This window comes from Ixodes scapularis, unplaced genomic scaffold (genome assembly GCF_016920785.2).
Source record: "Ixodes scapularis isolate PalLabHiFi unplaced genomic scaffold, ASM1692078v2 PGA_scaffold7__128_contigs__length_106722199, whole genome shotgun sequence".
NCBI classification, from domain to species: Eukaryota; Metazoa; Arthropoda; class Arachnida; order Ixodida; family Ixodidae; genus Ixodes; species Ixodes scapularis.
Window position 1 is genome coordinate 11,313,179 of NW_024609882.1, and position 71,116 is coordinate 11,384,294.

The following is a 71,116-nucleotide window of genomic DNA, read 5'->3' on the forward strand; positions in this document are numbered from 1 at the left end:
TTCGGGGTCTCGGAAGATCTCCGAGGGAGGCCATGGAATTTCCGAACCTCTTCCTGACCCCTCGGCGTCAAACATTTCGTGCTACGCTGTCGAGGGAGGCTGGCGTAGCTTCCCCAGTGAGGCAGCTCCGCACTGCTGCGAGAGCATATGTGACTTCGTCCAACGGCAGGGCGTCTTTTTCGAATGCCGGAACTCCAGTACGTCCTCCGCAGTGCTTTAACCGCGCATGCACGTACGATGCTTACGAGGTGCCGAAGCGTTTTTGGAGGTTGGGAGCTCGCACTGGAGGCGGGACAGCGGAGACTCCTCTCTTCTAGTTGGAGCACCACGGAAGCTACGCTGGCCTGGACAGCGTAGCACGTTTCCACAGTGCTTAGACGCTGTCAAAGCTATACTTGCGGGAAGGCTTCGTTTGGCGTCTCCTTCTCGCGAGAGTGAGTCCGAATGAGACGCAAAGAGTGCTCGCGACACTATGCGGGCAGAAACTGAGGGAGAGGAGGAAACGACAGAGGACTTGAAAACACCGAGCTCTAGTTGGAGTGATTAGACCCAAAGCTCTCCACTGCACCGTTGAAAGGGGCTGGAACGCGGAACGCCGGCTTCTAGCGTTTGGCGTTCGCGTTCGAACGCGTTCCAACAGTCCAGTGAAGACAAAGGGAGCTAGCTTTAGGCCTACCCACTAATCATTCCAACCAGAGCTCGGCATTCTCAAGTCCACGCCGATCTCGTCTCCTCCTTCCTCTCAGAATCTGTCCGTACAGACCGATACCCTGTTTACCAGACAAGTCGGCTCCAACATGCCCTCGTTACCTTCCGTCGTGCTTTGACTGCGACCAAGGCAGCAAGCTCGCGCTTTCAAGTGGCTTGAGGCGTAGCACATAGTGATACAAAACGATCGAAAAATTGACTATCCATTGTGTCGAAAACTATCGAGGTATGAAGCCAGCGTCAAAAGCGCGAGTCACTAAGCCTTTTTTGTGCGCGATTGGTTCGGCGGTGATAGAACACGTACAGACACGTGACGAACGCCACGATGGTGCACTTTTGACGCTGTCTGATCGGTCCCATCAGCCCGCAGTGTCAGCTGTGCACGAACTTCACGTGAAACGAAGTATATAGCAATAGTGCCATTGAAATTTGGCTGTAGGTTTTCTGAAAGTCAACTTTCAGAAAACTATTGAGTGTTACGAAAATGAGAGCACCACCCAAAAGGAAATGTCGACGGATATGTACGGTCAGACAACCGGGGGTTTTGGGAGAAACATGAAATTCGAAGGAAACTAAACACAAGGTTGGATTACCGTACGATGAATTTGGAAAGAAAACATAAATGGCGTTTTGCTGCTTTTCCTGCGCAAATATTTTTGTATCGACCAACACACTGTTGATAAAAAAAAAAAAAAAAAACGCGTTTAACTCCCATCGGATGTGGGCACTAAGCGCGCGTAGAAACCGCCCGAGACCAAGCATCTGCGCATGCGCAGTGCCTGCCGACAGCAGCGACACCGCAGTGGCGTGACGCCCAAGCGCACCCAAACTCAGCAAGATGGCCAGCACCCTGAGGCCGTACTTGTGAATCAGCTCTCGCACTTTAGTATGCCCGCATGTCAGAAAACAAAAACAACAACAAACTAACATAGTTTTTTTTTTTTTTTTTTATAAAGCGAGGGAAATTATTTGTTGGACATTTAGCATCCGGGTTTTCAGGAGTTTGTTTCACGCTTGTCCTTCTTTTATTATTCGATTGTCACATACTATTTTTCGTAACTTCCACTGACAAGTGAAAATTACCAATCTGCCGGGGATCATTTTTTTTTCTATTGATGACCATTCATAGCGAATGCTCCAAAATCGTGATTAGCTGACGACAAAAGCAGTTAGGCTGGTTTGCGGTGATATGTTGTCACTTTTTGTTCGGTTCTTTTTCGGGAGATTTTTTGTTTGTTTCAATAAACGTAATGAGCTTGGGTAGTCTCATAAACAAGCAAGGTATCGAATTTCTACGACGAACATTTAACTTATCAGGGGCGACAAAGGGATTTTTATTGAGCTGATTGAATTCTGCCCATAAATAACAAAACGCAAGCTCTCGGAAAAAACTCAAAAAAAAAAAAAGAAATCTTGGACAACCTATCAAGAAAAATGTCGATATTTCACTAACGATAGTTTTTATTATAGTTTATTGTCAGCAGTCTTTCTACCGTTTTCCAATTGTTTTCCCTAGGATTTAGATGGTTGCTCGATAATTACGCGGAAGCAGTTGTATTTTTCTCCGAGATACACGATATTTCCTTGATGGATTCTTGATGTTCTTTGACATAACCAAGACTCTACTGATAGCTTTGCGCTATCGATAGTTTCAGAAAAGTCGACTATCGATAGTATACTCGATAGCTTCACGATAGCCGACTATCGATAGTACTCTATCGATAACTTCACAATAATCGAGCGTCGATAGTACTATCGATAGTTGGACCTGACTTGCATTTCTTGGACACGAAGCGAGCGCGTGTTTGGATTCGAGTTGACTCAGAACGCTGATGCCATGCAATCCTAATCCTCACGTCCAATCATAGAGTTATTATAATAAACGCTAGAGGCTCAGCTGGCGCTAGTGTCTACGGAGCTTCCGCGGTTGCAAATTGAAGCAGACAGCAAGCAGTCTACTTTTCCAGTCTTCCTGCGTATTCCTATGGGAAAACGCGCGTGAATGTTGTCTCGTCGCCGGAAAAGGACATGAATAACGCTTGTTATTTCGGTTGTACCGGATAGTATGCACCTTTATTACTATTGTGAAAGTGTAATTGCTTTAGTTCAACAGCATTTTTTTACCACCTAACGATGTTAAACTTCGCTATATTTCAGGGCCAAATCTTTGTTCCATTGCAGGTATGTAGAAACGACCGACGATTCTAAGCAAAATAACGATCGAAAGGAATGTAGAATGTGTTAAAAGTCCGCCAGCATTCCTTTGGTGCTTATAAATATTGCTAATATGCCTGTCCTCTCACTATAAGAAAATGACCCCGTCGTGCATCTTTACGAGTGGCTAAAAAACGTTCGAAACGTAAAGAATAAAGTACGTGGGCTACGAAAGGTGCGTTTTCTTATTATTTCTTATGTCGGGCAGTTTTTATCGCGCACCTGTTCTCTGGCTTCCCCCTATTTGCAAAGATTTGGAGCGTGCGGGTGATGATTTGAGCACAGAACAAGGATCTTCGCACACATTCATGAGCAGAAAGAATAAAGCAGTACTTATTTATTGCGAATCGGACTATATTACGTGACTTTCAATTTATTTTGATCGTCTGCAAGCCCAAGGAGTTACTTATCCACTGTTACTGCGTAGTTCTTGCCGTCTCTCTTGGTTTTCCGCATGTCGTTCGTTCGTTTGGCACGTATATCCCCCATGCTGGAAAGCGCCGACGCCGTGTTCACACTAACAGTGTCCGACAGTGCACATAAATGCATGTACCAAACATTTTTAGCACCGTTTTTCATGCAACGATTTTAAAATAAAAACGCCGTAACTGACCAATTATTTCATCCGCGTGACTGGGAAATGTTCTAATGTGCCCAGTAGGTACGAATTGTTCGTATTATTGGCTCTTATAATCGAGCGCAGAGAGGAAATGCACTCGCTTTTTTCCATAGAAATACATTACCGGAAGTCAGTATCGGACTGCTTGCTGTCTGCTTCAATTTGCAACAGCTCACTAGCGCCAGTTGAACCTCTAGCGTACATTCTAATAACTCTATGCGTCCAATCAAGCGATGGCGGACAGGCGATGGCGCCAACTTTTCAAAAACGTCTATTCGCGATAACGACGCGCTGAAAAGTTGGCGATTGTTGTCTACTCACGAAAGTTGAAGCGGTCCGAATTTGTCCCTGCGGCCTCGGCGACGCTGCGTACGGATCGAGTAAAATTAAGGATGACGCGAGGGGCAAGGGGTACAAACGAGTGAAAGGGGGGTAACGCTCCCAAATCGTATTGCCGTTTCCAATGGCACGGGAAAGTAGGAGTCAGCCATGGCTGCAAATAGTGTCCGATGGGCTGCAGCGAAGGAGTTCACGTTGAGAGCTCTTCATGAGCGCTATTTGAGGAGTCATGAGAGACGTCCAAGTCTGGCTCTCTCACTGCACGCGCGCGAGCGCCTGTGTGTGTGTGTGTGTGTTTGGGTGAGGGGTCGAGATGGGTATTCGGCTTTTCCTTTTTATTCGGGTTGCAGGACTGTACGGACCGAATACGCATAAACAAGTTTAATTCACCTCGGGGATCATATTCAGAGACGGCAGCACGTTGAACACCTCCTAGATCACGAGGCCGTAGAGCTGAAGGAGATGTCGTCATCAGCGAAGGGCATCGCTGGGCACAAATAGGACACGACGATTGCGTCGACGTTCGGCTCAGACTGGACTCGAAGCCGAGCCCTGACGCAGCACTCCTTTCCAATCTGTGTCCAGCGTTGGCTTCTCCTTTGATGACATTCCATCCAGCACTACAGCTTTGTTATCTAGGAGGTGTTGGTAGTTCAAAGTGTGATATCACTGTACCATCACTTGGCTCTACGGTGTCGTTGATGGTATGGAAAGCGAGACCATATCAAACACGTTGTTATTTTCGTTAAAGGCTGAACTCCATCGAGCGAATTATGCGACGAACAACTGACGAACGCCGTCCGACGGCACGCTCGCTTTGCGCGCGGTGACTGTGGTGAATCCACGCGCAGATCAAAAGCCGCCGGGCAAAATTCGTCGATTGATCGCAGCATATTCGTCCCATGGAGATGTTCCTTCTCTCATTTTGCAGCTCTTTTGTTGTAGACTAGTGCAATGCCCATTCATCATTCAAGCGATTAGGATGGCAAATTAAACCGTCCTTGTGGTCGTCTTTGGGTTGTTTGAGTTAGTGCCTGAGTACATTACGGGGCGAAGTTGTGTGTCTGTTTACTTTATAAGAATGCCGCCATAATTTTAATAGGAGTGGTGGTAATAATAATAATAATAATAATAATACATTTATTCTCGAGGACTATACTGATGAAGCTGTCAGGTTCGTCAAAGCCGACATGGGCTTGTGTGACTGAAGCCTTTTGGGTAGAATTGGTAACATAATCAATCAAAAAGAAAAAAAAAAAAAAAAAAAAAAAAACGTTAAGACACTAGAAGTTCACAGTAAATGTCCACTTCAGCGGTACTAATCAATATAAATTATTTGAAGAAAACAGGAGAAAAAAAGAGTTAAAATTGGTTTGTCCGTCTGGTCACAGGACATTAAAAAAAAAAAAAAATCGACACAAAACTTTGAGGCACAGATCTTCGGGATGAGGAGTCTAGCAAAATGAACAAAAAAGGGCGCACTCACACGGCACGTCTGTTCACAGCACATTCAAAGATCGACACAAAATATGAGGGACAGAAATACCACGCGATGAGTCTCTCCTAGTCACAAAAACATACTCCACAGAAATGTGAAAAAAAAAAAGACAGTTATCCTTTTTCTTTTAATATATCCATATGACGGAGGCGCTTTTTTAGTTTTTTCTTTGACGTAAGGTTCCAGAGATCTGATGGTAATTGATTAAAAATGTCTGGAACGTAGAATGAACGCATAGTTTTGCCATACCGTGTGTAGCATTTCGGGACGAGATATTTGGAAACGTTCCGTAGCTGCCGTGAGACGAGACGAGGAGATTTAAAGTCGTCAGACCAGTAGTGATTGATCACAACTGTTTCTAAAGAAAGAGATCTAAAGTTCGGCATTGACAATGTCTCAAAAAGGTCTAAATGAGAATAATTGAGGTTATAGCACACGTTTTTCAAAATCCCCTTTAAGATATTGTCTATTTTCGTTTGCCATAAATTCGAGCATGAACCGGAAAGAGTTATACCGTATAGCGCAGGTGACTATAGGCTAACGAATAGGCAACGCGTTTGCGTAAGCCGAGGGGCATGAAAGTTTTGATGTTATAAAGCAGACAAGATACGCTTCTCAACTTCGAACATATTTTCGTTAGATGAGAATTCCACGAAAGGTCGGAGTCGAAGTGTATACCAAGGTATTTTACAGAGTCGGAATACGGCACTTCAGCACAGTGGCACGAGCTACAGTTTGATGTGTGTAGCAAAAAAGGAATATTTAAGGACACTACTTTCAAGGGATTGCGAAAGCAGACAAGTTTTGTTTTCGACACATTTATAGAAATCAAGTTCCGAGAAAACCAGTCCATGACTTTGTTGGAGGATTGCTGGAGCATCTGAAGCGCTTCTGGGTAGGAAGTATGACGTGTTAATAAAAAGGTGTCGTCTGCATATTGGTAAATAATGCAGTTTGAAACCACGCTATATAAGTCATTGACATAGATGTTAAACAATAGTGGAGAAAGAACAGACCCTTGCGGAACGCCAGATTTTAAACTAACTGTGGAACTTTGCACATTGTTCACCGAAACCAACTGTGTGCGCCCAAGCAGAAAATTTTCTAAAAGTGACAAGAAAGGTCCACGAAATCCTATGGCTGAAATTTTGCTAAGTAGTATAGAGTGATTAACTGTATCAAACGCTTTTGACACGTCAAGGAAGCATGCGCAAGTGAACAAGTTATTTTTAAAGCCATAATTTAAGTCATCAGAAAACGTGTCCAAGAGAGGTTGTGTTCCTCGGCCAGCTATAAAGCCATACTGACTCGGAGACATAATTTTATATTTATCAATAAAGGATGCCATCGTCATGTAAATATATTTTTCTAATATTTGTGCCAGACATGGCAAAATAGATATTGGGCGATAGTTTTCTACCTTACTTCTCTGACCTGCCTTAAATAGGGGTTTGACAACAGCAGTTTTTAATTCACGGGGTATGATACCAGTCTCGATTATATTGTTGAAAAGTAAAAGGAGTGTATCCTTAATGTAAGTGACATTTCTTCGAAGATCACTAATACGTATTTTATCTATTCCAGGGGATTTGTTCAATTTGAGGCTCAGTATTATAGATTCTAAGTCGTTTGCTGTCATGTAAGGGAGAAAAGCGGAAGCAGGGTTCGAGTTAGGAACAGATGAACACATTGAGCTTTTTTTGGCTGTTCCGGAAAAAGAAGCAAAGAAATCGTTAAAACGGTTTGCAGCAGCGAGTGAGTTAAAGGGACACTGACAGGGTATTTATGCTCGCCGAGGTTTTTAGTTGTACGTGACATATGAGAGCTCAACTACCCAGAACAGAATTTGCGGCTCGAAATTTGGTTTCTTTCCGCTTGAAAACCGCCGATCAAGAACTGGCCGGTTCGAGTCTCGCTCACTCTCTTTTCCGCGGTCACGGGCCGTTTTCTAAGGTATCGATGCGACCACCAAATTTAATCAAAGTCGTGGGTCACTGAAGGCACACACTCAATATTAAAAATAGAAAAAAATATGAAACCCATTTTTTGTGGCTTCTAAAAAGCTGCAAATACGTCGATTGAAAAAAAAGTTTCACAGACAACCGGAAGCATTCTGTGCGTGCGTCGTTTCGCGTATCGTGGGACTCGCAGGGACGCGATGGCAACGGACGACGGGCGTGGGACCTCTATTTCAGAACTGTCGTTCGCGGTACCGGAGAATTTTGTCTGCCTTTAAAAGTGAAATTTGGGACTGATCAAAACAATTGGTCTTCATCCCGTACGACACGCCCGACCACCAAGCCGATTTGCACGAAGACGTCGCCGAGCCGTCGCTCCCTTCTCGTGGCTGAAGACATCGCTTGCGCAAACGTCAAGCACGACGTGTCTACTTCGAGTTGAATATGCACGCGTACGATTTCTTTACAAGGTGAGAATGTCGCCAATGCGGGGTGCATCCCGACTTCGACCTGGGAGTGCTTTCGCTAAAGGAAAATCGGTAACAAACTTTCCAACTTACAGTTTATCGGCTGAATTATTACTAAGGAAAGAGATCCCCCAGTTCCCATATGCCCCAGTAGCTTAGTGGGAAAGACGTCCGCTTTACACGTCGAAGGATCGGGTTCGATCCCCCGTGAAACTTTTTTTTTTTTTTCGTATGTTTTTCGATGTCTACATTTCTTTTCTTTTTTTACAATTATCACTGAAAAAACAAAAAAAAAAGAAACAAATGTTGTGGACGACACGTCGCTGAATTAAATGGTATGGGATTTCCTTTTTGCCACCTGCAAACTCAATGTAATCACTTTCCACAAAATGCAAGGAGCATATAAACCAGGTAGCGTCCGCTTCCCGAGGTGCCCGTAAATGGTCTACAGGAATTGCAGCCAACCATCGGTCCCGATCCCGTTGATCTTTCGCAAACTCTGTCGCACAATGCCACTTCTGTTTCGGACGCAGGATATGTGAGCCAGCTCTTCACGCAACATCTTGGGTGTATTCTTTTCGGAGCCGATCAAAATTCACCACGGGCACACACTACTCATCTCCAAGTTCTCAATGTACAAAACAACTCATCACGGAGTACAGAACAATGAGCGGAACATACATAACTGCAAAATAATCCCACGGCGAACAGTTCCCGTACGCCGCATGTCGTCTGCTACCAAAAAGGAGAAAAAAAAAAAAAAAAAAACACTGTTGGGTGTAGCCACGTGACTTCCGCCACTCGCTCTCTTCTCTCCACTTCTCCGACCTCCGTCGGGTTTCGGTTTCGGTTTCGAGCAGTTGCGTCTTTTGGCTTTATTAAAAAAATACGCTACTCTGTTGCAAAATATTAATTGGGTAGTCCTCCGACACCATAATAAAGCGCCTGGCAAAAAATTAAAAAAAATTTTGGGGGGTGTCAGTGTCCCTTTAATACCAAAGGTGTCTTTTAAAATGCTTCCTTGCACGCGCGGGGAGACACCGCGCAATTCGTTAATCAATGACCAGGTTTTAACAGCGTTGCTCCGAGATTCAGAAAACTGCTTTTGAAAATAAGCCCGTTTACCAGAGCGAATGAGTGCGCTAACTCTGTTGCGGATAGATCTGAATTCTACAAGCAGGCTTTGGTTGTGTGGTGAGCGCCGGCAGCGTTTCCAAGCAACTTGTTTAAGTTTAATTGCAGCTAATATGTCATTGTTAAGCCAGCGTAAATTGGAGTTCCTCTGCTTTAAAAAAATTACTTTTTTTGATGCGTTAGCAAACTTATGGAAGAGTTCAACAAAGGAAGAATATACTTCTGAAGGACATACAGCCCGTTGGAATGTTACCCAGTCATAATCGGAAACATGCTTGTCAAATCTCTGACGGTCAACTATTTCAATCTGGCGGATTTGGAAGGCTTTAAGAGGTCAATGTTAATGTCTCCTGTAAGACAAAGAGGTGCAGTGAGTGGCAACGACTGTATACAGCAGCGAAGTTCGGAGAGAAAGTCAGGAATGCTATCCGAAGGGGGTCTATAAATTGCCAGTAGGTAGAGTTCATATGTAGAAGTAAAGACACGTAACGCCAGTGACTCACACGATAGGAATGATACAGAAATTTCCGAATATAACGATGTGAATTTGAGAAAAACAGCAATACCACCACCGCGCTTTTTGTCGCGAGTATAAAAGGAATTGTTGAATCCGGGTAACAAAAACTGTCCAATGTCGTCACTATGGATATTAATCTCTGTGAGGATGAGCACATCAGCTATCGGAAGCACGCTATCTACGGTTAATCTAAACTCATCCCAGTGCTTGCGCAAGCTCCTTATGTTGACATGGAATAATAATAATAATAATAGTAATATTATTATTATTGTCATTATTATTATAATGTTTATTAAACCCTGGAGGGTTGCGGTATCACAGAAAAACCGTTGGCCCATACATACAACCTTTAAAACCGCACTATTAAAAACAAAACAAAAAAAGAAAAAGAAAAAAGGACGGGGTGGTTCGCGAATACAAACCCCTCGTAAAGCGCCGTGGATTATGTAAAAACGACGCATTCATTGGACAAATAGACGTGAATTTGTCGTTTTTTGTCACTTCTTCAACATTTACGCCAGCCAGCGCCAAATCTCCCGGACAAGTAACAAGACTTGCCTATGAGCATAAAAATATTTCAGGCCTTAGCTTTGCTACATAGCTTTGCTTGATGTGCTCCTCTTCCTTTTTTGAGCATAACTGTGTGCTGACCATTTAGAAAATTGAAAAACAAGCTGGACTTGGAAACAGTAATTCGCGAGCAACCGCGTAGTAGACGACGAAACGCCGGCCGCCTGGCGCGTCGTCTGCAAACCGCAACGTAGGCATAGGGTGAAGCCCTGTAAAGGGCTTCACCCTATGCCTACCGAAGACAACATAGATTTAATAAAGTCATTGGGTTTTAGAGACAGCGAAGGGAGAGTGGATTTCAAGACTGTAGAGATTACCAAGCAAAGATTAAGTGAATGGTGGCAGAAATCGAGAGAAAACTAGGTATTTTCTTATCCACTGATGGCAAGGGGGTTTCAAAGCCTCACTTTCTTTGCACTGCGGAGTGAATATAGATTTCACATTTAAATATTCTAAGCTTAAAGGAGTCATGAAACGCTTTTTCAACTTTTTTCTGTTTAGCTTTCCTCCTCAACTCATAAATCGCGCATTGTACCAAACAGTTCAAGAAGTCGGAAAGGGGGGAGTCCCCTCTTGCTCGGAATCTCGCTTGACTAGCCGGACACAGCCATTGTCCCCCTAGAAGATTAGCCCGTCGCTCAAAATTCCGACTAGTTGCTTTCCCCACCCCGTTCACCCCGAAGCTGACAGTGCTGTGGAAGCTACGTGCTCGTTGGGCCAGCCACACAATTCCACGTGATCATGCCCTCTCGCGCATACCGACCCGCAGAGAATGAGGTCAGGTGATGAAAGGGAGACGGCTGATTGGTCCGGCAAGCGCGTAGCTTCCACCGCAATGTCAGCTTAGGGGTAAAGGGATGCTTGGGCCCTGGTGACGCGCTGCGGGGGCCCGGTTATGGTGGCTAGTAGCCCGGTGACGCGCTGCGGGGTCCGCGGATGTATCACAGTGAAAAGGCGGAGAGTTTACGAAGGGAAGGAGGTACGAAATAGTCCGCTATGTTTTGCAAATTTTCGTAGCGAAAGTCAGGCTTCTGACTTTCTACCTTTGTTCTTTAGGCCCACTGAACGATGTGCTATTAGTAAAATCCCAATATAAATTGATTTACTCCAGCCTAAAATTCGTTTCATGAATCCTTTAAATGGTAAAACAAAATGGCTAGGTGGCGTAAGCTACCGCCCGATCCAAAGGGCTCAGCCGTATTCATCCATCCATTCAACGTTGGTAGCGTCCCCTCACGGGCGAACAGGACAAACACATAAGATTTGATTATAATGCAATTAAATGCAGAGGTGCAAGCGAGCCGGACAAGAATGACGAAATTAATCCCTGTTTTTTTTCTCCAGGGATTTTTTTCGTCACACATGAAACTTCCTCTTAAAGGTTAATCTGGTTCAATCCAATCCAAGCCGTAGTCAACATCGACACGGCCATTTTGGCGTTCAGCTTGTGTAGTTTGGGTACACCATAGTTTGGGGTCACGTAGCGTGTGCTTTTTATTCTTAAAAGCAGCGCAAACGCATTATTTGAGGCATCAGATCGGCGGTGAAGGTAACGAAGCTAGCGGGTAAGTTGCTCAGACAAGCTGAACTAATCTATCTTACCGGTCCGCATGTGCATCCAAATCTTCGATGACAGTCAGTGCCTTGGTCGGTATCATTTGTGTTTCAAGTACCTGACATAATTTATGGCGTTCTTGCGATGGTTGAAAGTGACAATTATATCATATCTGCGGCGAAAGGTACACGTTCACCAACAAGGCGATCAGTACGGCAGGTGACACAAGAGGTGCTTCCGTTTAAAATAAGATTCGAGTAAAATATTTCTGAGATGAGTAAAGCTATACGCACTCCGGAGTGCGCTTCGCGCGGAAATGGCTATACGCACTCCTCCGAGAGATCATGCCGCTCGGGCCACCCTTTTCGAACGGCGCGTGAATCACTGGGGCGCTCGTTAACACAGCCCCCCGCCTGCGTTCACGCCGCTTCGCGGCGACAGTATCGGCTGCTAATTACTAAGCGTAACCAGTGCACGCCGCTTCGCGGCGTCCAGCCGGCAATTCAAGCCCCGCCGCCCCGCTGTCCCCGATCGCACCTCCGGAAAGGGAGTCGGATACCATTTAGTTCTGCAAAGTTTCTCGACAACATTCGATTTTTTTTCTTTTTTTTTTTTTTTTACTGTTCATTGCAAAAAAGGAAATGTCGTAAATATCGCCAAATGCCTCAACAAAACAAAATGTTTGAGAAAAAAAAAGAAAAAAAAAAAAGTAGGCACACCGCGGATCGAACCCGCGCCCACTTGCGTATGAAGCGGACACCCTAACCACTACGCCATGGCACCGCTTAGGAAGCTCGTTGTGTCCACTCTTTTTATACGAGAAAAGCGGAGTGCGTATAGCCATTTCCGTCCGAAGCGCACTCCGGAGTGCGTATAGCTTTACTCTTCTGAGTTTTGGATGTATCCAACGGCAACTCTCAGCATGTATCAAAAGGTGTAGAATTAAAGGAATGTACAATGGGAGAAATGTACTGTGGGCGAAGGAGAGATATATTTTATGGGCACCAAATACCGAGGAGAAAGTAAAAAGATTTGTCAAGACATGTCTCATCTGCAATTTGTTTAGACAAAACAGCAGAAAAAAAAAGGAGTAGGTGAGATTAGAACGCTTACAAGTAAAATCCGCACCATCCATGTCCGACCGAAATTTTAAAACATCCGGAAATCTAGGCGAAGCTCTTCCTAAAAATGTTCAGCGGAGATTTTTCCCATAACTATCCCTAACTTTTATAGCCCTAACTTTTATAGATCAGCGTACAAGGGTCGTCAGTGTTCCAAGAGACATGTTTTTCTTTCTTCCTCAGATTGATCCCGAAAAACAGCTAAGATGACTCGTCATGCTCGCAACTGCACTGCTGGGGCGGTGTACACCTACCACGAGAAACAGAAGGACACGCAGACGTGCGGCTATGGGACCCAGAAGATGCGCTTGGGCAAGGACGCGGTCAAAGACTTTGATTGCTGCTGCCTGTCCTTGCAGCCATGTCGGAATCCTGTCATCACGTACGTCAGGATATTCAGCGTGCCTCAACGCTGCACCACAGACATGATATGAAGGACATGCTTTAACTCATATTTGAACAAACTGTAGGCGATGGACGAAGAAGGGGACAAACACAAAACGTCTCGGACGTTTTGTTTTTCTCCCCTTCTTCGTTCGTTGTCTCAGGGTTTTTCGAACATGTGTAACATCAACCAGCTCGCCTGTTTACTTACACTTTCTTCACATGCTTTAATTTGCTTGCTGTGTCTGAGATGTGGTTTAGAGCTTGTTTTAGTTTCAAACGGCTTTAAAGAAACATACAGAATCATCCAGACACATGGGAAATAGCAGTTGAGTGTGTTGACTTGTACAGGGAGTTCTCGAGCATTATTCGGATGTAAAGCAATTCAATAATAATAATAATAATATTAATAATAATAGCTTTATTTACCATGTATAAGCATGGTGGAAGCTGAGGAAAAAAAGCTGTCCAAGCAGCTTGACTGGTCCTCAGCCCCCTCAGGTACATACAGTGGTGAGAAAGACATTTAAAAGAACACAAGAAATTATATAATAATACAAGGTACTTTCATCATAACAATGAACAACAGACAACTATCAGCAATACATCAAAAAAGAATAGCACTGGCCTGTAAAAGAAATTGGGAAGTTGTACACAAGAAAAGGAAAACTATCCAAAATATTCTAAGATGCTTCAACACAATATATATATATATATATATGTATATACACACATATACATATACACATATATGCATACATACACATATACATATACACATACATGCATACATACACATATATATATATGCACATATACACTCCGTGCGACGCGACCGGCGCGCCGCCGCGCGGCCGTTACCGAAGGTAGGCAGTGAGAGTCCCAGCGAAACGAAACCACGCCGCGTACACTGGTACGCATTGAAGTCGGAGTGGTGCGGTTGCGTTGGGTTGACAGCATGAACTGCTGCGTCGTTAAGTGCTCCAATATTTATGCGTCGTATCTTGTGGGGACGAAGTTTCACAGTTTTTCACCTCGTCGATGTTTTGTGGGACAGCGACAACGATGGACCGGTCGCGTAAGACGCGAGAAATTTGGTCTCCGGATCATGTCTGCCACTGTGTCGGCACGGCTGACATATTCTACACTGCCGCTTTGCGCTCTGCGTTTGTTTTCGTACCAGTAATGCCATCCCACATTCACGGGTATGCAGTGCGAATTTCGTTGAAGGAATGCCCTCCAAGGAAGTTTTGTCCTCCTCGTACGTGGCGATGATATTTCCGCACCAGTATGGCACGCAGTCTGTACTTCATGAAGAAAGATTCGGACGGTACAAAAAGCGACCAATATGAATCTAAGGAAAACTACAATGAAACTTGGAATGAATGGACAATCGATGTTTGAGTATGGAAGTTTATGTGGTGTGCTTTCCTTTTTGATCGGCCTCCTTTTGGATGTGGAAACATTGACACCCCGTGTCTTGTTGACAAGTTTTTTTTTCTGGGCTTTAGAGTTAATTATCGCAAAGTTGTTTGAACTGGAAGTACCGTCCACTGGTACCTTCCTATCTGTAAAGTGTGCACCTCCCGGCCATATTGAGTGGTATTCTCTTGACAGCCTTTGACGGTCAAAACTGGTTCCCATTTAGTTACGCCGCTCAAAAATATTTCCACCTGGTTAAACTATGCCATCTTTTTTAGGTATAATAAGTGTTTTTGTCAAGTTACGGTTGTCCAAGATCTGTGTGCTGAAAATCAGCCCCTCGCACAACCAGATTACTACACAACAGCTGACCGCAAAAGCCTTTGACGGCCAAACCGTGTGTTAATTGGCCGGCAAACTTGGTTTTCTCAGCTTTGAAGCCACCTTTTGTAAAGTTGCTTCAATTGGAAGTACAGTGCAGTAGTCTCTTCTTACCTGTAAAGTCTCCATCTCCAACGGCCAGTGGTATTCTCTTCACAGCCCTTTCACGGTCAAAACCGTTTCCCATTCAGTTACGCCGCCCAAACCTAATTTCCACCTGGTTTCCCTATGCCACTTATTTTTGATATTATAACTGTTGTGTCAAGTTACGGTCATGTCCAAGAAACTGTGTGTCCAAATCTGCACTTCGCACAGCCCGGTTATAACACAAGATTTTGGATCCAATATTGGATATTCCTGACAGCTTTATTCCTTTATTCATTAGAACGATAACTTTCACACCTGCTGTCTTAATAAAACTTGGCCCACTTAGTGAACATCTCACTCACCTCCAAATATCATCGTCCCAGCAGTCCTACGTTTACAGCGACGAGCGAAACAAATTTCCCACAGAGAGCAATTATGGTGGCGGCCGTCTTGCTCTTCGGAAAATTTCTCAAACCCCTTTTTCGACCACAACTAAAGAAATTACCCCAAATTACAACTCAAACTCAATATATAAGGATGGGAGAACAGCCTAAATGCCTTTCTCAAATCTCTCGCAGCACTCATGCAACGTCACCCTCAACTTATCGGCTCAAAAAGCAAAAGTTCCGTCCGTGCGCGCTTCCCCCGCCACAGCTTCGCACGCGAAAAGACGCCGCAGACTGCTGAGCGCGCCTCACTGTCGAACGCCAGCTCCTCCGCTAGTGGCGCTACGCGCGTTTTTGAAAGCGCCCCCTATAGTTCCCGCACGGAGCGTATACATGCACATACATACAAACACACAACATATTATACATACATACATACACATAACCATAGTTGCACATATATATACACACATACAGACAGACAGACATAAATAAACCAATAAATGAAGTGCATTGAAACATTCTACAAAGGTGTCTTCAGGTGGTGTATTTATCATATTAAAACTTTCTAAATCCAGGCTTTAGGGGTAAAAAAAAATTAAGCCTAAAAAATTTCTTTTTCTTTTATGCACAGGGAGGAAAATGTCCAAAACCTAGTTGATGTTGCTATTCGCCAATGACGCAGCATAAAGCAAGAACAAAAGCTTTTTTGAGATGAACACTTGACAGCAGATCGAGCAGATCCGAACGTGCGTGGTACTGTCTGTGAGTAGCGGCGTTAACCAGACGGTTTTTGCCGCTTTCCTTCCTGTGCACAGGAAAAACATTTTTTTTTACGCTTAATCTTTTTCTTGCAACATACAGTGATAGAAGTTTAGTAGTATAAATGCACCACCCAGAGACACCTTTGTGAAAAGTTTCAATGCAGTCTGCTCATTGGTTTATTTGCGCAAATATTTTTACACCTCGATAGCGCTCGAGGATGCCCTATACACTTGCATAGTTTGTTTAGGTTGTGAGAGCTGGTAACCATTGGCAAGAGAATGCAAACCACCCGAGTGATAAAAAGTACATTCATGCGTCTTCTTTTCTTGGGGCAAATGTAGTGCGACAGCCATGTTGTACCATGCAACGAAAGCCGAAAGTCTGCAACGAGCGAGTGACATTTATCCTTTCGCAGGCCCGACGGTTTCTTGTTTGACAAGGAGGCCATCTTGGAGTACATCATACGCCGCAAAGCCGAAAATGCGCGCCTACTCAAGGAGTACGAAGCCCAGAAGAGGAGAGATGAGGTGATACATAGTTCTAAGCCCGACATGCACATTACAAAACTGACAAAAAACAAAACGAGACCTTTCTTGAAAGACAATTTTTTTGTGATTGTGGTATTTACTGCAATTTACATTAATGATAATAATACAATTAAGACACTTTATTACATAATTTTTCAAGCTCTGATAGAATTTATTGCTTATGACCTATTTTAAAACGTGCAAATAATCGAAATTGGGCAAATTGCTATACCTGGTGAAAGTTCCAGCATGTTTAACTATCACGTTATGAAATAAAAATGGTCTAAAATCAATTAAAACATTCTAGCTGGTCTTAGAAATCCACGTAAAATGTCATGAATTGTGGGCTATCAGAGTTGCGACTTTATTGTGACCATCGGCAAAACTTCCGAATTTGCCGCCATTTCTTCTGGACCGAATGCCCCGAAATATGAAAAACTTGTTCCATCGTTCCCTTTCATTACAAAACTTCCCAGAACATTTACTTTCTTTCCTTTTTATGCGCCGTCGTATTGCCAATCTCAGCCTTTTGAGTTTGAAGGAATGCCTACCCACTTGCACGTCTGCTCACTGCAGCACGTTTCGTTGGCGTTGGAAAACCAGTGAAACAAAAGTGAGTTTTAGTACTGCATATACGAGGCGAATGCAAGCACTGTGTGTTTGCGTTAGCATTGTTTGTTCCACACTGTGTGTGTGCAGAGGCCAAAATTATGGCATTGGTTTGGCACTTGGCGACGACGTGCATGATCAGCGTGGAGCACGCAAACGCACAGTTCTTGCGATTGCATCTATACGCAATACTAAAAGGGTGCAATCCCACACCGGTTGTAGCGCTACGTTGGGACAGCGAAGAGTGTTGTTTGCATTCAGAGACCACTCTTTGTGAGCCATGATCGCGAGCAGTTCTGCCGTGCCCTCTGAGCCTGAGAATCGAGGGACCCTCACTAGAGCGCTTCTTGTCTCCGCCGTGAGAGGGGTCGCAAATAGCAGCAATTTAGTTAGAATATAATTTAGACATTATACGCACAATTTACACTTACCCCTGTCAAATTGTAAAGCTGACCGACTTTTTTACTCTAGAAGAACTTTGTACGACTGATGTACTTTTGGCATCAGAGCGGCCCTTTCGCGCATTTGTATAATAAACACATGACTTAATTTTCGATCGAAGATACAGTCTATAGTAAGTGCGATTAAAGTAGAGACGACTTCTTTCTGGCATTTAGCGTGCCGCCAGAGCTTCTCTTCATGTGCCCTATTAACTACTGCTTGTGCAGCGTTTTGCTGGAGTGGTGGCCCTAATGGCCACCACTCCAGTTTGGCCGTCAATTGCTGCGACTCGAGGTTGCTCGTTTCCACTTGTAGAAAGAGCTGGCGGAACTCGCTGCCGCAGAACAGAGATCCAAAGCACAGTCCTTTGTGAAGAAGGAAAGCACCATCGTCAGCACGCCGTTGGCATCGGCAAACGGTGGGTACCCGCCTCCATTCACCAACTTCATCGTTATTATAGTGCCTGGAACGCGCCTTCGACTGCTGTGCTTAGTGTCCTTGCTGCCCGTACGTCAAAAGTGGTCCCGAAGTGGCAACAAATGACGTCACAGAGGCCGAAGTGTCGTGCTGTTGCTTGTTGCGATCCTGGCGGTTGGTCGTTGAAATGGCAACGAGAAGCTGCGAGTAGCAGGAGCGAACACGAGTGCCGCTGACGTTACGGCGTCCCAACTTCCTGCTGCTGCACCTTCCGCGGGCTGTCACAATGGAGAGTGACCTGCAGCAGAACAGGCGTCTGCCACATCTACCCTAGCTGCTGGGACATCGCCAGGGTCGCGACCGGCGACAGCATGACACTTATGACGTCATCAGGCGGATATCGGGGGACTTCATTTCTGGACGCAATAAACCCACCAGTCGGAGACGGGTTTCAGGCACCATACCATTATCAAGATTCTTATATCACGTCACGTATCTAAAACAATGCCAAAGCCTACCATATTGACATATATTGTATCGCTAGAAGGAAAAGGAATCTGGAGGGAGGGGGCTGTCTTTCAGATGGGGACATTTCTGGTCCCGAGGGGTCAATCAAAGAGGAGACGAGATGAGGAGGTATAAAAAATAGAATGGCTAGATTTGAGAAGACGACGGCGTTTTTCTCTTTCTAGTCCACTGAGCATGTTGTACACGTTTTTCCGAGGATCTCGAGATAAACGTTACCTACGAGGCATTAAACGTCACATCTATTCTCGCCACTTACAGTCGCCGACCGATTTTTCGGACGCCGATAATTCGGACTAGTTCAATATTTCGGACCTAAAGGAGGAACCGTGACTTACCCGATAGAAATAGTGCATATTCACGACCAATGTTTCAGACAGCTTGAAGTCCGAAAGTTAGGTTTTTCGGACAAAATCGTTGCGTGCAATCGGAGGGAAACACCACTGAGAAGCGGCCATTTTGGATTTTATGTTGGCTGCACATGGATTGGCTTGGTTTGGCAGTGCTACTTAAATACTGTTAAGTCCTACTGCTAGGTTATGCTGTACAGCTTTTTTTTTTTTCTCTAGCTGCTCGTCATTATCATCATCATTGTTGTTTACACTTTGCTTTGTTCATTCGCCATTGCAGTCGTGGACTTGCGCCTCTCATGTGGATCTCGTCTCGGTGAATCGTGTTTTCGGACTACGCTGGCTTGGATGTCATTGCCTCGTCTGTTCTTCCGCTGCTGTGATATGTTGCTAAGAAGCGCATAGCGGTAGAAAAGAAAGCGGCAATTCTTAAGCTAACAGAAAGTTGCCGAACGCAAACGGAGGTGTAACCTATGACAAGGCACACAGGTGTAACCTGAAGCAAGGCACTATTTACGGCTTTCTGAAGCCCGCTTAGACGTAATAAAGGCTAGTTTTTTAATCTGCTGATTTTTCAGATTTTCTTCAGTCTCTGCGAAGTCCGAAGAATCGGTTGGCGACTGTAGTTTGGTCAGATAACGAGCTGTCTAGTGCGAGTCTGCAGCGAAGAATTGTTCGCCATGATTGTGAAAGAGTCGGCATTGCCTGTTGCATCTCCACCACATGTTCGAACACCACAAAGTTCACTTGGTAGTAGTCCCTTCGACGACGACTCAATACATGCATTCTGTTCCGTGAATCGAGTCTTCGACGGCAAGTGTCTGGGAGAATGCAAGACGAATGAAATGTTTCCCGCGGCAGGAAGCAGGTTTGCGGACGACGACGAGAAGCCAAGCGTGTCCAACATGACGAGCGGAAAGGACGGCCAGCTGCCGAGCTTCTGGGTGCCCTGCCTAACGCCCAGCGCCGAGAAAAAAAAGATGGACAAACCGGTGAGCTCGTAGCGCGGGCCTGGTGTTGGCCGTTTGTTTTAACTAGCAGAAAACATACCAAACCCAGTCCAACATCAGTTTACGGCGTATAAACTAACGCTTCGAACCCACTTCTACAGAAATTGGTTTCTCGATGTATCGCGCAGCGATTTAGTAGAGAGGTGCGGCTAGATGCTGGAAGATTGGAGCGAAAATATCAACGAATGTGCTAACCTCGTTCAAGAGTTAAGAAAAATAACCTGTTTTGGGCAATCCATGGCAGAGTTTGCAGACGACGTTGTGACCGTGCTCGCCTAGTGGTATGTGCCACAGACAGATGCAGGAAGCTTTGCCAGTGCGCCGATCTTAGCAGACAATGTTTTAAAACTTTTTGCTCTGCCGGCGCATGTCTCTCTAATGTGCTATCCTCAAAATGCAAAATTTATTAATAAAAAAAAAGAAAGAGGACACGAAGAATTTAAATTCCTCATGGCTCCCCATTTTTCGTACCGAGATGATCAGTCAAGGTGTCGCATACTCTCGTGTGTCACGCTGTGCCATCAGTTGGCCGCACGCACAAGGCGGGCACGGTCGCGACGTCGTCTGCGAATGCTGCCCCAGATTGCCTGAAACAGGTTTTTCTTTTTTGAACGAGGTAAATTTATCTGTTAATATTTTCACCCGAGGCTTGCACCACCTAGCCGCACCTTTGTAGTAAATCGCAGCACAGTATCTTGAGGAACCGAGTTTTGCAGACCGTATAAAGTGTCTTTGATGGGTTAGTGTACATCCTGTAGTTTCCTCGGTTGAAAACGTGGAAGAACACACAGGTGCTAAGGAGTTTGTCAAACAAAGTTAAAAATTGCACCATTAAAAAAAAAAAAAAATTTGGAAGTGATTATTTGTTTTGTATTTGAAAATAATTTAATGGCCGAACCAGTCTCGCACAAAACCACAAAGTGCTACATGTCAATTTGAAATGCTTTGATAGGGGCAGAACTCGGCCTCAAACATTGAGCTAGCCAAAGTTAGTTTGTCCTTTGCAACAGACACACGTCGCTGTTCTTTGAGGCGAGACGTGAAAGTTCCGCCATCCTGAAATAGTTTTCTCGGTTCGCTTCCGATACATGGGCGCTTCTGCGTTCTCTGGCCGATTGTGCGATGTTCGCTAAAGGAACGAGAAGGTAGTTACGTGGTGCAGGCTTTTGTTCTTTCCATTGGGTTCGAGTGTCGGCAAGTAACGACCTCCGATCTTCATCGCAGAAAAACGTGGTGCTGTGCCCCATGAGCGGCCGTCCCATCAAAGCCAAGGATCTTTTTCCCATCAAGTTCACCCCGGTCGTTGACCCCGACGACAAGGCCTCCCTCATCACCAAAAAGGCAGGTCCTGTATTTCAAGCTCCGCACACAAACCCCCGGTAAGGCAGTGGAATCCTGGAGGGAAACGCTAGGCTGGCGGTTCTGAAACTACAATCCGGGGATTCCCTCGGGTTGAGAGCGTTTGATCTTCGATGAAGAATGCATTGGGAATCCCCAAACCTCTTCCAAGCGAGTGAAGGGGTCCGCTGCACTAGCCCCATGGACAATTCTCCCATCACAAAGCATAGACAGTCGCCTAATGGATGCCTGCAAGCGCACGCATTTCTAATTGGAGTTATACCCCTGTCAGACGGGCACCTAAAAGGACCTTTAGTGTAAATGTCATTTAAGCAGTGCTACATGGCAACTCAAATGACATTCATTGTAGAGGGACTTTTCGTGAACCGGAGTTCCCGCAACTCCTAACGGCTGCTAAAGTCATACTCTCGTCAGCGGCGATCTACATTAGAGAAGCGAATTGAAATAAAAGATTGTACCGATATAAAATATGTTTTTTGTATTTTTATTATTGAAAAAGAGTGTGTTTCACACATTTTCTGTACCAACCTGGCTCTACTAATAGTTTTCCGTACTCACGGCCCCAGCATAGTGCGCTTCGGTTTTCCTCCCTCTATTATCCTTAAAACCATGGTTATCTTGCTTTTATTTCTCTACCTTATATTTTATCATCCTTTAATAGTGTATTACTAACTGTACTGTATATATTCAATATTTTTTTGTATACATATATTTCTGTATCTCACTCTCGCATCGTGCGATGTGTCGAACGGTGGAGGAGCGTTGAGGCAACCTGGGCACTGATAGACTTTAGGAGGATCAGCTGGAGGACTTCCGACGCATGCAATGAAATTCAAGCGCGAGCACGACGCCCAACCGAATGGCAAAAGCGTAGCAGCAGCACGGAAAGCAGCGGGAGCACCCAAGGAGGTTAGAAGTACTAGGAGAGGGCACGTTGCAGTATTGGTGAAGCCTAGTCATAAAACGTTTAAACGATGTTGTGGCCAATGTGACCGTAGATCTCTCTGGCTATTGGTGCGCGTGACATGTCACGTGCTAGACGGACGGTTGATTGTAGAACTTGCAGGCTTGCGCACGCTTTGTCCGGTAGGTTTTATCAGATCGAAAACCAGGCTTTGGTATATTCTAGTACCCCATGGTTAGACGAAGGCTAGCTACGGTCACGTGATCTGGTCACGTTACCCTGGTAAGTGGCGAGAGTGAGGAAAATGAGAAAGAGGCGAGGCATTAAGGGAGCATGGCTTGTGGAGGCTACGCGGCTGGCGTCATGCCCTCTCTTACCCTTCTATCCTCCTTGGGAGCACCAATGAGTGAGCAGGTAGCAGAGTGAGCGGGAGACGCTCAGGGTTGCCACTAATTGCCAAAAAACCACTTTGCTTGGGCTTAAAGTGGACTTCGTTGTAATCATTTGACTGAACTCGCCATTTTTAATATTTTCTTTGCTAAAGTCCGACCTACAGAATCGTCTTCTACTGGGGAAAAAAACCGGTTCCCAGTTTCATTCTCTTCGTTCCAACTCGCACACTTTTCCCCTCCTCTCCACACAGGAGCGGATCTCTGAACTACTCCCGGTAAAGGGGAGGGTCTCCCTTTTTCTCAAATGGAACAGAGGAATCGAGGGAGTTTCCTTCTCTCTGTGTGTTGGTCAGCCTTTAAGAAAAACATAAAAGATTATTTATATTGTCAAAATATTATTTTTCTGGCGTGAACGCGAGTTATGCGTTTGAAAGAGCTACGAGACTTCAGTCGCTGTAGCTGTCTAAATGACATTTACTTGCACCGTCTGGCACGGCAGAACTTAAAAGGTAATTGGAAAATCCTAAAGGCCTTTGGCGTAAAGGTCCTTTTAGGTGCCCGTCTGACAGAGGTATTAGACCAGGTAGTCAGGGTGGTGTAACTAACTTAAAACATCTTTTAAATGTGCGACAGGGCAGGTGGTGCTTATGGCTCATTCACGCACTTGCGACAGCTTATGACAAAGTTTTTCGCGATTTCTTACGAGAGAACACACTTGCGCCGTTTATCGGGTAGCTGTGAACAGTTGCGACTCCCGTATATGCTTTTTATTGACAGTAAACACTTAACGTTATAAACCAGCATTTCTTACGCACAAGTACATTTGACCTCACAAATACTGCAAGACCTTAGCTCTAGTGATATGCCATTCCAGGGCCACCTTATAGACGGCACCAGCTCATTCTCTCGTGGTAAGAGATTGCAAGAACTTAGTCGTGAGCAAACGTGAGCGTGTGAAGGCTCAAATGCTGCTTCGGTTCCGTTCTAACCGGCTGAAGAACCCTTGCTGGAAAGACTGACATTCTTCGATGCATTCTCCAGGCCAGATTCATGTGCGCGGTCACTCACGACATCCTGGGCAACTCCGTTCCCTGCGCAGCTCTCAAGACGTCGTAAGTTTTCATTTGGTCGCGGCAAGCATAAGAGTGCCGCACCGTAGAAACCGCCTTTCTTGTCATCCAGTGGGAATGTGGTGACCATGGAGTGCGTCGAGAAGCTGCTCAAGAAGGACTGGCTCGATCCGACCAACGGCAAGACTTTGACCGAAGCAGACATCATACCTCTGCAGAGGGTATGTGCTGGTCTTGGTGTTGCCTTATTGTTGGGGAGATGCGACAGCCCTGCTTATTGCACATTTGTATGGTACAGTGCAATCCGCTTGTAACGATACCACATATAACAATGTACCACTTAGAACGATCAGTTTCGAGTTTCTAAAACTGACGGACAGTGACTGGCATTACTGCGTTTACATTTCCAGGGTGGCACGGGCTACGCCAGCACCAACGTCCAGCTGGATGCCAAAGTGAAGAAGCCCGTCATGACGGTGTAACCTCTACCCTCGACAGAAGCACAGCATTGTACAGTGTTTGTATGTTGATTAATTGTCGTGCAATATACAGCGTCTCCTACCGGGCATCGGCGAAAAAAACTGTCTCGTCAATTTGGCTCCGAGACCGGTGCTTCCCGGCAACAATTAAAACTCCACTCTCTCGCTGTCATGCAGACAAAAGTCAAGGTGTGTGAACATTATAGTTTTTTTTTTAATGGAAGGAAACTACCACTCTGTACATAACGTTTTGTTTTCATATGTTGTCAGCATTTTTTAATTTTTTTATTTTGTTCTTTCAAGGTCTTGTTACTACGTGTACCCTACAGTAACATGTCTCGAGTTTTTTTTTTTTTTTTTTTTGACACTGCAATCATGTTTTTTTCTGTCCCCGAAATCTCCTGAAACCCGTCATTTCTTAAATGCCGGTTGGTTATCACCCGTGGGAAAAACGGCACGTAAATGCCTGGAATGAGGACGGTCTCAACACAAACAACAAAGTTTTTGCAAACGTTTTGCATGTACCAGACAATACAAAAATGAATTAGGCAAGAAAGGGCAACATCTAATGCATTCGGAAAACTGGGAAGCCCAGTGAATGCAGTACCAAACTCGCACAGAAAAAACAGAGTTCCACAGAATGCAAACTAAACAATAAAACTCGTAAATTAAAAAAAAAAAAAAAAAATTGTGGGGCGGGGCAGGCAAAAATACTGTACTTTTCGCTATCCTTTACCCAAGTCAGCAGTAAGATTCTGTTAGTGCCTTCCAGGCAATCAAGATTATATATCCATGTATGCATCCACACAATAACAGTTCCACATAAAAACTTGGTATTTTTCTAAAAATGCATTTGTTTTGCTGCAACTGCTTACTCGTCCCCCCCCAAGGAACTTGTAGGAAAAAAAGAATTGGGAGAAATAAATAGTCCTTTCTCGTTCTGTCGTCTCCAACAATGGCTTTCCCACCCACTTGCCTACGGCACACACTTCAAACAAGACGCGCGAACAGCGCACGCTGCATGAACTAGCTCATTCCACTACCAATGCCTCTCTTCGTGCCCTCGTAATGCACGTGCGGCACGCAGAAACTCTCCGAGGTTCGTTTGCGAGGTAACAGTGGTCTACCTTTCGGTCGTGGCCCTTCGAGGAAGAAACTTAAAAAGAGTGAACGTAAATCAACTTCTAGCAGGAATGCAATTCAACAAAGTCTTTGGGGGTTCGCGGTGATCTCTCGGTCCCCCGTCACACCCAGACACCGTTTGGGTTCTTGTTTGTGGGAACCGCACTTTCGAGCTGTCGTGGTGAGCCGACGATCTTGCGCGTGCTGCCGGGACGATTGTAGAAGCCACCTGCATGCACGCGCCTTTGATTAGAAAAACATTCAGTAACATATCACTAACGTGTGCCTTGTCTGTACTTAATTTCGACTGTGTGATCAGGCATGTCAGCTTCCACTCGCGATTATTGATTGATTGATTATTGGGGGTTTAATGGCGCAAGAGCAACTTAGGCCATATTGCGCCAAAACAGAGGTTTTTATAGGGAGCTTAGAGATGCAATCCAAAAGAACTGCAGGCTACAGCTGGTGTAAAAGGCCAGTTTTATGCAGGAAATTTATAACTCGATTGAACGGCACCAAGGGTTGGTCGCCAAGTAGAAAATAGGGATGGAAAGGAAGGTGATCTCGGAAAAGTTCTGGAAAACATAATCGGCGCTGTTGATTTAAAGATTTACAATGCCACAGGATATGTAAGACAGTCACAGCTTTACCACAGTTGTCGCAAAGCTTAACATCCTCATCGCAGAGCAGGTGCAGGTGAGTCAAACGGGTATGCCCAATTCTTAAACGGCAAAGAAGAACTTCAACGTGACGATCTTTATGAAAAGAGCTCTCCCATACCCCCAGAAGGGGCTTGATAACGTGGAGCTTGTTCTCGTTTTCCATATCCCAATCCAGCTGCCACGACTTCATAATCAGTTTCTGTATGAACAGTTTCAGGTCTTGGTGTGGCAGGCCAAAGGGCAGTTTTGGGCATTCCTTTGCAGAGGCAGCAAGCAAGTCTGCTTTCTCATTGCCAGGAATACCCACATGGCTTGGGACCCAGCAGAATTTGATCAGGTGTCCTTGTTGAAGCGCTTGATTTAACTGAACCCGAAGACGTTGCACAAGAGGGTTCTTGCTGTCTGTTAAGGACAAAATTGCTACAAGAACGCTCTGAGAATCAACAAACAGAATTGCTTTCATGATAGTGTTCTCTCCACTCGCGATTATGATACACAATATGCCAATGTTCCGTTGCATGACTGTGGTATTGCACACTGCGCACAAATAATACACAGACACGACAGAAAACTAAAACTGCGGCATTATGCCCATCTCTTATCAATACAGTCTCTCTTACAGTGACGGGACGAGTGTCCATTTGCGACGAACAACCTTTTTGTAACCAAAGCGAATTTAGGCATCTAGGAGTTCACCTAAAGACAGATAAATAAAAGAAAACTGACCAGCCTCAAGCCAGTGCTTGTGGTCAGCGTCTGCAAGAGACAGGGCCTGCAGGTTGGCTTCCCTCAAATCTTGCGCTAGCCGATCCAAGACTAGCCGCCGTTCTTCGAGCGCACTGTCGAGAGACTCCAACTCCCTCTCCAGCTGTTCTGCCGTTGCCTTATCCGCTGATCTGCTGGCCACGGTGTTGTTGATGTTGTTGTTATTCAGCTGATTCTGTTGCTGCTGCTGCTGAATTTGCTGTTCAAGCAGTAGCCGACGACGCTGCTCTTCTGCAACCTGCAAGACATGCCGGAAAGGGTCTAGACAAACACTCCATCATAATTCTTGTTTTGTTCTTGCACGTCACTTTAGTAATGTTTCCTCTTCAACCCTGGAGCGTCGTACCACTGCCAAAAGGTCAATATTATGCATCTGTACTGAACTGGTACCTCCCTACTTTACTGCCAAGGTTCTGCGGATGAATCTTCAAGGAGCAATTTGGCCAGTGCGGCAGAACCGCTAACCTGGGGTCCTCAACATGCACCAGGCAGGCAGCGGTGACAGCACAGAAGGCACAACAGTACCAGACCCATTCACGTCGAAACCAAGAGAAGCAGAAATCGAGGTCACAATGTCCAAATCTGCACGGCAAGCTTTTGCTGCACATGCTGCAGAGTTGGAAGTGCCACTCTAAAATACCTTGATACCGAGGCTTCAACTGTATAAGAATGATATCCCTGCTCCTGCCCATTTCTATCTGGAGTAGCACTGTACTGACACTCGTTTGTTTTGTTCTGCATGGTGCAAGTGAGAGTCCATCTTGGCAGCTGTATTCACCAGCTAAATTTCTCGTCGACAGTGCGAACAGGTGTTGCCATATAAAGGCAGCTCGACACTTTGCTTTGACATGCTACTTTGCTCATCACGCTGGTTTGAGAAGAATGTACATTCAGTTACCACCCTGTTAATGTTTGGTCAATAGTGAGCCTTTGAAAGGCCACAAATTATGCAAATGCAGATTCTCGAACAAATCTTGGGGATGCTAACAACGGTTCCGAAACCAAAGGATGCAGCTGGAAACGCCACATCCAACTGTCAAGTTTGCCACGCACGTGTCACGTTTTGAGAAACGTGGTGGCACTGAGTGGCACAGCGACGCTTTTTCTTTAAGAATACAGGTGTGAAACCTTTTCTGAAGTTATGGCATTGCAACAAATTACAGCTGCCTCAACCGAGAAAAATAAAAAAATCAACAGCTCTATTGGGTGGCGGTCTTTGAAACTGACGCGCGCCACCCAATGGGACCTAACCATCAGATTTCGGTTTCACTGCACTTCATTGGGAGAGGGGAAACTGGGTGCCGTTTGGCTAGGCTTTTTGTACGGCTTCAAAGCTGGGAGCCATCAGATCGCGGCTTCACTTGGCTCCATTGGGAGAAAGGAGTGTTGGCGCGGTTTCAAAGCTGATGATGTCGGCTCGCTCCATGGGACAGTTAATGCTTTCGCATTAAAAGGTTGCCCATGCACGGCCCTGTCCACACACCGGCCGTCTCACCTCGTGTCCAAGCTGGCACAGCCTCTGTTGGCACTGGAGCAGGCGGGTCTCGCAGTTGGCCAGCTGCGAGCGGGCGAGGGTGAGCTCCGAGCGGAGCGTCCGCTCTTCCTGCTGGCAGAGCCGGGCCTGCTCCTGCAGCGGAGCCGTGCCGCCGCTTGCGCTTTCCGAAGCTGGACTGGCGTCCGAGGAACCGTGCTCCAGGCGCTCCAGCTCCGCCTGGCCCCGGAGCAGGGCCCGCTCCAGTCGCTCCGCCTCCGCCCTCGCAGCTCGGCTGTCCTCCCACAGTGACAGCTCTGTTGGGGGCCGTGCGATACGGGCGATTAAACTCTCAGCACGCCGACGAGTCTTTTGAATCGGAGCACGGGTGGCGCTGTCGAACGATAGGGCGGGCCCGCCATACTTTGTATGGCCGCAAGAGCACGAGCCGCAAGAGCAAGCCCCAGCCTTTCAACGTCCCTGCCAAGCGTGCACGCTCGTTTAATGAAAGCATCGTTGAGGATAACACCCTCGAGCTTGGAGCTTCAGTTGCGCATAAAGTTAAACAAACTATAGTACCTCTAAAGTACCCTAGTGCTGAAGGGATAGCTCTGGCATAAAAATGAGACGGACATAGTGGCGTGCAGAGCCATCAAGCGTTTGAACGGCTATCAGTTTGAATGCTAGCCAAGGAACCCCTTGCCACCATATTTGCGAGAAAAACAGTTCAGGAGTCGGACATTGTCAACAGTAATGAATGGCTTGGATATGCGAGGAAAGTGCTGAAGCTGGGCAAAAAACTACAAGGGGGTAGGGAGAAGCTAGTGAACTTAGGTGCTCAAGGAACCCCTTGCATGGACTAGAGTAAAACCTCTCGACAAAATTTATGCGCTGCCATCTGCCTCGTGCATTGGCGCATTTGCTGCTACTTGTGAGGCAAGCACAAACACATCGAAAGGCCTAGGGACTATGAGGGACTATAACGAAAACATTATCCGTTGAACACAACACGTAAAGATGTCGTGTGATCTTAAGCTTGCCCCGACGGACGCCAAGCTCAGGGGTGGAACTCATGGAATTTACTTGGGAGCAGCCACGGGAGCAGCTGAAACAGCTGTTTTGGAGCAGGTTGGGAGCAGTTAAAACAGCTGTTTTGGAGCAGGTTGGGAGCAGCTAAAACTACATTCTGGAGCAGGCTGGGAGCAGATCAGATCAGTTTTCATTGCACTTCAGCTTGTGTCTGAGGCAAGCAAGGGGAGCAATTTCAACTGTGCTCAGCAGCACAGATGAACATGAGTGGTTAAGAACCTAGGTTGATCGGATAAAAGGGTAAGAGATGCAAAAACTCCAAACTTTGTGAGCCTAAATGAGAACCAAAAAGCAAGTACCATATGTTTCTGAAGATAGTGTCCTTGATATTTTCCGAGTGACTTTCAGCTGCTCAAAATGAAAACCAGCACTGCTTATCGCACAACCCACACGTGTTCAACATAGTAATTTAATGTGCGAACCAGGTGACGTGCGTAAGCAACGGACGTGCAGTTGCGCGAAGGAACAGGGCAACAAATTTCGAGTTTATCCTATATTGCAACTCAATATCGAAGCAGCAGACTACGATTACGGACTTATCTTATTCGAAGCGATAAGCAGGAGCAAGGTTAAATAAAGTACGTCGAGCAGATCTACCGCTCGCGTTGGAGCGGCCGGCCGGCAAGGTTTCGGATCGGACCGCGTTTCAGTTCTATCAAATCCCGATTTATCTTGCGAAAATGCGGTTCCAACTTCTAACGATGAAGTACTGAAAGGAATCTTCTGCTCATTCGTTTTCAACTGGCTGACGTCTAGATCCCGGGCTGCAGAGCCTCAGGCAATCTGACGCTTAACGACTCGACCTCACCTCGGGTGACTTGCTTATTTACCGCTTTATGGTTGAAGTATAACAATCCAGTCGCAGGTGGTGTAGTGCTTGGAATCCGACCCCCGAGTTTTTTCGCGCGCTTCCGACTCGGGATACACAGGGAGAATAAACAGAACAAATGATTGCAAGACCGACTAAGCTAAACACGCTCATTGTTGCCAATCGAGTCGATAGAAACCGAAACCAGGACACAATAGTATTTTTTGGCGCACGTTTTGCGATTTGGCGCATAATGGCGCGAGATATTGGCTGTGGCGCAGTTTCCGCAACATGGCGCAGGATGGTGCAGACAAATGCGTCTGGCGCAAAATGGCGCAAATGGCGCAGCCGTTCCACCCCTGCAAGCTGGCCTTCGGAGAGCCGTCGACACACCAGAATCTCGCCAAAGGAGTCCCAAACTACGGCGCTTGGAATGCGTATTCGAGCAGTGCGTTTCCCTTGAGTGCATCAAAATTGGTCCTGAAGTGGCAACAAATTCGGTCGCAAGAGCCGGCGTCTAGCATAATTATTATTTTCAAATTCCCTAACTTTTCCAGGTTTTCCCTGACAGTTTTGTGTGAAATTCCCTTACTGTAAAGGCAGGTAAATATATAAGACCATTACAACACAAGGCATTGAGCTCTGTGATGATGATTATCATTTTACACAGGCTTAATCAAACTTGCATATTCCAAAATATTCAGGTTCGTCCAGTCAGGATTAAATGAGTACTTTCTTGCAGCCGACATCATCAGAGAAGGGGCCACTTCCAGAAACACAATGAAAACATGATACTCAACCACACACGTCAGTAACCAAATGGCAGCATGGCCGCCAGATGCACACTTTCGGCTTAACGCTTGGATTGGATTGGTGTCTATGGCTTTCCCATTTGTTACTAAATCTAGTAGCTCTACCTAGGGATGTTGCCAACCGGTCGAGGTTCGTGTTCGACCAGGTTTGACCTTTTCGAACTTCTTATGAAAAGTTCGACAGAGGTTCGACTCAGATTCGATTGCTATCTGCATGCGCGACAAGCTGGCCAGTTGGCTTCGGATTGGATGGTGATGGCTAAAGGCCAGTTAATACAGTACGAACAATGAAGCTATTAACTTCTTCAGTGATTAGAATAAGTTTCTTTAAATTGGAACTGTTCATAAAATCAAAATAACCCTTTGCTTAAAAAAAGAAAAAAATATCTAAGCTTAGAAATGTTTGTATTAAGGTCTAGCCACACTCTCCACAAAGTCGAAACTGTTGAATCTGGTTAATAGTTTGAAGGTTCATCGAGCTGGTTCGAACCAGTCGAACCCTGAAAGTTCGACCTAAAATTCCGGTTTGACAAAATTTCACCCCTAGCTCTAACTGAATCTAGCGTTGTGTTGCGCCCTCAATCCAATCCAAGGCTTGCACTGGATCTGTCGGCTGTTCCCTTTGCATCGGGCAGCACACACTACATCGGGTGAGCAGAGCCTTGGCTCTGCTCTAAGCAAAATTTATTGCCCATTTTCCTGTCCTCAAGTCTTTGCTCAGGGCACTCAATGGTGTTTCAGCCTCATTTTCCGTGACTGGGCTCGCTTTTCGACAATATCCCTGACGATTCCCTGAATTTTCCTGGTATTTAAAATTTCCCCAACTATTCCCGGTTTTCCCGGTCGCTAGACGGTCTGGCCACACTGTCGGATGTTGTGATGCCAGCAGTTGACTGTAGAAATGGTGAGGGCACATGAAGGGAAGATAGAGCAGTTCTGCATTTGAGAAAAAAGTACTTGAATTGCATTCATTTGGCATTTAGAATAAACAATATCAATTATTTTTCAATTCAATGCATTGGAAAGCCATAACAGCTATTTCAAGATAGGGCCGAAGCCCTGCCTTCTTGACTCTGGGAAGCTGAACACTCCATCAATGACGTCACGAAGAGTGCCAGGTTTTTCACGGTTTTTCGCGTTTAACAGTACTTGTGCAATGAATGGTTCAAATATTCGGGTTCATAGGGATAAAATATGCTGGAATTCACACCTAACTCATTTTTTTTCAAGAACCTCCATAGCTTCCATATAAGGGTCGCCAGTGTCGTGACGTCCCAACTCGCGTCTGCCTTGGTCTCCATCGACCGTCTCACTACAGAGCGACCCGCAGCAGAACGGGAGTCTGCTGCAACCACCCCCCGGATCGCGACGGGCTATAGACCGTTTTTTATAATTGAGTCTGGCAATTTTGATTACCATCATCATATCGGTGCATAGCATCTGTGGCAAACCAATGGTGCTCTTCTTGAAGCCGATGAAAGGAGAAGTTGAAGACACTACCGAGTGGAGGAAATACAAGGCCCGTACATTCGAGACGTTGATACGGCACGCCGAGCGAATTAGATACAACGGCCGCAAAAGCATTTATTTTGGAGCGTGGTCCAATAGATTTCTCAGCACAATTTCAACTCTAAAGCATTTCGGTGGCGGAAACTTATTCGAGGGGCCCACGGGCTGCCGCTTCGCATTGGTCCCCCCCCCCCCCAGTTCTTAAGTTTGTACCGTCGAAACTGAAGCAAGATGGGAAAGAATTACGAGGTGATCGAAGGACCAATTCCCACATGCCGTTGACGTGCAAAAGTGACGGTGCCCGACGAAATACAGTTTCACGACAGCCATTAGTTCGTTGAGAGTGAAACTGCTTTTCGAGTCGCCGGATGGCACCAAATTTTAGGAAAGTGTATATGGAGCGACTGGTCTCGTGCGAATAGTGGATTTTGAGTCCAAAGCGAATTCGAAGCGAATAGTGGTCTTGGCCGAATATTTCCGATTCGAATATCGAATAGTTTCTCCACGCCTTTCACTACCATTGCATAATGCTTGGACGAAAATCCAGCTAAACCTGTAAAGGTTATTCCACTTTTTCATTCATTTATGAACTGTGATCTCAGAGGTCTGGTGTCTTGGGATGGCAAGTAAATGACGGATTTGACATAAAATGAATCCTATATAGATGGCCAACAATACCAATTGAGTGAATTTACAAATCTTGATATATAAAATATTCTTTCTTTAATCTCAAGTTTAAAAAAGAATGAGTCGTGCATGATGAACACAGGTTGTAAAAGCATCTCTGCCTAATATAGTATACTCTTGCATAAAAGTTTAATTTTGAAACTTTTACTACAATGTAGATATACACATTCACAAAGTTTCCATTTATTTTCAAATACAGTCGGCACGGGTGCACTATCCCGCTTTGAATGTTTGCTTTTCTTGAGCACGCAATTACGATATTGTTTATCACGGCGGGTTACCCCGTTAAGTGCGCTTCTTAGCGAGCACCAATGTAATGCGGAGAAGCAACACCCGCAGAGCTCACTTCCGTGGGTTTTGCTTCTCCGCAGCGCACCGGTGCTTGGTAAGAAGCGCACTCAACGGGGCTAGCCCGTCGTAATCAACCCTTAGAAAAACGCGAATAGTGCAGTTCTTTTCGAAGCGAATATCGAATGGTGTATTATTCGAAACTACTATTCGAAATATTGAATATTCGCACAACCCTAGGCGCGACGCATCTATGCCGTTGTAGGGCGGAAGTCGAGGGTTTGGGGCAAGCAAAATGCGCTGGCAGGAGACTCGGTCCTGCACGAGCGAGGAGAAAAGGCACCCACCGGCGTCGCAGCGGGAGAGCTCCTCCTGCTGGCCGTGCAGCCTCTCCCGCTGCAGGCTCACCAGCCGCACCAGCTCCCGGTACTGGTGCTGCTGGGGGTCCTCGGGGACATCTAGCTTCCGCTTGGCGCTGGGCGAGTCCCCCGGCCCCTGGAGCGCCGGCGGCACCACCACCTGCAGCGGGGGAGCCTCCTTCCGGAGCGGGCCGCCCTCTTCGCCCTGCATTGCAACGCGGAATGTGACCAAGAGCCGCCATCCCGAGGAAAGTGTGACGGAACGCCACGGAAACTGTTATGAAACGTGCAATGATTACTTTGGAGGACAATCTACATGAAAGCACAGATTGTCCTCCAAAGTAATTGTTGTTCTCCCTTCCTAGGTAAACTAGGAAGGGAGAACGGAATTCTAAACGCGCCCCAACGGGAATCAAACCCATGTCCCCCCACGGTTGTGAGCTCGATGTTCTACCACCATGCCGATTGGGGGGAGACATGAAGTCGGCTAACTTCGCCTCTACCACGGCAATCTTTAATGACTGATTGAACGCGAACGTAGAATGCCAGCATCAGGGTTCGAACCGTTCACGGAAAAAAATAATGAATCCAAGGCGCACATATCATTGCATAGCAAAGGACAAAATTCGGAATACAATAACACGCTATAAACGAAGAAGTAAATACTGCAACGTCCACCGCGAACCCCAAAGAATGCGGCAGAAACACACTCTATGCACACCGACGTTACCCGTCGGATCGAGATAAATGGGGTATTTTTGGGGAAAAACTTTGCCCAAGCCACCGAACAAGCTACGCTTTGGGGTAACAACGCGTCTGCTACCCCGTTGCCTGCCACTTATCCGAAGCTTCGCCAGACATTGCACGCTCTTCTGCCCTCCAGAACAGTCAAGTTGGCCGCAACAGAGCAAAAGTATGCCGCACGACCTACCCTGCAATGTACAATTCCTTTTCTTGCGAACTACTACAAATGCACATTTTTTTTCTTTTTATTATTATATTGCTAGCCTCCCTACCAAACCCTCTCGAAAAGGAGAGGGACACCCCTCTTCGAAAAGTTGGTTCGAGAACCCCAGTATTATCTTTGCAAGGCACTACGCGCTGCCAAGCTCTAACTGGCGACGAGTTAGCGGGAAAAACTGAAATCTGCAGGCGATGGTAGTGCGCAGCCAGAGGCCCAAATTTGGTATCTGGAGCAACCCATAGCCACTGCATGCTCCCAGAGTACCACATTTCGTGGCATCTGCTCAGACAGATCAACCGAGCCAGCCGGGCTTTTTGATGGGCTGATGTGTGCCACCTATAAATTGGAAAATATCAAAAGTGAAAACTGCACGTGAAACATTCAAGCGCAAACAGCCGGTGAATTATGGCCAGTCCAAAGGTGATGGGCATATTGTCTTCTGCTACGGTTTTCTACGTAAATTAGCCCTTATCTAACCTACAAAAAGGGCAGGCTGTTGATTCTGGCCACCATAATTTGAGTGAACCACATGGGGTTGCCATTTTGAAGTCACCAACTGCAGTGCCACTTTGCAGCTTGGACACATAGATTGAGAGACACGAAGTTTGAGAGTTTCGGTACTCGGGGGAACAGTCACCGGCTCTGCAGTGACATCAGGGGGCTTCTGCTCTGCCGCATTTGGTTCCAAGCAAAGGAATACTCTATCTTCTCGAATGTATCCCGTGCAGACTTGTATCCCATAGACTCGAGCATTGTATCCCCCAGCCTTCCTATGTATCCCACACAGACTCCCGTGTTAAAACAAAACTCAAAACGTCAAGGAAAAAAAAAAAAAAAAAAAAAAAATTGCCTGAAATTTCTTTATTTACTTGCTAATTACAACCTGGGAATTGATAACTATTGATTAATTTTGCTCCAGAGCAACCAGACACTCTCATAATAAAATGCTAAAGCCATAGTAACAAGAATTATATTGTTGTTTTTTTCTTTTTCTTTTTAAGAACAATAGTTGATTGGAACAATCTGTTACCCGATGTCGTAAATGCAGCCACTTTTACTGATTTTTTCAGTACAATAGTGCCTCACAAAAAATGTGTATATATGTTTTGTTTTCTTTTTTGGTATGGCCTCAAAAGAGAGCAGCATTGTGAACCAAGAAAGAAAGAAGAATGGCTCCAGGGGAGGTCCTGCAACCCACCTCCTTGTCGAGGAGCGGCTGACTAGGCTGGAAGAAGCGCTGCCCCAGACGAGTGACTGCTTCGTCGTACGGGGGCGGGCAGCGAGGCCTGCCCCCTCCTTCCTGCTGGCTGGGAGGAACCCCCGCTCCTCGCAGCCTGGACGCACGGGAGAGAGACAAACGCACGCTGCAGCTTGCATCACAGACGACGCTCCCTGTCCACACACACACAAACAGGAAGCCGAGACTATGGTAGCTGAAACGCCCCTTTGATTGGTGTCTTTAGCGTCCTGTCCCACCCATGCACGCACCAAAAGTGGTCCCAAAATGGCAACAAATTTACGTCGCGCAAGCCGGAGTGTCATGCTGCGGGACGTCGCGATCCTGGCGGTTGGTCGTAGAAATGCTGACGAAAATCACAAGCCAAAGTGAGTCTCGCTGCCCTTGCGGCATTCCAGCTCCTGGATGTTTAGCCTTCCGTAGACTGTCAAGCTGGTGAACAACCTGCGGCGGAACAGGTGTCTGCCACATGTGCCACCGCTGCCGCGACACCGCCAGGGTCACTACCGGCGACAACATGACACTTTTGGGGAGGGGGCCCAAGGACGCGGCCAACGTTCAAAGGGACCTTGCAATCCTATTTAAGCATCTACCTTTTTTTGCTGTTTCCACGTCTATTGTGGTTCGGGTAACCCAGCGGGCACGGAGAGAGTCACTGAATATCAGCAGGTCATATTTTAACCGGACGATGCGAAAACCTCCTCCCTACGGGGACGCTCCATGGTGTTGAACGAGCGCGGCACGTGACGAATTCGGGACGTCGTCGGTCCCGGTCTGCTCCTGCCTTACGACTCGTCAGAGCCGCTAAAATATATAATTTTTTTACTCGAAATACGAGATATAAGTGGCGCAAACTGTTTAAAATATTTATGAAAGTAGTTTTCGTTCAGTATTTTATACAAGAAAAGAAACAAATGCAGTTCAGAAAGTATGGAAACAAGAAACAAAGCACGATGACCTGAATGACCCGTCGATATACCCGCCACGAAGCAGTGGAAGAGACGGCACAGGGCGTTGCAGGCGCCTCCGCGGATCCTAGCAGACGACGCACGACGCCGGCGGCACATTTTGCAAGAAGCAAAAGCACGAATTTGTCTCCCATGGTCTCGCACCATAGAAGACCCACCCGGAACTTGCCCAGAACTCGGGCGTCGTCGAGTTGAAGCCGAGAGGCTTCACCAGCCCACTCCGGACGCTGACGAGGATTGTCCTCGTACAGTACTACTCCCACCTCCGCACTTCTATCGAGGATTTGGAGCTCCAACTCCGAAAGGTAAATTCATGCCGGCAAGTGCAGTAGAGGGCTGAAGCAAGCAATCCGCCGCTGACACGCGTGCCGCTGCAGGGGAAGCGACCATCGATGTAAGCCGCAGCCGACTGGTCAGTCGCTTCGCTTTTACGATTGGCCTTCCAAGCCGGGACAAGGGACGTCGTGAAGGAGGTTATTTTTTGCTTGTTTTTCTAATTTTAATTTGCCTATCTTTAAATTAAAGCAAATTTTGAGAAAGGAAAAAGTTTCATTTTACTACGTTCAGCGCGCTCAGGTTTGGTGCAAATTAAAAACCAGTCAAAAAACAAAATGAAAGCCGTTTACAACTCCCTGTAATGCCGAATTAGAGTGCAGCTCTTGAGAAGGAGGAGAAGGTACGGAGAGGGGGCTATGCTTTTCCTCCTCTCCTGCTCGCCCCCATTTAGGGAAAAATTTTCCGCTAAATCTAGTGGGTAAATTTACCCATCATGCATTGCATGGCTACGCCGACAGCGACGCCGCTCAAGCCAGAAACGGGCACCTAAGAGCTGTGCTCCAAAAGTCGTTGCAGGGCCCCCTTAAGTCGGAGGCACATTCCAGGCAGCTTAGTCCCGGGCGGAGGACTGCCAGGACCTCCTGCAGGTGGCACTCACGTGGCAGGCAGGGTGCCCGAGGAGTCCCACTTGCGGGCGGAGGGGCCCAGAGTGGCTGCCGAGCCCGTGGGGCCGCAGCGGCGCAGCAGGAAGCGCACGTCCCCCGCATAGCGCCCCCAGCGGGCCAGCAGCCGCAGGGGCCGCTCCGAGGGCGCCAGGGCCCGCTCCGAGCGTCGGCAGCGCTCCACCAGGGCAAAGCGCCCCGTCTGGGCCGTGGCCTGCGCCAGGGCGTACACCACGTCCTGGCAGGTGGTGGCGTCCGTGACGCCGCACACCACCCGCTGGGGGCCCCCCTCCAGCCACACGCGCAGCTCCATGGGCGCCCCCGCGGGGAGCCTCAGGGCCCCGTCGGGGGCGGCCGGACGGGGCCTCGCGCCGAGGGTTCCACGCTGGCGTTGCCCCGCAGCTCCTGTCGGCCGGGTTCGGGGCTCTGTTAAGTCGCACTCATGCTGGTAGCACAAAAGATGCACGCTGCAGACGCGATTGACAGAATTACCTGTGGCCTCCAGCCCATTTCAAGCGTGCATGTTTCGAACATATCGGCACACGGTTTTTGTAGGACCACCGTGACAGCCATACAACGAAAAGCCTCAGAGTGTGGCTGTCTTTTGTTTGATGCATTGGTAGTGTGACCGCAGGTGACAGGTTGCGATGAAGCTGTCATTTAAAAAATATTAAACTCAAAACAAAGGTTTCTTTTTTAGGTACCTGGATAGAACAGGTATGTCATAAGATACATTGTCCCCGGAAACAAAACATGCTCTCACAATGATTGGGTCGAGATAGTCATTTCGAGTATTGCGATGCGCTTCCATTTCAGAACATGTTAAAATAAGAATTTCAACATGTTCTGAAATGAAGGGGGGGAGGGGGTATTTTGAGATATATGCCTGCAATCTAGGTACAGTCGGGGACAAAAGTCTCCAGGACACGCGAGCTGCGACTGAAACGCATTGCTCTGCCATCTGCCGGTGGGTCGCCTGGTTTCGAGATCACAGAAAAGCGCATGCGCGTCCTACTGTGCGTGCCAACATGTGCGCTTTCCCGCTCTTCTGCGGCGCGGCGCCTAACTCCGAATTGGGCGTGGGGTACCGCCTCGAGATAGCGCTTCTAACATGGCATTTATAAAGCAAGAAGTCACGGCAACTCAACTGAGCGATAAACTCAACTGGTTATAAAGCAAGGTGCGCTGACACGGCGAAATGCGGCGCAATGCCCCAGGCGGTATCTCGTGTTTCGGAATGTGTAGCAGACGCTCGTAAGCCGCCAGCGCTATCTCCGAGGCGGTACCACGCGCCCGATTCCGAGTTAGGCGCTGTGCCGCAGAAAAGCGGGAAAACACACATGTTTGCAGACAGAGTAGGACGCGCATGCGCTTTTGTGTGATCTCGAAACCAGGCGACCCGCCGGCAGATGGCAGAGCAATGCGTTTCAGCCGCAGCTCGCATGTCCTGGAGACTTTTGTCCCCGACAGTACATAGAAAAGTAATTTATTCGGAATTCACTCCCTCTAGGAGCGATTATGAAACATTCTTCCATTTTAGGTCGATGTGCCAAGACATGAAAATCGCTCCCAACTCAAAATCTGTCTTGCAATGTAAAGTTTGTGTAGGCACTTTTATTTTTCCGGGAAAGGTGATTTTATGACATATATATGCTATTCAAGCACTTTAAAAAAGAAGGTTTTTGCTTTTGGGAGTTCAGTGTCCTTTTAACCCCAAGCATACTTGAGTAACACCTTTTGGCGGGCTAGTTGGTTCATGATTTGTAGAAATAAATGAACTGCGCAAAGGACGAGGACAGAGGTAGAAACTGTTTATTTGACGCAGACACGACAGTATATATAACAGCAGCAATCAGTTTGCCGCGAAATAAGGCTTAAACATGACCATCCAAAAAAGAAAATTCCTTTTCTGATAGTGAAACAGATTGCATGCTTATGCAGTCGTGACCTTTCTTTTTAATGAAGTAGGCTTTTACGAGTTTTCTTCCCGTTGCCTCATTTGCTCTTGCAAGAACACGTGTCCTTTGCAAATCGGGATGACAACCGCATTTCAAACAATGTACAGGCAGATGTCCGCCTGTGTTGTTTTTTATCGACAGAAAGTGTTCACGTGCCCTCAGGTTGTCAATAAAAAAACAACACAGGCAGACATCTGCCTGTACATTGTTTGAAATGCGGTTGTCATCCTGATTTGCAAAGGACACGTGTTCTTGCAAGAGCAAATGAGGCAACGGAAAGAAAACTCGTAAAGCCTACTTCATTAAAAAGAAAGGTCACGACTGCATAAGCATGCAATCTGTTTCACTATCAGACAAGGAATTCTTTTTTTGGATGGTCATGTTTAAACCTTATTTCACCGCAAACTGATTGCTGCTGTTATATATACTGTTGTGTGTGCGCCAAATAAACAGTTGGAAGTCTGCGCTCCGCGTGTCATATTCGTTTCTACCTCTGTCCTCGTCCTTTGCGCAGTTCATTTATTTCTACAAAGCATACTTGGGCCAGCTCCCATGCAGGTTTCAATTTCAACTTGCTGCATACAGCTCCCAACTGAGTTGTCAATTTTATTTTTACTTGTAGAGCGATGCTTTGTCTCGTAATAACCTCTGGTGACGACATGTGGAAAGTTTCGTTTTAGGGGACTTCTGTCACTATTAGTGTGTTTTCAACAAATAACATACTTCATGAAGCATGCTACAGTTTTTCTGCACAGTACCAAAATGTGCATTCCACAAGCGGGAAAAGAAACCCGGCACTCAGAAGGACAAAGGACCATGAAACAATTTTTTTCGATTTGGTTAGCTAGATCTCGGAACAAACACTTTGCATTCACAAAGCAAGGAACAAGAATCTACTCCTGATTACATGCACTGGCGTTTGCAGGAAGTCCACTCACGAAGCTCGCATTTCTTTTCCTCTTTAACTTCCGTTTTTCTCCAACTGGACTTGGCCACCCCTTATCGAAAGGAAGGATTATCTCGTGGGCACAAATAATCCATTTAGTCTGGGAGGTGGGACACAAAGGATGCCGCAAGGCACATAAGTGGCAAAAGAAAAAATTCTGCAGCTAATGGCCACTCTGGCTTATCAATGCACAATGTAAAAAGTAACTTCGAAGTTTCAACATATCCGGGCTTATGCCATGGCGTGTGATCGGAGGAAGAGGAAGTAATGTAGAGGCAATGTTCATCGAGAGAAGAGCACAGTTTTGGTTATGTTCAAACACATGCCTGCCTGGATGCAAGGCAATTAAACTGGTTGTTACCCGGGGCATGTACAGATGTTTCGAGTGTATAGTCGAATGGATTGGTGTTTAAATTACGAAAATGAAAGACGGACGTAGGAGACATTAGACGAGACAGGTAGATTGAAATAAGCCGTACAGGGCTCATTTTATGATGCAGACTTGTGCATAAAAAAATACAAGTGTATGTATGAAATATGGCTGCAAAGAACAAACTGCTGAGTTCTATCTTGAAGTTTAAGAAACCCTAGAGAATAGATATATTTCGGGGTGTTCAGTGGCAGTAACAAACAGATAAACAAACAACTGGAATATTTTACACATAATGGCCTACCACTGTCACTGATAGGTTCAGACACAAGGGAGATATCCAAGTTGGCCTGCCTCCAACGCAGCTGCTGCATTCAACAATTCAAGAGGTCTCTTGGCAGAAACGCGGAACTTAGTAGCGGAAACGCGACGAGTACGCTGCCAGGCAAGGTCGCAACTTCGAATCACAGCTAGGAGAGGTTAAACTGAACCACCACAGAGTGCTCGCCCCAATATCTGACATTTTATTATAATTTGCCATAACGCCGTTGTCTGCGCGCCGAAGGGATTACACCACAGCGAAGCTTGCATAACGGTGGTGAACTATTGCGCCAAGAGGGAAACGGCTTCTCCGGAACCCCAGGGGGTTGAAGCATGACGTTGCACAAATGCCACTACGGGAAAGTGCAGCAGAACACCAGGGTCCGGACGCGGTGTTCAACGAACTGCCTTGCACTGCTGCAAGACCGTAGAGTCCCAATCCCGCCCAGCGTGAGCAAGCAATTTGGTTCACGAAAGACCGGGACCTGCATTTCGAACTTTTCATCGGAGAGACCGTTACGGGACCGAGCAGCGCGTATGACCGCAAACATTCTGTTGTGCCTCGGGCCCCCGCAAACGAGATAAGGTGTCAGCGAAACGTTTGAAGCCAAAGTCCGTAACTGTCAGGCGGACGCGTGAAATCAAGCGAAACCGCGCTCGGGTAGAATAAGCACGTGCATTTGCCCGTTCCCTCGTCGGCTGCTGGCTCCCTTTTTCTGCCGAGGCGATCGCTATCGCGATGGTTCAACATGAACGTGCATCTTTTTTGCCCGATTTTTTTGGCTCGAACATTTCAAGCATGAACAATCTAGGCCTAATCTCTTGGATCGTTCCGGTTTTATCTCGGCAGAATGCACCTTAGCGACGTGCGGGAAGCCCATGCAGCCGCTCGGAGCTTGCGCACAAAAGCTGGGACGTACGCGGACCTAATAATATACATATTACTCACGATGAAACGTCAAATATTCATCCTGGATGTGAGCTTCCCTCTTTCAATGCAAAAACCGACAGGTTTCTTATTTGCTGTTTGTTTACTTTACCTGTTCTGAAGGCAGGCTACGTTCGTTTATTCGACTCCTAAAGGACTGCGCTAGTGATGACGTCATACACAAACATTACAAAGCTTTTAAATATTAAATATATGATATATTCTTATAAAACAATTAGTTTAATTTATTTGTTAATTGTTAAAATTTTTGGTACAATTTGTTAGAAAAAGCAGGGGGAACTGAACTATGACGTCATCTAGTTCGAAATCAACGTTTATTGTTTTTCATCGTCTCGGCAAACGGAACCCACCCAGCTCGATTTTCTGCTCGGTGGTAGTTTCGGGCGTTTCTGATTTTTATGACACACTCCGGATATTAAGGCCCCTCGCAACATAAAACGCGGCTTTTGAATTAGCATGAAGAAGCTGTTCATTTAGCAGAAGGTGAGCTGAACTCAGGTGGTTGGTGTCATACTTGCTCTCTGGTGCCATCCGAAATTGTTTGTTGTCAAGCTCGCGCGCTGCCTTACCCCTTTGCAGCGCAAGTCAAATTCTTCGCCTTTTAATGCGTGTTTGTGCATTGCGCGATCTGTTCAACGCTGTTCCTAGTTGAATTGAGATAGTGACACCATTGTAGTGGTTTTTCTACGTAACGATCGATATGGGGTCGAGATGTTTAATGCGGAAAGTTGCTCTTTCATAACGTGAAATACACGCTTATGCATGCGCCTTTAAAAAAAAAAAATTGTTTATTTATTTTTGACAGTTTATTATGGGGCAGCAGGCCAGCTCCGAGTTCGCTGGAAACTTCTTTCGTCAAACGCAGACGTTGAGGGAGCTGACCACCATAACTTACGATGGATTTTTGGCCAAAGTCCGGGAGCTTAACGAAATGCAAGTATACACCGCTCGTTTACGTTGTATAAGGCCCCGCAGGCTTCTCCGGTGCCTGTGCATACAACAGCAACGTGTCGTACTCTTGCCTGCAGATCCCAGTCGCTGACAGACTCCAGAAACAGGAGCCTAGTCTTTGAAGTCAGAGCGCCCACGGAGACACCCGTGCTATGGAAAAAAGAAGTTCGCGTTTGCTGCAGAAGAGTGAGTCAAGAGAGCCCTTCCCTCTCCGTTAACTGCTCGCACGCGTACTTGTGTCATTCACAGTCTTCACATTATTGCTGTACTCCGTCTCACCTTGCAATCAATCAATCAACGCTTTTTTTTTTGTTCGAGAGTAGCTTTTGTTTTGGTTTTGTTGGCTCACCATGATATGAACAAGGTGTTAATGAGTAAATGTGCAGTCCTAGTTTGTGTGAGCGTCAGACATGTGAGCGTCAGAACTGTGACCAGACAATGCCTACATCGCCTTATAGCAGTAGGCGAGGGAAGCTAAGAGCAAAGTTTCTTGCGGGGTACATCTTACCTCTTGCAAAAATATTCCAAAAGCCGGGAATCATAATGACGAAAAAAACTGTGCCGACTTTACATAACAAGAAACTGTTATGTAAAGTCTGCATAGTTTTTTTGATCATCTTACCTCTTGTGGTTACCATTCACAGAGCTGCTTTTACGCTGTGCCGTGACAGAGCAAAGTGTCAACTCAAGACATGCGATGAGACGACCGTAAAGCGGTTCACTGGAGTCCTTAAATGCTTTAAGCGTTGATCTGCAAATGAGCATTTCTATATTCTCCTCCTTTCATTAGCTGCATAATTGCTGGCAGATCTTTACTTGTACTTGGTTCCAAATGCGACGAGGGACTAAGACAAGTACCAGATTCTTGGTATGGCACGCTCGTAGCAGCTTCACTGGAATATCTACTACCTTATTTTGCTAGGGGACTGTTCAGACCCCTGTAAAGTGGTCATGTGTGCTTTGTATTACTCGCGACTATGAGAGTAGTACTCTCTTATGCCTATATGTTCTTGAAACTTTCCCCTCGCATTTGCCGTACGTTACGAGATTGAGTGTTAGGGCAGGAAGCCACCATTGAAGCCGGGCTTAGAACGAGCTTTTCACAAGTCACCTCTTCTCATTGCCGATTGCAGGTGGCAGCTGACAGTGCAAAGTCAGCCCCAAAGACAGAGTCCATGCGGCTAATGTCGTTAAGGCAGTTCCTCCAGGCGTACCACACCATCAAGGCATACCATTCCGCCGCCATGGATAGCAGTGCCAGCTCGACTGCCGGCACTAAAGCCAAGGGTGCTCCGCCGCCGAAGAACCTCTGCACGTCTGCACTTTTTAATGGGTGAGGCTTAAGCCTGCCATTTACAAGGGCAACGAAAAATGTTCCATACTTTGACCGTGTGGCGCTCAAGATGAAATTTCCACAGAGGTAATCATAGATAATTGAGTTTGAGCCTCATGAATGCTTTATTTGCAGAAAGTAATGCATGCAACAATATTTGATGCTGAACGTTTTCCAGCACAGATTTAAGTCACCCTTTGTCATCATCAGTGTAGATCAAATCCTTTTTTGTCCAGATATTGCTTAAAACCCTCGTAAACTAATGATATTTCTGAGTAATTCTTCATCCGTTGAATTGGCTTAGGTTCAAACGCCCCAATTGACAAATTGTCTTCCACCAGCAAATTGGTTAGATACCATTTGCAGTGCTCTAACTCGGTATACTCACTGGTTTCCCAGTCATTGTCCAGGACTCCTTCATGAAGTCTTGCATGCTTTGACATCATTCCAGTTTGTGTATCACTTGTATTGTGTATGCTATGTTAAAGATGTATGCCATTCACATGTCCTTTCCTATCTCTTTAAATTGCTCATAGTTAGGGTTCCATAATTTTGGGGTTTATTTTTATTCAAATTCAGAGATGTTTGTCTATCTTTTTCTCATATAGATTTAGTATTTTGGTGTTGTCGGAGAAAAAAATGTTGCTTATCGCAGCATATGTTAAAGAAAAGGGGACATGACAGTGGGATTTCTTACCTCAAAAGGACATGTTCATTACCCAAATATATACTTGGAAAATGGCCCAGTACCAAAAAAGAATGAAACAAGGATAAGGATTGATTTCCTAGGAAAGAAGTAGCCTCACGGACTGTATTGCAGGCTGTATTGCAGGTCAAGTCAATATGGAGCTGTAGAGATTTATTTCCGTTAAGCTTGGGTTTTTTTTTTATTCAAGGACAACTCCAATGAATTTCTTTTCGTCCTTTCCTATTTGATAAAACTGTCCCATGCATTGTTTTTTGGGGTTTACCACTATAAACATTTCAAGCATGGTACCCTACTCGTAGTGAGTAAGCAACTCTTTGTGCATAGTGTAAGTCCAGCATTTTTTAACTTCCTCCTCCAGGGTGCTTGATGTTCCCGAGAGCGATCTTGAGGAGTGTTGCGTCTGCATGGAGCGCAAGCCTGAAGTCACTCTTCCCTGCACGCACAGTTACTGCCTCTTTTGTATCGAGCAGTGGTGAGTCTCCTCAGTAATGGGCATCGCTCTCAAACAATCCCAGCCAATTCATGGCTTAAGCTCGCCGCCTCGGTGGTTACTTCCGACCTTTGCTAGCTAAAGACAGAAAGGTCTTTGCTCCCAATACATTTCTGAAAGCTAGCACGTTTTGGGGATTTCCGTCGGCCTGCAGTGCTTTCAGTTCTTATGCAAACAGTAATTATTTCCCCTCTGGCAACAGATCCCTTTTGAAGTTCAGTTTGACCACTTCAGTCATTGTTATTATATTGGTATTTGTATTGCCCTTCTGGTGCATAACGAAGGAAGAAGTTAAAAAATATGTGTCTGTATGGATGGAGCGAATCATGTGCAATCGAGACGTTAGCGCAGTGTGACGTATGAGCTGGGGGCAAGTGCTGGGTCAGCACCCTTTTTGGACTCTGGTCGGGTCAATCTGTTGCCACACACAATTCTGATGCCCCTGATGTAATGAATTTTATTAAGGGCGCTACTTAGGTCGGTGCTTCGTATCAGCCAGTTGTCTCCTTGTCATATCGAAACAAAAGGAATTGAGAAGAAACTGCAAAAAGACCACAATCTTTTCCTCAGCTTCATTATGTCTTTGACGTAATGAAAGGGATAGGACCCGATGAAATACTATGTTTTCGTTGCCGCCATTAGTGTAGCTGAAGTTAGACTGCTGCCTGAGACTGAATTTCGAGAAGTGTATTCCGATGTCTTTTGTAGGTGCCATTGGAGTTTATCGAAACAGACGTATATAAATCAGTCCTGGCACTTCAAACCCGAGCCGAACTGGATGATTTTTCGTGCCACGCAGGAATGTTTCGAACACAACTTGCCCGCTGTGTCGAGAGGAGTTTGACACCACGGACGACACGTGGGTCATTTCGGAAGCGCCAGAGTCGGAGGAGGTTCTCAACGAAATGCAGAAGGCACTCGTCGAGATCTCCACGCGCCACAGCGGTGACGAAGGCTGTTCCACGTGAAACCACGGGCGCCGACTTCATAAACAACTTGTGCAGACTGTTTGCTTCTTCGCGTCGGAACTTGTGCTGACGCAGCGACTTATTTAACGCGTGATTGCAGCATAATGTCAGTAAAGGCTCTGCACTAAAGAAAAAAAGATGCGGTTTCCCCAATGCCAGGCGTGATGGCCAATGCTGGTTTTTTGGCCGGGTTTAGCCTAGGCTCTTTCGCTGCGGTCTGTTGACAGCTTATTTCACGAGAGCCGTATTGCTGGCTGGTATATCCCTCTATTAATAGTAATGTTATTGTTTATTTCTACAAATGTTACCATCATCGTTTTTTTAGGTTTGACCAGGTAGGTATCGATACCAACTGAGCAATTTGCAAGGTTTTCTGTTGGAGTTGGCAGCTCGATCAAGATGTGTCTAATTTGGTTCGAGTCTCATTCATGCTGATGTTGATATTGATCTTGACGTCCAACGCGCAGGAAGGAGTGAATGAAGACGACTAATGAGGGTCGATTTTTTTTAACTTTTCGATGGGATGATTGTAGCTATTGTGACATAGTCGTTGAAAATGTTTTGTTTCATGCACCTTTTCTTTCGGTGGTGTCATTGCTCAGGGCCAACTTGCTAGAACAGCGTCCCAGCCGAGACTGGGTGAAAAAAAAAACACTGCAAAGGCTGGATGGATGGATGGTAGGTAATGGCTATACCCTTTATAACGGGCAGCAGCTTGCGCCGCCTAGCCTAACGTTTCGTCATCCCTTCTTTTTTTTTTAATTTGTATAAATTTTGTTTTGTCACAACCCTACCCCCCTCCTTTTTTAAAGTATTTCCATTGTTTATTTTATTTGTATTTTTACCCCTCCCTAGATCTTTTCTACCAATCTTCCAATCTCCTCTTAGTTACCGCAATTCTTTCCCTATCCATTCGTCCATTCATGTCTGTGAATCCCAGTTCTCTCTCCGAATCCATATCCATCCCCCCCCCCCCAAAAGGGTGGGACGAAGCCCCATGCACCTTGGGGTGTCTTGAGACCTGGTCTGAGTCCCGCTCGGCTCATGTGCTGGCTTTGGCAGTGCTTTCTTTCACCCAGTCTTAGCTGAGATGGTGCATCTAGAAAGCCGGCCCTGGTCTTTCATCACCACCGTGTCGTGCGAGCTGTCTTGGACTTCCGAAGCTTGTGTGGGTCAGTAAGCTCTTGGTAGCCCACAGAAAGTTTCTCCAACTTCTCTTCTAAGCTTCTAATAGCTACAGCTTACCTGAAGCTTCACCAAACTGCTTTTGATCATAGCTTTGGTTGCATGCAAAAAACCTGCTTTTCCCAGTTGATGGAAATAGCTCGGGCAGCTCTTCAGCAGAGGCGTCTGCTTTGCCTACTTTGTGAATCGCATGTATCCAGGGGTACTGCGATCTTTTGTTTAACCCGAGGTTCGACAAGCTCATCTAACCTTCACACTTTTGGCAAAATTTGACAAGGTTCGACATTTAGACAGTGTAGCCCGACTTGCCCACAAACATTTCAAAATTTTGGAGAAAATTAGTTTATAAAGTATGGTTTCTTTTACATTTCAGAAATGTTACCAATGTTTATGCAATATTAAAGCAAATATATAATATTTTAATGACTTGCTAGTTAGTTAATTACCCTCCTCCACCAAGTAGCATCAGCACGTTCTCAATTTTCGCACATGTGCATTTTAGTCAAACTTCAGTTGAGCTTTTGTCGGCCTTTGCAATAAAAGAATGCAAATGTTGAACTTTCTTGAACTCGACCTTTGGTAAGTTTGCAACACTCCTACTTGTAGCTAGTCAATGGGACATTTCTGTCCAAATGCCACCATACCTATGTAAAGATGCCAGGATAACTAGTGTGATCGATAGGTGGTGCAAGAGCATCCTGGGGATCTTGGATGAGTGTCTACTCTGAAGATTCATCTTTATATCGCTGGTTTTAAATATTTATATTTGTGCAGCGTGGCTTTTCCCTCATTTGCTTCCAGTTCATTGTGAGTCATCTTCACTTGTACTGAGAGCACTGTATCCATTGAAGGAGTGCATGGGGCTCTAAAGAAAACAGCTGCCGTTTTTTCTGGCACTTTAGGTAAAAACAGAAAATAGAATATTTTAAGTTAGGATTTTCTTTTGTGTGCTAATTTGCCAATGTTTTCCTCGGACACCATAAGAATGGTCTACAGTGTGTTGTACGAGAAATGCTTCCAGTCATAGGACTTGGCATCAGAGGTATTATTTATAATTTTGAAGTGAGTTGGATGTAGTCAGCTGCTTTCTGACTGCCAGCTTGCCTATGATGCTGTTTCATTGTTGCCTGATTTACTGCAAGAAGTTGCTGCAGCCTCAATCTGATTAGATATTAAGTAAAGTTTTTTTTATATGTATTTAGTAGCCTTCTACGATGCTACTACTGTTTGTTTGCCCTTTTTTTTCCATTGACTCTAATGTACTATTTACACCTTTTTCGTCTCCCTTGCCTCCACATTCGCTATGCCAACCTCACTCATAATTTTTAAAGCTGTTGCATTTACTTTACGTTAAGTACCAAAGCTCTGATAAAGTTTACCGGCATTTAGTAAATGCTCACAGTTTAAACTATTATGAAATTGCGCAAAAGGTAACTGCTGTGATATGCCTTAGGTTATTAGCCAACCACCCAACTTAGTTTTGTTCCTACTGTAACCTCAATTTTTGCTCAAATTTGAGGTGGGTACTGTAAAATATTCTTTGTTTTCGCCTTCATCGTTCTGCCTGATGGTATCCTTGAAGTGTAGATGGTTGAGCGTGTTGGTTTCTAATTTACGCTAAGGAAAGAGGGACATTGTCTGTTTGTCTTCAATGTCCCCCTTTCTATCGTAAAGTACCCTTGAAGTTGTCTGCTAAATACACTTGCGATGGTGCGATTGTCTGTTCTGTTTTGAGAATGCTTGCAGGTCAAACGAAAATGAAACCAGAAATCCCAAGAGCAAGTTGGAGTCTGTGTATATCACTGGAACCAGCGTATTCGCAGTAGATTATAGATCTTTAATTTCATAAGGGACAATAAAAAAAGCCCCGCAATGGCTGCCAGAACCTTTCTACCGTTCTAAAGCTCTCGCAGTTTTTGTTTCTAGGTTTATGTACTCTGTGTGCCACCATGTTTCTATACAAATACTATCCATCGATTCGTTTTGCCAGTCCGTCGTTATCGTAGCATTGAGGACTGTATAGCTTTAGGTGTAAGTAAAGCTGTTATTTAAAGGTGCAGCAATATTGCATTTATTCGAAACCTTTTGCGGATAATTAATTATTTCATTATTCGGTTGTGAATAAAATAAGGTCCAACCTTCCTGCTCCTTGCCAAAAATCTCGTGGAATTCTGATTACTCTTAAAGGCCCGTTCACACTCTTGCGACCGAGTACGACTGAGAGAGACGAGATCTCTTACAACTTCTTAAATGTTTCTAGAATGAGGGAACACACTGACATTGTGGCGCCATCTATGCGGTGGCCCTAGAACTGCATTTCACAAAAGCGAAGGTTTTGCGGGATTTACGAAGTCAAATGTGCGTAATACCCATAGAAAGGCTCGTTTATAACATTGACAAAAGCTTTTCGAGCCAAAAAAGAAAGGATATTGCGCGAGAAATAAAAAAAAAAATATGCCGGACCGCCGAGTTTACACTGCTTCCCAATAGATGGCGCCAGTGTGTTCTCTGGTTTAATGAAGTTTTAAAGGGACACTGACAGGGTATTTATGCTCGCCGAGGTTTTTAGTTGTACGTGACATATGAGAGCTCAACTACCCAGAACAGAATTTGCGGCTCGAAATTCGGTTTCTTTCCGCCCGAAAACCGCCGATCAAGAACTGGCCGGTTCGAGTCTCGCTCACTCTCTTTTTCGCGGTCACGGGCCGTTTTCTAAGGTATCGATGCGACCACCAAATTTAATCAAAGTCGTGGGTCACTGAAGGCACACACTCAATATTAAAAATAGAAAAAAATATGAAACCCATTTTTTGTGGCTTCTAAAAAGCTGTAAATACGTTGATTGAAAAAAAAAAAAGTTCCACAGACAACCGGAAGCATTCTGTGCGTTCGTCGTTTCGCGTATCGTGGGACTCGCGGGGACGGCGATGGTAGCGGACGGCGGGCGTGGGACCTCTATTTCAGAACTGTCGTTCGTGGTACCGGCGAATTCTGTCTACCGTTAAAAGAGAAATTTGGGACTGATCAAAAGGATTGGTATTCATCCCGTACGACACGCCCGGCCACCAAGCCTATTTGCACGAAGAGCTCGCCGAGCCGTCGCTCCCTTCTCGTGGCTGAAGACATCGCTCGCGCAAACGTCAAGCACGACGTGTCTACTTCGAGTTGAGTATGCACGCGTACGATTTCTTTACTACGTGAGAATGTCGCCTATGCGCGGTGCATCCCGACTTCGACCCGGGAGTGCTTTTGCTAGAGAGAAATCGGCAGCAAACTTTCCAACTTAGTTTATCGGCTGAATTATTACTAAGGAAAGAGATACCCCAATTTCGGTATGCCCCAGTAGCTCAGTGGGAAAGACGTCCGCTTCTCACGCGGTAGGACCGGGTTCGATCCCCCGTGAAACCTTTTTTTTTTTTTTTTTAATATTTTTGATGTCTACATTTCTTTTTCTTTTTAAACAATTATCACTGAAGAAACAAAAAATAAGAAACAAATGTTGTGGACGACACGTCGCTGAATTAAATGGTACGGGATTTACATTTTGACACCTGCGAACTCAATGTAATCACTTTCCACAAAATGCAAGGAGCATATAAATCAGGTAACGTCCGCTTTCCGAGGTGCCCGTAAATGGTCTACAGGAATTGCAGCCAGCCATTGGTCCCGATCCCTTTGATCTTTCAGAAACTCTGTCGCACAATGCCACTTCTGTTTCGGACGCAGGGCATGTGAGCCAGCTCTTCACGCAACATCTTGGGTATATTCTTCTCGGAGCCGATCAAAATTCACCACGGGCACTCACTACTCATCTCCAACTCCTCAATGTACAAAACAACTCATCTAGGAGTACAGAACACCGAGCGGAACATACATAACTGCAAAAGAATCGCTCGGTGAACAGTTCCGGTACGCCGCATGTCGTCTGCTACGGGAAGGAGAAAAAAAACAAAAACAAAAAAACACACGGTTGCGTGTAGCCACGTGACTTCCGCCACTCCACTCTCTTCTCTCCACTTCTCCGACCTCCGTCGGGTTTCGGTTTCGGTTTCGAGCAGTTGCGTCTTTTGGCTTTATTAAAAAAATACGCTACTCTGTTGCAAAATATTAATTGGGTAGTCCTCCGACACCATAATGAAGCGCCTGGCAAAAAATTAAAAAAAAATTTTGGGGGGTGTCAGTGTCCCTTTAAGGAACCCAGGTTTAAGAGGTCGCAAGCAGTCGCAAGAGTGTGAACGGGCCTTAAGTGGTGAGTACATAAGACACTAATGTAACAACTATGAAGTAGTTTTCTTACAGTTGTTAACCTATCTGTTCAATATAATTGACTTGTTTTTGGAGGTGCTCGCGAATACAACTACAATTGATATGAAATGTCTTGCAAGTTATATTTCCCTGTGCCATATGCAATTATCGAGCCAGATCTTTTTTTAATACAGGTGTTTGCCATCTTGCTGACATACATGTTTCACTGATGTCTGGGTGTGGTCGACACTTACAGCAACACTGACTTGTTTGTTTTGTTTCATGTGTCCATAACGTCTCGGTCTGAAGCAGCTTTTTGTAACATTGACTGCTACCTGAAGCTTCCTTCTCAAGTTCCTGTTACCAGCCTTGACCACCTTCTAGTTTTCTGTAGACTCGGTCTGCTGTGTAGTATTTAAGGCAACTGGAATACTTCATACACAGAAACCTACCAGTGACAAAAAAAAAAAAAAAAAAAAAAACTGATGAAATATTGGTCCCGTCTTGGCATCCTTAGGTGGGTGGAGTGTCTGTGCGAGCGTGCAATATAAAATCTCGAAGGAAAATGAAAATATCGAGGTTAAATTCACGTTAAACAATAATTGATCACACGCAACTTTTTTTTTTTGGGAATAGAGATTTTTTCGAGGTTGATCAAAAGGGCTCGATGGAACGGCCGCCAATAAATTGAAAGCTGATGTTAGTCTTCAGTGAAAGAAGTTGTAGTGTTTGCACTTCAACTAATTAACACACACAAAAAAAAAAGAGAGAGAGTCGGAAAAAGAAGAACAGAGAGGTTAAAAAAAAAAAAGAAGGAAGTATGCAGAGAAGCTGCAAGTCATTCCAAGGCTGCAAATAGTTATATTGCCTTTATTTGTTTTTCTGGCGAAATGCTTTGTAGCGTGCGAATTCAAATGCCACTATGGTCTCTGTATCTCCTTCGGAGCATTTCAGAGCTCTAGGAGTACAGGCAGTGTCAAGTGGAAATATATATATATTTTTTTTCTGTGTGTGCCAGATTGTGTTTTGACTTTTGTCGGATTGTATAAGCGGCACAGAAGGGGTTAGTGGCATTGTGGTCAGATACTGTTCAACTCCCACCAAATCGGAACTGCTGCTGAGGATCGTCAGAGTCGCAGATAGGAAAGGGAAACGAGAGAAAGGGTTTTCTACGTTAGTTGCTGGCCTATGGCTTATTTAGAGAGATACCTAGGGTTTGAGACATATGAAGTGTGTTTAGAACTTTTAAAGATAGGCGTGGTGTCCAATAAACCTTCGCTACATTTCTTAGAAAACCAATAAAAAAATATTTAAAGGACGTGCTGCGCCGACCCGGAGTCATGCAGGCGATGAGCGCGAGGCGACACAACGCCAAAGAAAGTCGCCTTCGAGTCTGAGCCGAGCAAGTGGGTTTAATATGTTTCGTAGGAACACCCAATTATAAACGCACCGTGTTGTTTTATTCGCGGTTGACGCAAAGACGCAGTCATAGGACGCGCCTGCGAGGTTTTTGTTTCTTATTGGCTGTTTGTGCAAAGGTAGTCTTTAACAAACTGAAACTCATTCAAATAAAGCCTTTGTTTTTCAGTTTTTTTGAGACATGTTAAAACGTTACGCTTGAGCAGGAAGACAGGGCGCAAAAGAGCTTGTGAAGAATAAACATAACACAATCCCGAAACTGCAGATTAAAAAAAAAAAAATTAAAAGGCTTTAAACGATTAAAAAAGACATACACTACCACACAAAAGAAAAAAAAAAGTTTTACTTGCCGTAAATTTTTTCGAAACAGATTTCTTTCGTTGTTTTCGATAATGCTCAGCAAATTTATAATAAAAGATTTAGCATGATTTTTAGAACAAAATGTAATAAGCTACTCAGAATTAATTAAGCCCTAAATGATCCCACCGCTGTGTATTACATGGCGCATGACGTCGCCGCATCATTGGCATCATGCTGGTGGCTTATTTGTTCTTGCCGAGAGAATTCGGTTGTGCGTAATGCATGCTGCAGAAGGTATACGCGCTCAGCGCAGTCGTTTCTACACTGCCAGATTGTTACGGTAGGCATGAGCAAATTTTCAACACATCGTTCTGATTAACGCGTGATTTGATTTGATCTTCGTATCGATCACTACACAGTACACAGAAGTTTCGGGATATTTCTGATTAGATGTCGCCTGTTCGGGCGGTTTCATTAGCTCCGTTGAGTGCACTTCTCATCGCGCACTGGGTCACTACAGAGAAGCGGCGCCCGCGGAGTTAAATTCGCGATTCTGTTTTTGTGGCTTTGCCCCAGTGCAGGCTTGTGTTCAGGGGTGAACACCCTTCCAGGGTGAAATGATACACGACATCGCGCCGGGTCTAAAAAAAAAAAAACAAGAAAAAAGTTAGCGAATGTTGATTAACAACATAAACGTGGTAGTAAAATGTACAGGATAAAATGGCGTTTAGTTTATACGAGACTGCAACATTCTGACAAGTTGCACGTATCATTTGTCGCAATCATGTTTTTTTTTCTTTCAAAATCGAGATTTAGGGAAAAGTGCTTTGAACTTGGGTATTGAGAAAGGGTTGTAGAATCAGTGATTAGGTGTAGCCGGGCTGCACCATAGGTTTATTTATTTTTTTTTGTTTTGATGTTTAGTTAACACATTTAAAGGGGTCATGAAACGATATCGGGTTGGAATGTTCGTGACTTCGCAGAGGCGTACTGGTCCTAGTCTGGCCCAAGTTTACTCGCACAGGCTGCCACTGACTCATAAGGTTCTTTGTCGCGGTGAAATTCCGAGGATAAAGGGTGACTATTTATTTCAGTCTTCCCACAACTCCCGGCAGTCCATAGAGCCCACGATGCGGCGGTGAGGCTAGGCCTCCCCGTCCCCTCGTGGGAGCGGCCCGCGGTGCTGTTCTAAGAGCGGCGCTTCTCAGGACCTCAATAAAGTTCTTCGTCAGTCTGTCCTTCGCAAAGCCTTTTGACGTAATTGCGGGATCGAAACCGCCCGCCTGACGACAGTTAAGCTCGGTTCATGGATTGGACACGAGAACTACGTGAGCCCCCGACCTCGGCTCGTAACAATCAATGCCTCGGCAGACACTCGGGTAGTGGCTTGTGTCCAACCTCTGTGGTGATGAGAATTGCCGAACTCTAACAATACCTGGAGCTCAGCACGTGTTTTGCTCCTTTAAAACCCCAGCACGTGGCTATGATTAACTTTGACGGCATAACATAGGCACCAAACCACGTGGCCTCTTGTTCTGGCTCCGAGTTGAGGAAATGAACGATGCTCATATTTCTCGTATTTTTTTGACGACTGCCTTTGCATAGAAAGAAAAGCTTAGGGAAGTATATTCAGTTATTAACGTTAAAGAGTGATTTTAAGTAATATTTAGCGAAAGCAGAGAAATCGTTTCGTGGCTCCTTTAAGTTGGCCCGTGACTGTTCATAGACGCAGTCAATGGAGTTTAAATCGAAATTAAGTTGACTTAGCAGTGGAGTGAAAGCTTGGGAATACCATTATTAAGTTTAGCTGTATTTTTATATCCTGTTTATTTTCCACGTGCTGACTTTTCACCACCATGTATCTCCACATATATCAATATTGCCAGATGGGCCAGTTGGTACATGACTTCTTTTGGCAAAAATGCGCCGCAAGACAGGGAGAGAGAAGGGAGACAACACGAAGCGCTTCGTATTGCCTGCCTGACTCTGTCCCTTTCTTGCGGCGCATTTTGTCGAAACAACTTCACATGTAGGTTGCAGCTGTTGTGCACAACTAAAGTGCCTTCGAAATTTAGTTATATGCTTTGCAGCGGATGTTAACAAGTTGTTACACATACATAAAAATACTAATTCGTAAAACTGTTTCTTTTTTTTTTTTCTGGGGGGGGGGGGGGGGGGGTACAGGCTAACGCACGAATTTTGAAATAGCATTAGCAGTGGATTGAAGAGTCTGCTTGTGCTCCGACATGGACTGTTGACTGCTCCAAAAGGTGCTCCAAAATGACTCGAACTAATCATATCACTGCCGGTGCTACATGTGCAGGCCATGGATACGACCTCAATCTCTCTTCTGCACAATGCGTAGTTTTCGCTAAGAAAAGTTTTTGCGTCTCGTAAAATACCATGCCGTAGGTTTTTTGTCTTCATAGCGGAGCTTTTAAGGGCTAGATTCCCCAGGATCCTGTCCGCCAGCTAAGAGATGTCTACCCAACACTCTGGACACCTACCGCCACCTATGAGCGACGGCGGCAACCAGACAATCAGCTTGTCGGTTGTCTGGTTGTCACCGTCGCTCATAGATCGCGGCAACCTTCCCAGAATTTTCACTCTGGCCAATAAAGAATCGCCGTAGTCTGTATTGCATTGCCTTGGATGAAGACGTGCAAGGGGTCGTGCCAATACTTATATAGAACACAAGGCTTGGGCCGGACGTCATCATTAGTGGACGTGGCCCAAGCGGCAAACACGCTGAAGACGTGCTGGCGACGATGCTGACACGGGATGACGCCTTTTCTTCCAGGTGGTATAGATGCGCGGTTGTCCAGCAGCCTGCCACTTTTCGAGTATTGCGAATTCGAAACCGTTTTGAAACTATTACTACGTCCTTCTAACAAGCGCAACACACCCACAAACGACATTTCAGTTGACCTGCTCTCGCCATTGACTCTTGCGGTTCATAAAAAGAGACTGCCTCTTTGTGAAACCCCGCAGCTTTGCGCACGTATTACTGAACGCGCCATCTTAGAAGACCCTGCGAGCCTTCCGGTGATGAATCCGCAGTGTGCGAGGATATTAATTTTTTCGGCAGCTGGGCTCGCGCATTCATTAAGCGGGAATTTTGTTTCGTGTTTCTTCGTTCCTTACGTATACGCGGTGTGCGAAGAACAACACGAGGTTCCTGCTGCGTGGCGTTTGGTGGTAGGCGTACAAAGGTCCCTATAATGCAGCGTATGCCCTCACGTGAAAAGACGAGTTTTTATTTTGATGACGGGAAGAACAAAAACGTTGGCGACTCGCTTTTTTTTTTTTTTTCTTCTCCCCTTGACAGTAGGCGAGTCAAAGCAGCGCTTAGATTAAACTCCATTGCACGCGTGATTGTTGCGAGGTTGATGTGTGGATTTGGCTCTGCGGTTCGTTGTGAGCTGGGTCTTTATTACCCGGGCCTTATATGAACGCTAGCCCTTCATTTGCCCGACCCACTGACTCGGACTTTAATGCAGCCGTGTAACTTGTTTCTCTCCATATGTATTTACGAACACGCACCACCCAGGCAGGATAATCGCAGGGATATTCCAGAATATCGCATAAGCCGAGCTCGTGTAGAGCTGCAGAAATATCAGATATGCTGAAAATTGAATATATTTCGAATATTTTACATTTAATGTAGATAGTCGTTTCCGGAAAATCCCAGAAAGCCTCGCGGCGGTCCCGCATGGCACGCACGAGGTGCCGGGAATTGTGGGATTGTTCCGATGTACCCTCGGGCCTACTCGGACTCTTCGTATTATTTTTTTGTTCTTATCCTTGCGAGGTCAGAGCACAAAGTGGTAAAACGAACACAAAGCGAAGTCGATTCGTACATTGTTTCATCGTTTTGCTTTTTTGTGCTTTGTGGTGTATCACGACATCTTAAACCAATTCACGAAGTTCTTCTATTCGTGGGTACTGTTTCACGGGATTCCATACTTTCGGAGAAATTGGTGTGCTGTCATACACCGAGATTATGCTGGGGCACCACGTATTTTTGGAACATTTTATTGAGCACTGATGGTTTTAAATCGTAACTCTTGACTGCATAGAAGTGTAGTTCACCTACTTGTGTTCAATAAATAACTTGTCTTTGTTTAGACATGTTGAGCAAAACAGAATTTAATATGGCAAGCCAAAATGTTGACTTCCTTATTATGAAAAAAACAAAGCTTTCCTTTTTTTTTTTTTTTTTTTTTTCTTTTTTTTTAAGCACGCCGGTGCAAGGCCGTGAAGCTTGACGCGCGCGCGGTAGTGCGATGCGGTGAAGCTTGACGTGAGAAATCGAGCGTTCTGTACATTATATTCGTAATTTTCGTACGTTCGAATCACGCAGTTACATATGTACGCTTAATTTATAGTGACTCTAGCTTCGTCAGAGGACATGGCATCGCTATCGACGTTGGGATCAGGGCATTGTCTCAACCGCTTTTTTTCTTGATGCAGGTTGCAAACAGCGCGCTCTTTTACGAGCTAAATGTAATTCTATTGTCACGTGGTGGTGCTTTGCCCAAAGCACCCGTGCTGCGATTTTGCTGTGTGTTTTGATTGCTTGTTTTAAGTGGGGATGTGGACACTAGTCTTCAACAACGAGTCGAGCCTAATCTGGCGCCTTGGGAGTAAGACCACAGTATCTGCGTAGGCCGGGACAGTCGACCAAAAGTGCCTAACCACATCGCGAGTATGTCTCCGCTGTAAACGAGAAATTCAGCCAGTGCAGTACGACTGCTTGTATGGGGCCCTTAATGGCCATCACGGTGTGGCGATACACGACCTCACGCAGGGCTCATCCAGATCGAAACGGGCAGGGAGGATCGATGAACGACCTGCGACCCAAACCAAAATGGGAAAACCGAACGGGCTATACCAAAACGTTGAAACTTGGGACAGTATACCAGGGGACAGTCATGAGACTCTGACCACGTTAAGGGACGAGTAATTCGTGGTATTTTAGAGGAGAGGCTTGGTGAGGGAATTTCAAGTACCAAAATGATTAACTGACCTTGGTGTAAAAAAAAAAGTGAAAAGACACGTCGAAAATGTCTTTGATTTCTGTTCTAAGAGGAATATTATTAAAGCTTTGCACAAGCTGAAGTGGTCCCCCTTTTGAGGTCCGGGAAACGCGACGTCATCTGTGGAAGTACGTGAAGGCTAAAGAAGTGGACGATAAAAAATAAACTTTTAAGTAGGAGATGGGGGAGGCCCATGCCACTCAAAAGATTACGAAGCTTTAAAGTTTTACAAAGCAACAACAACATGAACCGGAAGGCCTTGGGATTCTGATAAAAAAAACTGCAGAACTGAAAACAATAAAGTCGTAAAACTTTCTAGCTTAGTCACATCTGTTCACGCTGACATCGTCATAGATAAAAAATTGGATCAATTCCTTTACTAAGGTAGCGATTTCGGTGAGTTGGTATACGTTATTCATGGTGACAAACAGCTAAAAAACGGAAACGACGAGAAGGAACAAACACAACAGGACGAAGCTGCACTCGCAACTGAAGTTTTATCGGTAAAAACAATTAAAGGAACACAGCATATGCAAAACAAATAACAGATAGCAACGGCAACCACCTACTCAACTATCAACCGCACCACTGACATAAGTGCCGAATAACCTCTAAAACCACTTTTCATATTCGCTTGCAAAACGCAAACCTCTTTATTTGACAAATCTCCCGACGAAGCGCTGACACATAAAGCCCCCAAATTGTAAGTAAAAAATGCTTTCATAATCTCTTTTTCCTTGTTTTTGGCTAGGATAGCAACTTTGCCGAAATCCGGCAAACATTCGCATCTACTGCAATGCGTTGTCCAATGCCCCCCAACAGTTCTTTCTTTGCAAAGCTTTAAGCGTTCCCAATTGGTTACTGCTTGTGGCAGCGGAGTGCTTTGCTCGTATAATATTTATTGCAAATTTGAAAATACTGTTGTGAAATCGTCTTCCTGCGAGGTCCCTTTTAGAACCGAAGAAAGTGTCATTGTATCTGACTTCAAGAGAATTCTGTCTTCCTTTTTTTCTTTTAATAATGCGGAGTTTTAGAAAATTGTTTTTCAAGGCTCGATGCCGCTCCAAGGCAACATTACCTAGATAGGTAGTACTGAACTGTCTACGTCACTTAGTGAGGGCCTGCGCGGGTCGGGACAAGAGGGATCTGTTCGGCTGGTTCTCAATGACTCAACGCGAGCTCCAACCGAACGCTGACGGGACTTGCGTTGTCTCTCAGGAAGTGACGTAGAGACGTAAAGAGGAAGTGACGTATCACTACAACTCTGTATCTAGGCGGTGTTGCCTGAGCGTGCAGTACTACGCTCAGTGTCACCCCTTGAGAAAAGAACGTTTTATGCCTCATCCATGCGCTGTGCGAAGTAGTTCTCACGGTATTTGGTTGTCCGAGGAAGAAACGACGCCTTTGTTGTGGGAAACTTGTACGACTTGATAATATAACATACATCTAATCTAAGATGCACCTAAACGTATCTTAATTCAACTCACGAAGGGGGAAATCAGCAATGTTCCGCTAGGAGCCGGACATTTTTTTATTATGGTTCTTTAGAAGTGGCTAAAGTACTACTGGAAGCGCGAGCTCCTGACTCCAACATCGTTCCACGGAAAGCCCGTGTGCTAAAACTCCCGCTTTGTCTAGAGACAAAGCGGTTTGCTTCAAGGTCCATTCTCTACAAACTCCAAATGGTCGACGAGCCTAGCTGCCAGCACTGCGGAGAAAATATTCGACACGTGCTTTCTACGGGGGGTGTGAAAACGAGAGGGGTGATCTCTAGCACCGGTACCCCGTAAGGGCTCTGCTTTAACGTCACAGTATGGAAGATCTAGTTCCTCACGCGGAACAGCTGACGGAGTTCTATGTGATGTTTGTTTCTTGCATATTTGCAGTGTCCATGCTCTTGGTTGTTTACCCGTTACCTGATGTGTCTCATGTTTTCAACGCTCAGTGTCAGTAAACGTTCTTATACACGAGTGCATCTTGAACTCTCTCCAGTAGTCGGGTCTGGCAGGCCGAACGTCTCTGACAAGGTATACCGTGCAAGAAACAGAATCAAGTTGGGGCGACAGGCCGTTGGAGCCTGTCACCCCAACTCTCCCACCTTTGCAATGATTCGTATCCCCAGAAAATTGCCGGTCTTTCCGATTCCCTAGCCGGGTGGAGACTTGCCTCGTCATGGAGGCCCACAACTCTCTCGGTCCTGCCCCTTTTTCTTTAAAACGCAAAACGAAAAAAGAAAAAAAAAAAAAAAAAGACAGACGTCTCGTGTGATATAGTATTCTTGGGAAGTTTTTTTTTTTAATCTGCCTTACTCGGGACTGGCAGGATGAATCATGCGTTCGCAACAAACGTAGTTAGAGAATCTAGCCTTCTTCACAAAATTTACTACAATCAGCCCAGAACTAAAAACGCCCAGCTCTCACCCCCGCGATAAAATACCATCCCGCCTAAGTAACTCTCGTCCAACCGAGCGAACCTCCGATAAAACTCGAGCGTTTAGCGACTCATTCATTCCTCATGAGATCGCCGAATGGAACCAGCTGCCATCCTCCATCGTTAGCGTCACTGATTAAGCAAAGTTTTATAATCTTCTACTACACCAAATATGACATGCGTATAACTCGCGCTGTTTTAATTTTTATTAATATTTTGTTACTGCTTTGTGTCCGAGAAGACAAGAGAATAGATTTGGTACTTCGCGATACTAATTTTGTTATTACAGGTGTCAAACAGTGTCCACAGACTTTCTTTTGTATGATGTATCATGAGTGTGACCGGGGCTAACATATTTCAATGGCCTCGTCGGGAAATATTCGGATTTGTAGCGTGAATAGGAAAAAGCCTTTTGAGGAGAATATTTTCGCACGCAAAGAAAGGCAGCATAGGAATGTCTACGAAGATGGTGAACCAGTTTTTATTTTTATTTTTTTGTACGAGTAGTACTATAGCGCGAACGTGAAACATCAGCAAAGCATTCTAAACACGAACGCCTCTATTTTTCTTTTTGTTTTGTTTTCTTGACACTCAACGTACAAGTGCTCGCGCTGCCAAAAGTATATTCCTAACACTGACAGCAGCACCGAAGGTTGGAGCCACGGATGTATAATAAAATCTTAAAATTAAAAAAAAAGCGTACCTATACATGCCTTGCGCCTGACGTCACGCCGCGATGCCCCGCCCCCGATCGCCATTTCTCCGTACCACCGGAGGACCGGAGAACCTACAAAGCGTAGTCGACGGCGGGTTTCGTCCGACCGTGACGTACATGTTTACGCAGTTTGAGAGCGTAGCGTTTTTTGTTTTTGTGTGTGTGTGTGTGTGTGTTTGTTGTTTTTTGCACAATTTGTAAAAAAATCGTTTTAATCTATCTTTACCAGCGCCTATGGGCTAAATATGCCGTCGCCAGAGGAGCGGACGTTGCCGCTCTGCGGAGATTACTTCGACGAGCTCGTTGGGCCTACGAGAGCGAGATACGCGGTGAAGGTGGAACTTGGCGACGGCGAGGATCTCTACAAACTTTGCGTCGGCGTGGACAAGACATTCGACGCCGCCTTTTTCCCTAACGTAACTCGCTCAGCCTCGAGCGCTGCGACTCAAGGCTGAGCGATCTCCTTCCGTGTAACCGAGCTTCAAACTCGGCGCCCAGTCAGGGTTCGTGTCATCGAGCAAATTAGAAAAACCTCCTGTAAAACAGAAAAAAAAGCCATTCGCTGATGCGCTCACGTTCGCGAAACTCGGCGCAGCAGACAATGCTGCGCCGAGTTTTACATTCAATTTTGCGACAGCAGCCGGGTGAACACGTCCCGAAAACGGAGAACCGACAAGAAGCCTTTCTTACCTGTAACCAAGTGCTCGCTGCACACCTGTGTGTTCACGTTCGCGACCAGGTCGGCCCTGTTAATCTTCGCAAACCGCATGCTCCTTCGCTTCTTTGACAGTTCGTGTGTCCGCCGACACTCAGTGGAGATCACCTTCGGTACTTTGAAAAATCTCGCATCACTGACGGTGTTACGATCACGACGCTTGTTGCTCTTAGTCCTGTTTGCACATGCAACCATTCTACCGAGCGAAACCTTCGCTCAGCGAGGCAAACTGACGGCAACTCCAGGGAACTTCCTATGCAGCGATGACGATTTGGTACGGCGTAATGGCGACGGCCGTCCCAGCATGCAATTTTAATGACGTAGGTGCAAGGCATGTATATAGACCTTTCCAAACATCACCCTCCGCGCGCAGCCATCTTTGTTTGCTGGGCTGTGTAACGTCTTTTGAGCATGCACTGTTGCTCTGTTGCGCGGTATATCAGACGCTACGCAAGCGTTCACAACTCAGTGACTCAGCATTTTTCGCCAGGCTGATAAGCGCGGAAAAGGTCTATACACAAGCTACAAAAACCACAGCTGTGCCGTAAACTTAAGTAACGGATATACAAAAAAAAAAGGAAGAAAAAAAAAAAGCTGACGGCATGGTATCATAAGAAAAATCATACCTTGTTCCATCTTACATCAAGACGCAACCGTCACTACGAGCTAATGGCACTAATCAGACAACGTAAAAAGCGCCCCATCATGGTGCTCGTCATGTTTGTGTGCGTGTCCTGTCATCGCTGAAGCAATCATAAACAGAAAATGGCCTAGTGCACTTGCGCTTCTGACACTGCTTGATTGATTCATTACCCCGTGGTGTCGGCTGCGTCCGGAATGAAGCTGAAACTAAGTATAGAACCTGCATCGCCTGGATGGCGGACCTAAAATTAATCCCAAATAGGTTTGAAATACGCGCAACGGTGTGGTGTATGTTGAAAATACGGGAATAGCAGGTGTATGATTTTGATCAAAAGGGACAATGTTTGCGAAAGTGAGAAGGCAATATATTTAATGGGCACATCCAATCTGTCTTTTTTTCCACAAGGACGCCTCGTGTAGATGTGTATCCATCAAAAAGATGTAACATAATGGAAGAAACAGTATTAAGCGTAAACTAAACACAAAAAATAAAAACAGAAAAAAAAAAACAGTCTTCGGTGATGGGCGCGCACGTGTCTCTCTTGTCTCATCGGTTTATTTTTTTTCCCGTATTTTTATCGCCGCCAACGCTCGCTTCACTTCATTTCATTGAAACATTCCGTACGATATTGAAGCGACGTGCAGAGATTGTGTTTCGTATACTCCACCTTAACATTCGAGGAAGTTCATCTACCTGACTGCTTGGAGGTCACTCACTTCGCGCACAGAGGAGGACGAAGGAAGGGAATAGCAAATTCTATAGGCACTACTTTTAACGTCGATTTGTCACGAGACACTTCAACGTGTGATTCAGTCCCGCAAGGAAAACGTATCTAAGCTAAACATTGTTATTGATACGCAGTATGTGTCTAGAAGTTTTTGTTTTGTTTGACGCAGTGATTTGAACTGTACGACGCCTTGAACGGGGCCGTGTTTCTGCGGTGCTAAACCGCAGACGACGCCGAAATACGATTTCATTGATTCAGTTCTATGAACGCTTGCTTCTCCATCTCTAGCCAATGTTGCTCTCTCTCCCTACGAGTCTTTTTGGCAGGTAGAGCGTGGTCATACTCAGCACGTCGCATGTGTATCTGCAGATAGCATTAGGAGTTGAATTGCGCACTCATATTGCATATCCCAACCAAAACAATAAAATAATGATTTGTTTTCTCAGTTATTAAAAGTTGTGGCTCACTTTTGGGCAGATAAATTGCGCAAGTTCAATGTACAACACAAAAAAAGAAAGAAAGAAAAAAAGCAGTCTTTAGCACGTGTTTTTTTAATGTAACGTTACGATTTTTAATTTAGTTCTTATAATTATTCCGCAAGGACTGAGCACATTTCTCATTTATTGCGGTTACCTGACTAACGAAAAGTTGTCAAGGACCTGACAACGTTTCGTTAGTCACGTAGTTAGTGACAGGGACCTGACACTAACTATGCTGCCAGATATGGAAGAAATGGACGCTTGTGCAATCCTCTCTTCGCGGGCTAGCATTTTCCTCAACGGTCTGTGCAAGGGGATGCCTTAATTACTGCAGAATGCCACCACTGCTCCAGCCAAAAGTCGAAAGCTGTTTGTATTCGCAAACAGTTAGCGTTGTTTCAAAACAACAACAAACAAACCTGTGAAGGAACCACGACATATCTGTACGTAGCCGCTAGATAATTGCCTCATAAGACGAACTATACATTTTGTTACGTTCATTTATTTGATGATTGTCTTCTGACAACAGTCGATCAACAAGGCTCTATCAGTCACATTTCGTGCGCGCATGTGCTCGTTTCACTCTTTTAAATATAACTAATGACCCGTTGAGTAGCTCAACGTCACTTTTTTTCGTACGTTTCCTAAATACAGAAGTGTCAGTTGAGTTCGTTGTGAGAGGTCGAGGCGTGCTGTTACTTTTATTTCATTTTTTCAGGGAACCACCTTGAAGGCGATAGGCATAAAATACCATTTTTCAAATATGCAGACCAGACCAGCCTTTCGGTTTTATTAAGAAGATCAAGTTAAATGATTGGGAAAAGGCTGTAATCGCTAATATTTATCACGAGTGTTTCCAGCCGCCGTAACTTAATCGATAAAGCCTTGAAGTGAAAGTTGTTATACGAAGTATTAGTCATAAAAGCCGTAATTCTATTAATTACGTCGTCCTCCTGCGCGAATAAGTAACATTCGTGCGATATTTTAATTGGAAGCTACAGGCCACCCCGGCAGCGTGTCGGCACAGCAAAGCGCCCGGCCGACGGCCGCTTTTCCGCGTGTTGGCTTAGCCAGCCTAGCTACAGTGACGTCACGGAGCCGGTGCGCAGGCTTTAGTTTCTAGGTGTTCAGGGAGCGATGTGGGCGCAGCCATTGTGGGCGCAGCTCTGAGTCAGAGCCGTATATGTAGAGACTTTGGCCATTCATTGGGAAGTATAGGAGACAAATGAGGAGGCGCCACTGGCCGAAAGCGGGCTTGGCGTGTTTCAGGGCGTCTTCACAAATTTGAATGTGACCAACCAGGAGCCGGAAATAATACCCTGGCGGTGGTCGCGAGAAACGAAATTAATAAGTGCGTCGAAGTAACTCTCGGTGACTGAAAATATCGTGCACGTAATGCTTGATTCGCGGTCATCCAAAATCATGGTGGAAGAGCGCAACTAGCGGAACCATCGACATAATCCGTGCGCCAGGCGCCGAGGGCCGGGAATCTGCCGTCCGAGCGGTCACACACTGTCAGAGCAAAACAGAGTTCGAGCGGCACATTCGTTTCTTACATCTTTCTGCGTGATTATGATCGAAACATCACGTGCACCTTATTTTCAACCAGTAAGGGCTACTACATTTAACTGAACAAGGGTGGCGATGTGGGTTAGTTGGTTCATACTGACGAAAAGGCAAACAGCGCACAGTAAACGAAGACTAAAGGAAGTGCAAACAGGACAAGCGCTGCCCTGTTTGCACTGCCTTTAGTCCCCGTTTACTGTGCGCTGTTTGCCTTTTCGCCCACATTTAACTCTTACGCGCTTATTAATACCATATATCTATGATTAAAACTGTTTCTCGCTACCATCGCTAAAGGATTCTTTTCGGCTGCTGGTTAGCCAAGAAAGCATGTCAAGCACTCTTTCTGCGTCTGGTGTACGTCCTGGCTCTGCCCGCGCTTTCCATCGACCAAACTCTCTCTATACACGGCTCTGTTCTTCTGAATGGAGCCCTAAAGACAGAACCCATTGGGAAACTAGGTGCTCCCGGTGACTTCACTCGAGTGACAATATGAGAGTTGAGGGGTACTTCGACCTTCGATTTGTTTCATTTCTTCTTAATAAGGACTCCAACGCGTGGGAAAAAGTGGAAACTAATTCCCGCAGTTAATTGACCAAAGTCTAAAAATCGCCAGACGGGATGTTGCTTAAATGATAGACTTCGAGAACATGCGGCGTCTCTTGGCAACAGTTATGGTTCCCACTTGCCGGGGCATTGTAAAACTTTTGTTTGTTCCCCCATGCTGGACAGTGCGCTGGCGGAGGGACTCAACAAAGGAAGGTTAGAAAGAGAGTTGCTGGAGGAGGCAAAAATAATGCTTGCGAAAAAGCGTTTGCAGTAGCGTTGCATCGGTGTATATTCAACCCAAAGAGTACAGCTTCATTAACACTAGCTAGTTGTAAATATCAACAAGACGCGTTTTCCTTTCCTCGTTCGGGTTGTGCGGCTTCTTGATGTAGCTGTTTTGCTAACTTTTTGAACAGGCGGTGGGCGGGCTATATCTACTGATTTGGCGGTAAGCCGGGTTTCTGTTGAGATGAGATCACGTACTTGTACGGTGACAGCAAAGATGGAAGCTTTCAATAAACTTTAGTTGCCAGTTAGCGCTTGTCCTGTGTTCTTCGTCTTTTTGTCCAGTCTTTTTTAATGTATTTTAGAGCGCAGCTCTTAGGCACCCGTTTCCGGCTTGAGCGGCGTCGCCGTCGGCCTAACAGTGAGGTCACGTGACCCCTGTGGCGTCACGTGACCCCCGTGAGGTCACGTGACCCCCGTTATATCATGTGACCCCGTGAGGTCACGTGACCCCCGGGAGGTCACATTCTCCCGGTGACGCTACGTGACCCCCATGAGGTTACGAGGGTCACGTGACCTCAGGCTCACGGTTACGCCGACTGCGACGCCGACGCTGCTCGGAGGGAGGAGTAGCAGGCAGGATGAGGAGGTGAGGAGGATGGAGGAGGGGTATACCCTCCCCTCGGTACCCTTCCTTGCTCCTCCTGAAGAGCTGCGCTCTAATTCGGTGTTACAGGAAGTTGTAAGCGGCTTTCGTTTTTCTTAATATGAATGTCTATGAGCAGTTCCGTAACTGAGCTAACATAATAGCGTTGACTGCAGCCAAAGCTATAAGCGCGAGCTAGCCCGCACTCCTGGCTTTCAGACGTGCCTTCCTAGCGCGAGCGCTCGTTCTGCGGTAGAGTACTTCATAGCCGTGACCTCGTGGTCTCGTGCATGTTGCATTGGCTGTAGTCTCAGCTTAGAGGGGTATGGAAACGAAACTTTTCCACTTATTTTTTTGCTTAGATGTGGTCTAAGTTGTGCCGGCAGCCCAGGAACACTAGTCTACGCTAGTGTTCCTGGGCTGCCGACAGAAAAGTCACAAAAACGAATTTTAAAACGAGTGAACATATTTCAAGATTGCGCCTGGTGGCGGGCGGTCTGTGAAGATCCGTTGGAATGCCGCCACGTCATGGGCCTCCAAGAAGCTGAGCCAGTTCGCTGCAGTATGGCTCGCTCGTCGAGTTACTTAGTCCTGAATTTTCTTTTTATATTTTTTTACATGAATTTTCGCAGCACCGTTATGCATTATGCAGGGGGTACAGGAAACATTATGCAATAACAATACATATTCATACAATAGATAAACGGAAACAACCACAAAACAACCATTTTAATCGCGAATACAAATTTGCAGTTTATCATGAAAGAGATCATTATCAGTAATAAATACAGTTTCTTCTCTAAGTGTTATCCACTCTCTGATGGCTTAAACAAAAAAATAAAATAAAAAAATTCTCGGCTTTTTTAGAATGATCCCGTCCTGCAGATGCATAGTGTGGTTCAACAATGTAAATACATTTTTCAGTACCAATCCGCCCGTAATATATGCTGTAAAAAAATTTCAATCTGAAGCACTTTCTTCGCTCTTGAGTGATTCCCAACCTATTTTGTTTTTCATTTTTTTGTACAACTTGTATAAGGGCTGTAGTCACCTGTAACGAATTGTAATGCCTGGTTTTGAACCCGTTCCAGCGTTTGTTCAAGGTAACTTTGCGGCGGTTCCCAGATGACACAAGCATATTCTAAAATTGGTTGAATGAAAGAAAACTATGTTTGTTTTACACTGCGAGATGTATTCTCAAAATCACTGCGAATAAAGTACAACAGTGTATTAACCTTAGAACCAGTGTTATCCGCGTGATCATTCGACTTCAAACTGGACGACAAATGAACTCCTAGGTACTTATATTTTTGTACATGGTCAAGTATCACAATTTTGGGCTTTTAATCGGTCGGGGAAGATGTGCAGTGGGAAAAACACGTGTGTTTACACCTGGCGATATTAAAGCTAATTTCCCAACAGTCCCGCCATTCTTCGAGCACTTTTAGATCGTTTTAAAGCACGCTGGCGTCCACGCCATTTTCAATAATTCTATATTCTACGCGAATAACTTAATATAGGACTCAATATAGGTCCGCGAATAACTTAATATAGGACTGTATGTTTTAGCAAATACTGTTAATGAATATAAGATATAGCAAGGGCCCTAACATACTCCCCTGTGGTACTCCAAGGACACAATCACCGGTAAAGATATTTTACCATTAAGTACCACAGTTTGCCTGCGATCGGAGAGATAGTCAGCAATCCAGTTAACGATTTTATCGTTGATGCCCAGAGATACAAGTTTGTTCAACAATAGATGATGTGGTATGGTGTCAAAAGCTTTGGGAAAGTCCAAGAATACACAATCACACTCTGTCTGTTGTCTATGGTACTTGAAACGAAATGGGTAAATTCCTCAAGCTGTGTATCACATGAATACCCTCGACGAACGCCGTGCTGGCAGTCTGTACATTGTACTTAAAGTACCAGTTTATGTAGGTTTAGAAAACTTTTACTTTAGTTGAAGTACATTCTCTGAGTATGTACTACATGTACTTTACTCAAAATATTTTGTTTGGTACTTTCCGAGGAAAGTACAAAGTACATTACCCAAATATCGTTTTCTTACATTTTTATCACAAAATGATACTTTCTCAACAAATTGCTACCTCAGAAGTTCATTGAGTTAAATCGAGAGTAAAACACCTACACCGTGACCACTTTATCTGAGAATCGCCGCCATTTCCGAAAATGGCCGATGCACCCGCAATTACCCATAAAAAAACAACAAAAAACGTACGGATTAAAAAACAAACAAAAAACACTGCATGGGATGAGGAAATGCATCAAAACATAATATTCGTAACTTGTGTGTTGGTTGAACTATTCATCTAGCGCGAATAATAAAACCGAAAGAGAACTAAACAAGGATTGTGTTAAAAAAGTGCTTGTAATTTACTTCGAAATTGTATTACATATATGGTATTTAACTGCAAGTACATTGCGCCAAGTATTACTACTTTAATTGAATTACATAACATCTCATTTACTTTTCATATAGGCTTTACCCAACACTGTCTAATGCAAGAGACGTAGCTCACTGAACCACCCCTACAACGCGTTAGGGCACTGCGAGAAATACACCGATAAAAAAATATTCTAGACAAATGTCGAAAGGTCATTGGCAAAGGAGGAGAAGGGCAGCGAGAGATTTGTGTTGAGGAACTTACACTCTGTTGAACTTTGTAAAGAGCGCGGCGTACGCCCTTAAACTGTCTCGTTGCCTCGATCGTGAGAGGAATCGAGCGATGTGTGGAGAAATGTTTTTCCTAGGGCTTCCCGGCCCTCTTCCCAAACAAACGGCCGGTCAGTGGCGTCGCAGAGAAAACGTACCTCGGCGCCTGTTTATTTATGTCTGGTAATTCTGTACACTTTCCGAAAGCGAAAGACGGGATTCCATCTTGAGATTCACGGGGACCGCATCGGCAACCGATGAATGTGCGACCCTTAGCGGGAGGTGATTATAGGCGATGTGATGGTGAGCGGTGTCGGACCAGGGCACGTTACTGAAATAAAGTAAGTAAACAACCTTACTTGTTACTCATTTGAAACGTAACTGAGCACGTTACTCGGTTTACCTCAGCTTGGAAGTAATGTGTCATTGTCTCGTTATTTCGAATGTGTCGCTTTCATATAAGCAGTATCCGCTTCCAATTTCTGTCGTTCTTAACGATTCTTCGCTTTTTAACGCGTTCATTGGGAAATAACCATGGCTATACTGACATACCTTGCGCGCATCCTTTTTTGGTCCGTCTAGCGTTTTCTCGTCGTGCAAATTACAGGCACGAATTTACAGGAGAACGTGGCGTACACGTTCTCCTCCACAAGTGACTAAATACAGTTTCTTGT

The 71,116-nt window shown here is 45.4% G+C and overlaps 3 protein-coding genes across 4 annotated transcripts; 2 read left to right on the forward strand and 1 right to left on the reverse strand.

The window, feature by feature from the left end:
- Positions 1-11,448: 11,448 nt before the first annotated feature.
- On the forward strand, positions 11,449-25,149 carry LOC8052060 (nitric oxide synthase-interacting protein). The gene is made up of 9 exons (XM_029972608.4): positions 11,449-11,589; positions 12,884-13,082; positions 16,541-16,652; positions 18,018-18,120; positions 19,856-19,986; positions 21,229-21,345; positions 23,701-23,771; positions 23,842-23,950; positions 24,140-25,149. Exons 2-9 carry the CDS (start codon positions 12,907-12,909, stop codon positions 24,209-24,211), a joined length of 891 nt encoding a protein of 296 aa, XP_029828468.1. The 5' UTR covers positions 11,449-11,589; positions 12,884-12,906; the 3' UTR covers positions 24,212-25,149.
- On the reverse strand, positions 24,573-42,571 carry LOC8052017 (ras association domain-containing protein 8). The gene is made up of 7 exons (XM_002433994.5): positions 42,432-42,571; positions 37,884-38,292; positions 35,943-36,078; positions 33,769-33,985; positions 28,253-28,545; positions 26,719-26,995; positions 24,573-25,559 (listed from the first exon to the last, which is right to left on the reverse strand). The coding sequence occupies exons 2-7, from the start codon at positions 38,198-38,200 to the stop codon at positions 25,453-25,455; spliced, it is 1,347 nt and encodes a 448-aa protein (XP_002434039.3). The 5' UTR covers positions 38,201-38,292; positions 42,432-42,571; the 3' UTR covers positions 24,573-25,452.
- Positions 42,572-42,757: 186 nt separating this feature from the next.
- On the forward strand, positions 42,758-49,957 carry LOC115313985 (RING finger protein 141). Of its 2 annotated transcripts, none has more exons than XM_029972991.4 (6): positions 42,758-42,914; positions 43,237-43,364; positions 43,460-43,568; positions 44,516-44,715; positions 45,783-45,896; positions 46,714-49,957. In XM_029972991.4, the coding sequence occupies exons 2-6, from the start codon at positions 43,243-43,245 to the stop codon at positions 46,880-46,882; spliced, it is 714 nt and encodes a 237-aa protein (XP_029828851.1). In that variant the 5' UTR covers positions 42,758-42,914; positions 43,237-43,242; the 3' UTR covers positions 46,883-49,957. The 2 variants fall into 2 exon arrangements, with proteins under 2 accessions (XP_029828851.1, XP_042142348.1); XM_042286414.1 differs by having other exon boundaries at positions 42,803-42,932.
- The last annotated feature ends 21,159 nt before the right edge of the window (positions 49,958-71,116 follow it).

Excerpts from the sequence above, each read along its gene's own strand:
- LOC115313985 (XM_029972991.4), top strand. The coding sequence starts at position 43,243 with ATGGGGCAGCAGGCCAGCTCCGAGTTCGCTGGAAACTTCTTTCGTCAA. Across the intron at positions 43,569-44,515 it reads TTCGCGTTTGCTGCAGAAGA|GTGGCAGCTGACAGTGCAAA; the intron begins GTGAGTCAAGAG and ends TGCCGATTGCAG. Across the intron at positions 45,897-46,713 it reads CTCTTTTGTATCGAGCAGTG|GAATGTTTCGAACACAACTT; the intron begins GTGAGTCTCCTC and ends CGTGCCACGCAG.
- LOC8052060 (XM_029972608.4), top strand. The coding sequence starts at position 12,907 with ATGACTCGTCATGCTCGCAACTGCACTGCTGGGGCGGTGTACACCTAC. Across the intron at positions 13,083-16,540 it reads TGTCGGAATCCTGTCATCAC|GCCCGACGGTTTCTTGTTTG; the intron begins GTACGTCAGGAT and ends ATCCTTTCGCAG. Across the intron at positions 18,121-19,855 it reads GCCGTTGGCATCGGCAAACG|GAAGCAGGTTTGCGGACGAC; the intron begins GTGGGTACCCGC and ends TTCCCGCGGCAG.
- LOC8052017 (XM_002433994.5), bottom strand. The coding sequence starts at position 38,200 with ATGGAGCTGCGCGTGTGGCTGGAGGGGGGCCCCCAGCGGGTGGTGTGC. Across the intron at positions 28,546-33,768 it reads GCTCTCCCGCTGCGACGCCG|AGCTGTCACTGTGGGAGGAC; the intron begins GTGGGTGCCTTT and ends GGCCCCCAACAG. Across the intron at positions 26,996-28,252 it reads TGTGCCAGCTTGGACACGAG|GTTGCAGAAGAGCAGCGTCG; the intron begins GTGAGACGGCCG and ends CATGTCTTGCAG.